The sequence below is a fragment of the Cannabis sativa genome, chromosome 1 (genome assembly GCF_029168945.1).
Source record: "Cannabis sativa cultivar Pink pepper isolate KNU-18-1 chromosome 1, ASM2916894v1, whole genome shotgun sequence".
In the NCBI taxonomy this organism is placed as follows: Eukaryota; Viridiplantae; Streptophyta; class Magnoliopsida; order Rosales; family Cannabaceae; genus Cannabis; species Cannabis sativa.
The window spans coordinates 51761837-51833925 of record NC_083601.1 but is presented as its reverse complement, the minus strand read 5'-3'; the positions used below and the strand labels follow the sequence as shown (position 1 = coordinate 51833925).

The following is a 72089-nucleotide window of genomic DNA, read 5'->3' as shown; positions in this document are numbered from 1 at the left end:
TAGTAATCAAGCATCAAAACAACCCTAAACTCATCATGCTTAAACACAAAATAATCACTAGATTACAGCAGCAACAACAACATAAAAATCCAACATGCAATTCACATTTACACACATTTTCTTCAAGAATTTAAAGAGGGAAAGAGACATGAACCAACCTAGTTGCAATAGACCATAAAGGATGAAGAATAACTAGCCAAAATCAAAGGAAAAACACCTTCTCCTAGCTGCTCAAGGCTGGCCGAAAATGGAAGAGAAAGAAAGAGAGAGTTTGAAACTTTTTTGGAATTTTTTCTAAGTGTTGTAAAATAAAAGAAAGTCATTTAATAACAACCTAATAAAACCATTTAATTAACTCATTTCAGCCAATATTTAATAAAATAAATACCTAATTTTCCATTTAATAAATCACATAAAACAAAACACTAATGGGGCAAAAAGACCATTTTGCCCCTCCACCATAAAATCACTAAAACCATACTAAAGGGGTATTTTTGGGACATTCTAAATTCCCGGCCATTCCCGACATTCCCAATGTCTAAAACCCGTCCCCAAAATCTAACATACTAAGTTGTGATTTCTACTGAGCCAAACGCCGCGTTCCAAAATACCGGACACCGGAAATGCGAAATATAAAAACTGCTGATGACATAAATATGCATATCTGAATTCCATAAATATCCATGATAAATTATTTAAATAGCTATAAATAATTTCCTGATTAACATAAATAACTGCTAATTTCCAAATTAACTAAGCGGGCTTTACATGCCACTTGCTTGTGGAGTTGCGGTCGGGGCAGTACCCGAGGGCGATACTCCGGGCATGTACCCTGCTATTCCGGTGGGATAGTAGCCTCCATAAGCCACGATTTGGGCTTCTTCGAGGTTGATATATTTTTGGACTCTCTTCTGGAAGTCCTGGAGGCTAGCAGCTCCTTCTTGCTGCAGCTCATTCCAGAAAGGAGTCCCAGTACGGATGCCTGCTTGGAGAAGTGCAAGCTGTTGTCCGTCGTCAACTTTCTTGGTTTTCGAGGCTTCCTCTCGGAACCTCTTTATGTAATTCTTCAAGGTCTCGGTGGGCAGTTGCTTGATATTAGTCAAGGCACTGACCTCCAGATTGACCTTTCTTGCGGCGACAAACTGTCTCCGGAAGTTAGTCTGTAGTTTGTTCCAGTAGCCCACGGATCCTGGTTCCAGTTTTTTGAACCATTCTTCCGCAGACCCACTTAGGGTAAGTGGGAAGCACAGACATTTGGCGTCATTGCTGACCCCCATGACCGTCATGACACGGTTGAACCGTGACAAGTGGTCGCTAGGATCGGAGTTCCCGGTATAAGCTGCCCTTTCGGGCATCTTAAAGTTCTTAGGGAGCTCTGCCTCTAAGATGTGCTTAGCACATGGCTCTCGATCCTCGCTGTCCGAGTCGAAATCATCTCCTTTCTGTCTCCGGGAGACTCGGGCAATGTCTTTTCGAAGTATGGCGAGTTCCGCCATAATTCCTTCATTCAACGTACCCGTGGAGACCGCGGGTCCGTATCTTTTTTGGTCAAGGTGATCTCGGAGATCACCTTGGTTCCCATTGATTTGATTTCTCAGATCAACGGGAGGACACCTCTGTCCTCTTTTCCCTCTACCCCCGGGTTCTTGGTGCACAGAAACGCTTTTTTGGTCCCCTCGATCTTGAGGCCCAAGGCTCCCTCTTTGGGGCTTGCCCCTCTGCGAACCCTTCCCTTTAGGGAAATCTGAGCGGACCTTTCGCGGATCCTGCACCTTTTTCTTTCGCCCTGGGGTAGAAGTAGGGTTTTTTGTTTGATTCCCTTCAGCAGGGTATCTTATAGGGCTAGGCTCCCTAGATTTCTGTTGCTGGGAATTAGGCGAAGACATCGCTGGCTCCTTGTCGAGTCCAGCGGTCATTTCCTTGGGGTGCACGTGAATGACAGCTGCTTCCATGGCTTTTTGCATGGCCAGCATCACTTCTTGCATTTTCTGGTTTTGCGCTTTCTGAGCTTCGATCTCGGCTTCGTGATCGATAGCTTTTTGTCTGAGAAGCACCAGTTCTGAGTAACTACCTTCGTCATAGGCATACTCGTCGAGGTTTCCCTCGTAGTCATCATCGGGGACTATTTCTTCTTCCTCGGACTCCTCTTCTGCTCTTGAGGCTACATCTTCCTCATTCGGGTCTTGAGCGTCTTCCAGAGGACGAGGCTGACGAGTACTTCTTGTCTCCACCATGTTTGTGAAGTCAAATGTTTGTTTACAGTAGCTTTCTTCAGCTCTCAATGAAAGCACCAAAATGTTGACCGAGATTTTCGGCAACTAATAAAATATTATAAAGTTATTGAGCTGTAAGAAAGTGAGAGAAGGATTTTTACGTGGTTGGGGCGTTAATGAGCCTTAGTCCACGAGTCTTTGTTATTTATGGATGTATTTAATACAGATATTATACTTGGGAGAATTTCACCCTTATAAATACAGAGAATGTTCTTGGTGAGTATTTACTCTACTTGCTCATATGCAGCCCAAGATTCTCGATCCCATTTAATGAGCTTTGAGGGGGTATTTATAGTGTTTTTGGTGGGGTAATCCCTAGAATTGTCCTTACAAGTGTATCTGTAAGTATCCATAAAGTTGGGTATTCCCAATGAATATACCATGGGTAATGCATGGTCAAATCCCTAGGTGTTGTAGGGTTTTTATGTGGAATGTCCTTATTGCCTTTTGATTGACGTGACTCTTCACAGTGTAGCCGTCGCTAGACTTAAATGATCATTACTGTGGCGCTGCTGGTTGGAGGTTGTGCCGTCAGACTTTATTGCGTGTAGCAGTCCCAACACGCTTCCTCCCATGCGGCATTTAATGCGACTTGATTGCTCAGGAGAAACCTGACACCTCGCGGAGATGCCTTAGCGTTGTGTGAGCTTCCGGGAGCATATTGAGTTCCATGTGCCTTCTCCGGGACCTACGTCCGGGACGTTATCTTATGGCCTAAAGACTTAGCAAATATTGTGAATTGCTTGATCCACGTGTCCCTGTCTGATTGGTCCACATATATTGGGCAAAATTAGGAGCAATAGTGAGAATTTGAAATAAGCCTTATCTAAAAATTCTAGAAGAATTTAATACATGTCTTAAGTGATATAAATTCTAAGTCGCGCGCACTATATGACAAAGATCTTTGTATGAAATAAAGACATGTAAGTAAATTATTGTTTGAAAAATACGTATGGTTGTCTATGCAGTATAAATACGTAAATTATACGTTGTGATACTCTTGAAGAGTTTTTGATTAATTGCAAAACAAATTTTTATTTTTTTTGTATATCGAGAAATATTAAATGTATAAAGTTTGTTCATTAGTATTGAAGTCCTGAAGTACTTCATATATATTAAGAATTATAGATATATGATCATTTGATATGGAAATTAAGATCATACAACAAGATGGAACAAATATATGGTCTTGGAGTACCATCATTGTCACAAACGAAAATTTATATTATCATTAATGTGTTATGTTCATATCTACTTAAAATGTTAAATTTTAGTATGAGCAAGATTGTATATACACATGAATGATACAATTAGTTGGATAAATATTAATGTTCCACGAACCCCTCATCTATAATTTAGAAGTCCATACATACTCTGGAAGAGTTATAGAAAATATATGATCAAAGATTATATATGGTGATATTTTAAAAGTGATAACAATAATCTTATGAGATCTATTATCACCAAAAGAATTATGGATCATATGTGCATGAGGGGGAGACATATTCATGTTGCACTCTTTTTCCCTTAGCTCAGGGTTTGTCCTACTGGGTTTTCCTAGCAAGGTTTTTAACGAGGCAACTTGCAAATAGTTATGAATATGAAATATATATTGTACTCTTTTTTCCTTAGCTCAGATTTTGTCCCACTGGGTTTTTCTGACAAGGTTTTTAAAGAGGCAACTTTAAATCATGTTAACATACTTGCATTTTATGAAGCAAGTAGAGAATGTGTGTGAGTGAGATCATTGACATAATATATTCGGGAAACATATGAATTGCACTCAATAAAGAAGTATCAACCCAATCAATTCTCTATGGATAATACTGCTTGCATCGCTCAACTAAAAGGATGGTACATTGAAGGAGATAGAGTTAGAACACATTTCACGAAATTCTTCTTTATACGCTTCAAGAAAATACATGTTCAACATATTTAATCAAGTGTCAATCTTGTAAACTTATTCACAAAGTTATTACCAACATCAACATTTGAGAAGGCGTCAGATAAGATCGAAATTCGTCGATTAGAAGATCTCCACAAATGCTTAAATGAGGGGGAGTTAGTTTACACTATACTCTTTTTCCTTTGATCAAGTTTTCAGCAAGATTTTTAATAAGGCAGTTATTATGGACATCCAAGGGGGAGTGTTATAAATATTAATAATTATGTGGATGTCCAAATCTTTTATTTATTTATTACCATTAATTGTAATCAACATTCCTCTTTTTCTTAGTTTCTCTTTTTCTTAATTTCTTAATATCTCACTCTTGTATTTGTATAAATAGGGGTTCACCCCATTAGAATAAACAACTCAGAAATTCTCATTCACTTTCTCTTTCTCTCTTCATCTTCTTCTTCTTTCTTCTCATTTACTTTATATTATTTTATAACAGTCATAACACCTTTAAATCGGATTATTATTAAATTTTATTTTGACAAAAAATCAGTTCAGGGTCCTATTTGTACCATTTTAGAAAATACAGGGTCTATTTTGTCATTTAACAAAACAGAGGGTCCAATTGGTAACTTTTGCAAAACACAGGGTCCAAATCGTATTTACCCTTTTTACATATTTTTATTGGAAAATTTTATTTACACTCCAAAAATTTATAAATACACCCTATTTTAATAATTTTTATTTTATGTAAAATTTATATCTTTAATTGTACTGAATTTTTTCAACTTTTTTCTTTCCATTCATATTCTTAAAAAATATACTTATCAAACAAAAATAAATTATATTTAAATATTATAACAAAAAAATTAAAATAAAAAAATTATATGAAATTTTCTTAGAAAAAAATAAAAAAAATATATATACATGAGTTAGAAAAAAATTATGAAACTGAAATTAAAATAAGTATGAAATTAACATAAATTAATGTGAGAAAAAAAAATTTAAAAAATATTAAAAGAAATTTTTAAAATTTATTTAAGTTTACATATTTTTTAATGATGGAGTGTATTTATCATTTATCAATAATCGTAGATCAAACCGTACCACATTATATATTATAAAACCACCAATTTTTACAATATAATTTCTTTTTCCATATATGATCAACTCATATACTTACAATGCTCAAGCCATATAATTAAATTCAAGGAAACATCTATATATAAATCCAATAACTTGATTAGTATTTATGTTATGATACTAAAAATTTAATAACATTTTCTTTTTTTTATTGTTGAAACTTTAGTAGATTAATTTTTAATTTTTTATTATAATATTCGATAATAATGATAACATAAACCACATAAAACCGTACCGCCCCACACTACAGTTTTGCTGTCTAATTTTTACGATTTTAACATCTTGCAATACATTACAGCTTGAAAATTTACAAAAACTACATATGTAATTTAGTTTGAAAAAATAGCAAAAACACACACCGTCAATAATAAAGTACTTGAAGAAATTCAAAGATGGTTTAATTTTGATAATCCCAATAAACTCAAGGATGTATACTCACAACCCTTCATGGTTAAATCAGACTGACTTCCAATAAAAAAGGTGTTCGTGTTGGTAGAGACATTCAAAAATTGCATCCATGGTGAAAGGTTTTAAACCAAAACAAAAAAAAACAAAAAAAAACAAAAAAAAAAAGAAAGATGGCAGAGTAAATAGTTGCAAAAGATGCCCCAAAATGCATCTCAATCATAAGACAAAAAGCATTTTAAATTTATACAATGACACAAATAGCAATATAGTTAATTATACATATAAATATATATATATAGATGAAACAAGAGCTTGTGTAGCTAAAAACATCTTTTTTATCTATATAAATCAGATGAGAAATGGCCCAATGCCCACTTTCTCATGGCCTGTGTCCTTTGTATCAACTATAAATAACAGTAGGACAACAAACCATCTTCTTCCTCTTTCTCTACCTATCCATTGATTGTACTCTCTTCTCTGTTTTATTAACAATAAATAAATTTTGTAGTGTAGAGCTCTTTGCCATATCCGTTTATCGAGCAGCAGCAGTAGCAAGAGCTACCCTTTCTCTCCCTCGCAACCTCGAGAGGGTAGAACTCCATCGCTAAACACCCTTAAATGAAAGCAACATAAGTTGCAGAAAAGTAATGGGGATACCATACCCCTCACTCATGAAGAACCCATTTTCCCATAGTTTTCATCAATAGCGATGTCAGCTGGATCTCCAATCCACGGTCGGCCTTCTCTCCATCGGAATCTTATCCTTAACTTCCCGTTCGCATCCACTCCAACCACCTCTCCCTTGCTTGCATGTGTCTCCATTCCCCAACCCCAACGAGGGGTCGCCAGCCCATCTCTAATCTTTACTTTGTCCCCAACTTTGAATGGTCTAATCCATTCCACTTCCCATGCCTTGCAAAGCCACAGCCTTTCCGTGAAGCAAAATGCCAACCATAGGTCCCCATCTTCCATGCGGTGAACGACTCCGATGCTTGAATGATTTACCTCTCCCCATTGATGCGTTGGGGTTGACACAGACGGTTTGACCCTAACCCAATCTCCAATTTGAAGCTCTTGTTCCTCCTCTACTTCAACTTCAGAAGGATCTAGCATCCAAGATTTTGAGCCTGCAGGAGTATATATTCTCAGCTTTCCATCAGCATCGATTCCAGATATAGTTCCAATACTTGAGTGGCTGTAGCCGGACCAGCCAAATCTCGGGTGCTTTACAGACACTTTAACTTTAACCTTCTTACCAACTGATAGCCTCTCCACTCTTTCAAGATGAGAAGTTGGCCCTATCCATTTTTCTTGCTCTCCACAAAACCCAACAAAAGTGGTTCCATCCCATACATCCCCTTCATACCCTAGTCCTTGAACCACACCAACACTTCCAGGTCCAATGGACTTCCAGTTATTTGCATCATGTCTTAATCGAACCCACTCTCCAACTTCAAACATCTGCTCAAGCTCGAGGTCTGCAGGATCACCTCTCCATAACCCAGGCAAACCGAAAAAAGCAACCCTTAATTCCCCATCAGCATGAACACTGGTTATGATGCCTCTAGAATCAGGCTGAGCCCCTCTCCAGCCCCATCTAGGCTCAGCAATTCCAGTCCGAAACCTAACATGCTGCCCGACTTTAAAGCACATAACCTTTTCAACATCAGTGTAATGAGTAATTGACCTACCTTTACGAAAACAGCAGGCTAACTCCAGATAACCCGTGTCTTGTATGCTATGTACAACAGCATAACTTTCTTTTCCGATGCTATTCCAGTCATAACTTGGTCTGGTCCCAAGGCTTGGTTTTGAACGGACCCAATCTCCCACTTCAAAACCTGAAAGCCTTTCCGCATCTCCTGGTGAAACTTTCCACAAGCTTTGCCGACCAGCAACTTTCACCTATATGAAGTACAAAATGCTTATCAACAATAAAAATAAATAGATAAATAAACACGTGATTGAAAGCATTAATACGCCGATGCTGCAATGGCCATTTAGTGAGAAGTTAAAGTAGTTTCTGTCTAGTCCTTTGATTTTAGCTTTTAACACCGACAATGGACTAAGACCGACATAATTAAACACACAAAATGAGACTGAGACATAGTTGATGTTCCGAAGGAAACTTAAACTCTCTATCTTGTATCCTCCCTCCATTTGACATTTGTTGCAAAACTACCTCAAACTCTCTTCTGTTACTTACAAACTCTCATTGTTTTTATCTACGACAATTAGTCATAACATTCAATGCCAAAGACCAAAAATTACAGACAATTTTCATTTAATTATTTATAAATATTTTTATATAATCCACCTATTTATTTAACACTAATGTTTAGCCTTATGGAAAATAAAATGATCACTAAGGAAATCGCTTTCCTGAGAATAAAAACACAAATCTTTGAAACTTTCTTATTTGAAAGCAACATTGGCCACAACCAAACAGCCCCTCAAGATGCAATATATTTTTCACATATTCTTACCATTCCTTTTTACTTATTTTGGTTTAACCTATCCAACAACATAATTGATTTTTCTAAAATATTATAAGACGGAAAAACATAGAGGAACTACTCTCTACTACTCATGCATGATATCATTTATAATAATAGTAGACAATAATACTTACATTCAATGTTCCATCCATATCAATCCTAACAATTTTTCCAACAGTGGCTGGAGATTCGTTTGACCATCCAAGTCGTGGCTGAGTTACAGAAGACATAATGTGAATTTCTTGGCCCACTTCAAATGCAGACACCTTCTCTACATCTGTAACAGAACAACGAAAGGGCTTGTTCCTGAAGCAGAAGGCAACACCCATGTCAGCATCCTCCTCTAAGCTGTGAATTATTCCAATACTGCTCCTTGTTATGTCATCCCATCCATATTTTGGGGAGGGTACTGAAGCTTTCACTCGGACCCAATCACCAACCTACTCATAATTGATAGAACAGTTGTATATTAAAATTATGTTATTAAAAAAATTATTCTTAATTAATTAATCTACATTGTAAGAATAACAAGTGAAATAAATCACCTTAAAGTCTTCCACCTTTTCCATGTCTGAGGGATCAGCTTGCCATGGTATTGGTCGATTTGGTATTTCAATGATTAGAAGACCATCACTCTCTATTTCACTTATTCTTCCGACACTATGATGAGTCTCACCACCCCAAGCATACCTGGGTTCTGCAACAGATCGCTTCACACATACACGATCCCCAATCTAAACACAATGTGTCAGAGCAAGAAATACACAACTAATCTTACAGAACGCTAAATATACAAAAATAAGGACAATAAATGTAACAATACCCTGAAAGGAGTTACAAGCTCAACTTCCTCTGGTTCACAGTGCCATGGACTTGGAAGGTAGCTCAACTCCAGCAACAGACTGCTATCTGGTCTGATACAGTAGACAATACCAATACTCCCAGGTGTTACAGATCCTAGTCCATGCTTTGCTGTTGTTAGAGTAGGCCGAATGCGAACCCAGTCGCCAACTGTGAATTCTTCAACTCTTTCCATTTCTGCAGGATCAGCTTTCCATCCTCTGGATGCCCCAGGAAACCCAACTCGTAAGATACCATCATCATCCACGCATAGAACAGTTCCAATGCTGTCTCGTGACTGACCACGCCAACCAAACCTAACAAATGAACGACGAAGTCACAATCTAATTAGAATACACAAGTAACGTGGGTAGCAAAGAAGCAGAGAGAAGATCCACAATGTTTGAAATCATTCACTGTATATTCTACTTCTAAAGTCATTCAAACTGCATAATCAAAACTGCTTCACAACAAAAATTAGCCATAGTTCCATTTATTTAACACATCAGAGTTAATGATGGAGATAGATAATTCACTACTCCATACAAACAAGCATTCAACTCCTTTCTAATAAAAATAAATAATTTTATTGGAAACAAGGGGAATCGAAGAAAACATTAGGGATAATACAAAAAAGAATACTGGGATCTGCAACAATTTGTAGCACACGAAAAAAAAAAGGGACTGGAATCAGAAATAGCCAACCAACCAAAGGTAACCACAGAACTACTTCTATTTTTACAAAATCACACAGTTGGAACAAACCTAGGCTCCTCTACTTCTGGTTTAAGTTGCACATGTTGTCCCCTGTCCAGTGGAATGACTTTTACAACTTCCTTTGCTAAAACACGAGCCTCTCCAGAGCAAAATGACACAATGAGATTGTCCTTGTCTGGGACAAATTGGACAAAGCCAACACTTTTATGTTCAGCATCTTGCCAACCATATGTTGGAGCGGTGATGCTTCTTTTAAATTTAACCCAATCTCCCACTTCAAATCTAAATCACCAGAGTGCACACAGTACTGATTAAAAATCCAAAAGCCGTGTAAAAATTCAACATCAACACAATGACAAAAAAACCCTTTACTTTTCTACTCACATTGTTGGCGAAAGATGGACTCCCCTGTTTACAAGTGCCTCCATCAAATCCTCAGAAATCCATTCCCGAGGAAGAGCCTCCAAAAAGTCACGTAATGTGCTGCCACTGTCACCATGCAAAATGATTGTAATCAGTTCAATTCAAAATGATTATTGACGAAAAGAGAGAATACAAAAGATGACAAGCTGTCATCAACAGTTACAGCCAAATACTCAGACCTCTAATAAAATCTGAAAAAAAGACTAAATATGACTGCCTTGCCACATTGTTGCATTTTTAGCATGGAAGTAATACCTTTTCTAAATACACAAACAATACTTGAATTCTTTTTAAGCAAAAAGTACCACAGGGGAAGAAGTGGGTCGGGTGGGGTGAGGAGAGCAGAAACTACTTGTAGAAAACCCATTAAACTACAACAAAGTACAAACTATTCATCCCCAAAAAGGAAGAAGATAATATAGACTTGAAAAATGATAATTCCTTTTATTTCCAATTTTATCTTTAGTTTTCTTTTTTCTTTCTGTTTCTTGTTTTGAAAAGAGACAAAGGTCACATGTCCATGAGTGACCTAAATGTCCGTTAAAAAATTATCTTTCTACTGATAATGTATCCATATAAAATAATCAAACGAAATCAATAAGCAATATGAACAATCGCCACTTACCTGTTATTTCTGACTTCTACAGCAGCATCTGCATTCCGAAGCATAATAATAAGCCATTCTAGATTCTCACGTATCATTTTCGCTGCATCTGCTGCTATGTGGAAAGCATTCTCACCTTCATCATCCTTGAAAACGTGTACAGAAATTGTTAGCCAGCAATAATACTAATCACATTAAATAAAAAGACAGCTGAAATTCCAAATAAATGTGAAGATATATGAGAAAAGACTAGAACAAGAAGTGAGCAGACAAGTCACATGGCAATGCACAATTTATCTGAAGACATATAGTGAAGCTAATGCAATATAATTTATTTTATTTATAGAAACAAAACCTCAAACTTGTACAAACATAGAAGATGATATAGGATTAGGATCACCTAATATATCTTTTATTAAAGAAAACAATTGAGATTTACAAAAAAAAAAAAAAAAGTGATTGAAGACAACCAATTTTAAACACTAGTTTGAAAAGAAAAAAAACAAAAAGCAGCGAGAGAGAGAGAGAGAGAGAGAGAGAGAGAGAGAGAGAGAGAGAGAGAGAGAGAGAGAGAGAGAGAGAGAGAGATAGAGAGAGAGAGAACCATACAATAATAGATGATTGATTCAGAATGAAGAAAATGAGGGCATTTCTAGCGTAGGAAAAAAAAATATCATATTGATATTGTATAAGCAAAACAAATAAGAAGTTTAAACTTTAAAGTATACTACTGTAAAATGTAAAAATAAATTCTAGAAAAATGAAGAAAAACCTGCAAATTATAATTTGCTCCAGATGATAGGAGTAACCCAACACATGACTTTGCCCCTCTGGCCAGCGCGACATGAAGAGGAATTGTATTATGATCGTTCCGTATGTTCACATCAACTCCAGCATCAAGAATGATCTATACAATAATTGTAAATTCACAACAATGTAAATCTAAAAAGCTATAGAAAAAATCCGAGAAAGCAGAGAAGCAGACACAATAATTACTGTAGAATCAATAAAAGCTTAAGACTTTCTAATAATCTATAAAAGCAATCTTGCATACCTTTACCAAGTCAACATCATTAGCCATAGCAGCTGTATGCAGTGCAGTTCGCCTATGCTGGGTATCTTGAGCAGTTGGATCTGCCCCAGCAGCAAGCAGTATCTGCACCATTTCTCTCCCCTCTAAAACAATCATAAAAATAATCATTATTATTATACTGGGAGCAAATGCAATAATGTAGAGAAAAAGTATAAAGAAGACAATTGACCCTTAACCAAATTGACTCTGTACTTGGATACAAATGCTTCTTTTTAAGATAAATCTTGCTCTTTCTAAGAAAATAAACACATAAATAATAATCAAGTAACTTCAAACAAATCTAGTTTAAAGTCTAGCATTACCAATTTCATGATCTTTCTTTACTGCAGCTGCCATACACAAAGCAGTACCGACTGGGCTGAAAATATCAATTGCATCAGCAATTTCTTCTGGAGTTGCAACTTCCACCCACCTTCTTACAACAGCCACATTCCATGTTGCCACGCATAAGTGTAATGGTCTGGTGACACCACAAGAATTTATTAGCATTCATGATTCAAAAGTAACAGTACACATAGTTCCAATGATTCAATCTAATTGTAATGCACATTATTGCAGCTCCATTTGAAACACTGGAAAACAACCAATCAAGCACCAGAAGATCATAACTAGTAAAAGCTGCAGGTTTACAGATACACTTAACAAGAGAAGTGAAATAGTGCTTTTTTTTTCTCTTATGTAAGATAAAATAAACATGTAGTTTGAACTGCATATATCAAATTGAACTGTTTTCTCAAAGGCCACAGAAATGTCAGGGTAGAATGACATCAAAATGAAAGAAAAAAATGATGTAAGATAGACGTCAACAAAAACTACAGGCTGCTCATCCAAAGGGATTCCGTAAATGGCAACCCAGAAGTGAAGCATTAAGTTAGCCACCTTTTGGAAAACATTTCAAGCATTTTATATAAATATATATATACAAAAAAGAGCAAGCTTTGAATTCCTTCATCATGTTCTTTCAACTATAATTTCATTAATTATTGATCAGAAATTCTGTTTTTTTTTTTCTGTTGCTGATATTTGTAATTTACATTGTTGACAACGAACATCTATTTTTCTGTTTAAACATACATTTAGGCATTTGTCTTTTCCAATACAAATAAAAGAAAAACTTTCTCAACACTAATTATTGTTAAATCGAGAACAGAAATAATATGAATACTCAAATTCATCAATGAGAATATTGACATTTTTTGTTTATAAGATAATGAGAATTTTATTGAGAAAACATGGGACAATAACAGTATTTTCCCATGAAAAGGTGAGTCATGACTCATGAATTAAACCACATACGGAGCAAGAATAGTTATTTTAAGGCCGCTTAAAAATACAAGTCTGGTAAAGAAAAATAAAAACGAGCTTACTGAACAATTAAAAGCAGCAAATCTGTTCTTTTTTTTTTCTTCATCCAGTTCCAATTTAGCCCAAATAATATCCAACAAAATATTATACACGACACAGAAGCAGAACAAGCACCAACACACTCCTTTCTTTCCATCACAAACTTTTATCCAATCTTTGTTGTCAATCATTCCATATTTCCCTCTCCCATCATATGGTAAATGTACTGTGTATTAACAATTGGGATGTTTGGTGTATGAGTTTCACTTGGTGGCCTTCTCTTTCTCAAAAAAAAAAAAGTTTCACTTTGTGGATTTTAGTTGAGAGGGGTTGAGATTAAGGGAATCTCAAACTCAAATATTTAACGAGATTGAGATTACCCCAAAAAATAAACTTAAAAGTGGGACCCACTCAATCATAAGCCCTCAACTAAAATTATACCAAACACAAGTTTGGTTTTACATTTCCATTCCAAAGAACTCAAACCCCCATACCAAACATCTCATATCTATCCCTTTTCTCAGTACTTATACTTACAAACATGTTCATGTCTGGAGCCCAAAAGTTGACTTCCCACAGTTCATGAAAAACTTTCTTTTTCTTCCCCATTTGAGTCATAATGTGTGTAAATTATGCCAACCAAAGTTGAAGAATTCAAATTTATACTTACGTTAAATTTTTTGAGTTCGAAAAAGCCATTGACATACAGCCACCATTTTCCAATATGACAAGGGCACAGTCTGTATATTTCTTGGCAATAGCCCTATGCAGCACGGTCTCGCCTTCATCATCCACAGCATTTGGATCAGCTCCAGCAATTAATAACTCCTGTTATGAATAATTTAGAGAGAGAATCTCGTCAGACAGGAAAGAGCATCAAACGCAAATCATTGATTTATCTAATTAGCTTCAACACCTACACGCATGCAATCAGGTTGGCCGTGGTAAGCACAAACATGAGCAACAGATGGACCAAACCCTTCCCTTAAGCTAGATTTCACATTAGCACCTCTTCTAACAAGAGCACAAACGCATTCTGGGGAGCCAGCTGCTAATGCAAAAACAAGCGGAGGATCCCCATCTTTATCAAGCACATCCACAGTTGCTTCTCTGTATTCCAAGATAGCATCAACAAGCTCTGCACTACCACGCCTACAAGCCAAGTGGAGAGCAGTTTGGCCATCTGAATTTTGAGCTTCTAAAAGTGAAGATATTGCAGTACTATCATTTCCCGATGCAGCCTTTGCAAGCAGATCTCTGAGTAAGATAAAAGAGTAAAGAAAATATGACAAAAATATCCCCTAAGGATACAATGAAAAAAGAGACTTAAGTCAAGGGTTTACCTAACGCCATTTACATCCCCTTCAGACACAAGTCTATGTAAAAGGTTGGTGTTATCTTGGAATACTTCTGGATCAGAAACAGGAGACGGTTCTGTCACATTTGATCCAGAGCATTTAGCGAAGTCACTGTATACAAACAAAAAGAAACAATTTAAAACTGTCTAAAACATTAAAAGTGACATATCGTTCACCCATAAAAATCTTCAGAGAGAACATTCATTGGAAAAATCCACAAGAATCAACAATCAATAAGTCTGATGAACTAACAATGTACAGACACATGGTAGGGAAAAAGACATGAACAAAACATTAAAAGCTTACTTATCAGGGCTTGCTGGAGGGCTACGAGGTATCTCTTGCAAATGACGAAGGAAAGTAGCTAACATTGCGCTGAAAGTAGGTCTTCTGGCTGCCTTAAACTGCAGACACTCACCAATCATTTTCCACAATTCCCTAGGTATCCCTACACCTACTACACTTGCATATTGTGGAGGTAACTTTCGAGCCTTCACGACAGCTCGATAAATTTCTTCTGCACTTAAGCCCGCCCACCTACAAAATAAATGTCACCATAAGTGATGAAAAAGATTAAAATTTTTAAATAGTACATGTGTTGTTAGACATACGGGATGGAACCGGTGCACATCTCAACCAAAGTACAGCCAAAACTCCAGGCATCTGACTCTACAGAAATACCAATTGCATCATCCCAAAACAAATTTAACGACTTTTTTACTGGCTCCCAAGCCTCTGGAGCTGCATAGTGCGGACTTAGCATTGTACAATCCATACAAGAATGGACCCTTGTGGTATCACACTCTGATCGAGATTTCCGACAGTCAGACTTCTTAAGAATTGCAGCAAGCCCATAGTCAGAAACCACTGCATGCCCATTTGAATCCAATAGAAGATTTGATGGTTTCAGATTCATACACACAACACCTGCCGCATGAAGTTCAGCGACCCCTCGTGCTATATCAGCTCCATATCTACAATTACAAAATACTCCATATGTGAGAATTACAAAACAAAAAACTCATAATTATGTTTCTTTATTTTCAGTCATCTATTGTAGTGGTGCACTGAATTTTTTTTCCATCAAAATAGTTTTTTTTTCTACAACCCTGGATTAAGCTTTGTGCATACTCTAACATACTAAAATACCAACGTTCAATACATAATATAATGTGCACCTTTAATAGACAAACAACCCAATTAATACATGGCCAGCTAGTTTTTTTTTTTTTTGCCTCAGAATTGGCCAGCTAGTACTTGAAATCTGGACTTGCTGGTACATATTAAAATACCCATGCCATGATAATATACAATTAGAAATTGGATTCTTTATGCAGTGATAAAAGCCATCAAAATCCAATAGGATAAAACTCGTATGGTTACTTGCTGGTACATATTTTATGGTCATTGGTCATAAAATATGAAAATGTTGAAAAGGATAATTAAATAATTAATCGTATGGTTGTACTTTTGAAATTTGTGGTATAAGTTGATGATAAAAAAACAGCAAAGTTACAAAAATTCAAGGCGAATTTCATTGCCAGTTACATAAAAATGATAGTACAAACATTCATAGTGGATCTTCCAGTTAAAGAAGAACATATCACCTCATTCTTCTAACTTTCTGCGTTATAATATAGATTTTTAGTGTATTACGAAAAATCCATCATGACATTCATCATATTATAGTAATGATGTGATAGAGGAAAACGTATTGAATGTATCAAGATTGTTATAAGCTTATTGGTGATATTATCAAAGTTTTTCCCCTAAATAGAATAGAAAAGGCTTATCAAAAATACAAGTGGCATAAATATTTAATCTACTTTCGAACATACTTTTAGTGAGTTATAGTAAAATAATAAAAAAAAAGTATACTTTGATTACCGCTACAGCAGTAAAAAAATTTACAACATTGGGGGTTTTCTAAATATCGTTCACGATTTGGCATTAGTGTGTCAGCAAAACGCTCTTTAATTTAAAATCCTTAACCTTATTTTGCAGTACTTATTATAGTGCAATGTTAATACCACACCTTCAAAGTGTGATACACTAAATTTCAATTGCTAGACCTATTGCGAAGTTAATCAGTTGCATTTTCAAACTTGAGTGTGATGATAAATAAATAGCTATTATATCTCAAAATGTATTACTACTAAATTCACTTAGATAATACATATGTATACACACACAAGAATAAGCAAACAACATATTCTTAATGTTCAGCAACAAAACAAACCAATAACACCAAAAAAAAAAACCAATTATCGAATCTAAGACAATTAAAGATGGACCATCTTTGAAGTCTTTATGATTGGAGATCCATACTCAAATTTAAACCATGAAAAAGTCTTCATTCTCAATGTCTTGGCACCCTCAACAACCTATGGTTCCTTTCTAACTAAAGATCCCGAAGAATGGCTAGCACCACACTTTCAGAAACATGTTTCCACAATATGCTTTGCGCACCTAAATTCCTAAATAAGCATAAATTAAATAGAAACACAAGCAAGAACTTCTATTCCTTAGCAGTCTAAACTAAATGCAAAAGCCACCTAACAGTGAAATGCAATCGTTTTATGATATTCCACTTCTATTCAAAATATACTTATGAAAGAGAAATCAAAACATCGGAACTTCTGTTGCAACCAAGCAAACACCTAAATGTTAGAAGGAGCATGGGGATACCAAGTAAACTCAGAAGGGGCAAAAATTAGAATGAAATGGAGAATTTATAACACAAAGGTTATTGAAGAAAGAAAAAATTGATACATGAAGCATAAACGAATTTTGTTTTCTAGATTAAATTCATATTATATGTAACCAACTTCAACAATGAAAAGAAATAAACTTTCATTGCATGCAATACTTTTCTTTAGCTACCAATCACAGCCTGCTTTATGTTTCACCCAAGAAACAATCTACCCCACTTTGTAAAAGTTAAGTCTAGTTCTCAGATCCTAAAGGTCCATGCTTTTGGTCTCCCCCATTAGTAAAGCCTCTGTGTGCAATTTCACAAGAGGTCAATGCATCCACAAAGTTATCCTTTTTTAAACAACACGCAGTTTTTCACCATGAACAAACACTGAATAGACCAGAAACAAGTCATGGATTCCACAACTTTTTTTCCCAAAAGAAATAGCATCAAGTAAATTATGAGGGTGAAAAGAGATAAGAAAGCTAGAAAACCTTAGGATTTGCTCCAAAGTGAGTCTGCCCTCATTGCGTTGCATCTCGGATTGAACAGACCCGTAACACCTGTCCATAACAAGACAAAACGAGCCTTCCATTCTCGTAAACCCGTGAAAAGTACATACATTCCGACACCACATTGAGGCACGCCGCAAACTTTCGAGCTGACCCAGCACCCAATCCACACTCGTCTCCTCCGAAATCACCACCTTCTTCACAGCCACATGGTGGCGACAACGCACTACCCCAACACCACTCATAACCGCAGCCCACATTTCAACACCAGCCCGTCTCCCTTCCCCTATCCGCTTCACCAATCTCAAGTCTTGGTGCGCACCAACTTCGATTACTGGTCCACACCGTCCCGAGCTCGATGCAGCAGAAGCACGACTACATCGACGGCGCAAGAAGGAGTCAACATCATTGTCCCCTCCCGCTCCTCCTCCTTCATCGTCATCATCATCTTCCTCATCGTCTGTGAAATCGCAATCGAAATTCGGAGCAGCGGCAGCACCAGGTGGAGCTGAGTTAGAGTTAGAGCTGGAATGAATTAGGGCGAGAACAGCGTAGTTCTTGCGCAGAGCCTGTACGGAGTTTCCGACAAGGGAAACATGGCGGCACCTGGGACAAGGAAGGGTCGTATCGGGACTAGCAGAGAACATTTTGGAGAGACACTCCTTGCAGAAGCCATGGCCACACTGAAGAAGAAGTGGAACTCTCTCTTCTTCGTTGTACCGCGTTTGGCAAACGGAACAACACGGCACTTTCATTTATTCTCTTCTTCCTCTTCTTCTTCCTCCAAAGCCTAATCGAAGAACAACTCACCAGAGAAGAAGAAGAAGAAGAAGAAGAAGAAAAGCTTAGTACTTCGGCTATGGCGGAGTACAGGAGTAATCTCAGGTGAAGATCTCGGTGAAGCGAAGCAGATCCATGGACGAAATGAGAGAGAAAAATAAAAATAAATATAAAAATAATTAATTATTAATTTTAAGAAAAATAAATAAATAAAAATAAAAAAGACAAAATGGAGAAATTATCAAAATTTTCAGGTGAGGAGAGAGAAAGAGAGAGAAAATAATATGTAGTAAGTTAGAAGAAGTAGAAGTATGAAGGGTTTTAGAGAGAGAAAGGAGCTATTTTTTGTATATTCCCAAAATGCCCCTCTATTTTTTTCAATTTTTCGGCTACACCTTTCCCACTAAACCTTCCTACTTCTTTCTGTCTAAACTAAAATAATAATAAATTAAGGTGAAAAAGAAATACTCACCAAACTTCTTAAGACAAGTATTATTGTACAACAATTAAAAATAAAATATGTTTTTATCAAAATTCTTAGGTAGGATTTTTGCTTTTTTTTATCATGGCTATTTTGTATTTTTGGTACATTAAAAGATTACATAAAAGTCTTGTGTGGAAATCGATTATAATATATAAGATGAATAGACTATTTTTTTTATTGCTAATTAATTTTAAAATCGAAGCTCATTCATTTTATCTTCAAATTCATCTCATTGCAAAAATAAACAAAACAAAAAACCTCTAACAAAGAAAAGAGCCACCGTAAATTCAAAAAAAAAAACTAATCCAAAAAATAGACACTTGTGATTCGGAGATAGTAAGTCAAAAGAAAATGGCCACCAAAGATCCAAAAATACCGATTCAAAAAGTAGAGCAAAAGAGCCACTTGGTTTTGAGGTGAAATCTCATTTATCTTATCCCAAATTCTAATATTATTTAAGTTTTCGATGGCAGTTCGCAAAATGAATTTTACAGTTTATGGTTTGACAAAACATGTATCTTCAGTTAGAAAATAAGTTATTCTGGTTTGAGAAAGTTTTACCACTAATTGTAGTTTGTTATATTGTTAATTATGTGTATTTTTGTTCAACATGTCAATCTCAATTTTTATGTATTATAGTTATATTAGATATTTTATTTTATTTATTTATTTATTTATTTATTTTGAAAAAGAACCTTCGTTCAAGACTTAAAACCAAAAGAGAGTGGGATTCACAGGGGGAAATCCCTCCCCTTTACAAAGCAAAGAACCGCTTTGGGAATGTCTAGCATTCTTAGCAAGTTCGTCCACAAAAGTGATATTGTTCCTTTTAACAAACACAACTGAACAAGAAGAAAAAGAGTTCATTAAACTTAAAACGGAAAAAAACTGGGCAGTGAACTGCCAATCCAGAGGCTTCAAATCACAGAAAGCCTTGGCCAACACCATGGAAATTATGGTCTAACTCACATGTTTGGTCTGTTTAGTCGATTTGACCCTCTTTCAACAATAATTGGTGTTCTTCTAATGCTAGGATTGATGGTGATTACTGATACAAGTTGTTGAGGTTATAGTTAATATGACAAGTAAGTTGATTGTGGAACTAGAAGAAGAATGGGAGGTGAACGAAGATAATGTTGTCGAATTCGATGAACAATCATTGGTTGGCCGAGTTATTTCGAGGAAACCAATTAATGTTAAGGTTATAGTCCAAATTTTTCACCTAGAAATACGAGCTCAATCTTGTAAAAAGTTGCCACATGGAGCCAAATTTTGTAGGAAAAAATGATTAAAGAATGATCATCTCACCTTGCTTGATAAGAACTTGCGAGAATATGCGAACGAGACAAGGTCTAATTGCATACAATGCATTGCGTAGTATAAGAATAAATAGGATCAAGAGAAGTTAATATTGGTCGTGCGTATACTGATTATATGCAATGATCAAGTATATCTCTCCTGCAACGAGTAAAGGTCGTTTCTTTACATAAGTTTGGTCTAAATGACTAATATGTTCGATGACTCGTCAAGGACTAACATGTTGCAAGTTGTCGACGCATGGGATGTTCTGTTATGGGATTAAAAGTGAATGCAAACATTCAAACAGATCAGGCCGAAAGGCCCATCTTGCGAGCATAACACCATAAAGCTCGTGAGCTCATGTGTATAGAATATGAATAGACAAGATGCGAATTTTCAAGTCTCATACGTTGCTGCAATTAAGTCAAGAACGGACGGAAGTGTTCTTCATTTATTCTTTAAACTTTGATTTTAATTTAACAATGTCATTTGTTGTAAAAAAAAATAATTTTAAACCGATCAGTTATGTAATTCTAAAGGGCACTTACTTTCTATATAAAGGGGTGATCCAAAACAAATAAACTAAGCTAAAATCATTACCAAAAGTAGAATAAGCAGACCAAGCTCTGACTGAACCACTATAATTCTCTTGTTTTCTCTTTATATTTCCTTTCTTTTTTGTCTATTTAGTAGCTTATACTTTGAACTCGCTATTCTAAGGGAGCACTAGCACAATTGCTATTGAATATTCTATTTTTTTTATATTCATAATATTTGATGTTGTTTAAATTTCTCTGACCAAATTTAGCGTCATTTGTGGGAAATATTATATTTCTAAGATTGTGGAGGAGAATCAAAAATGGTTACAGATCAAACGCACACGAACAACAACAATGAATCTTTCAACGTTGGCACTCTCAATGTTCTCATTTTCGGAGGAAGGAACAGCCCCCGTTGATATCGTCATAGGAGGAGTAAGAGGTACCATTGTGATTCCCCTCATCCTATTTTTTAAGTTCTCAGGGCATGCTGGAGAAACCTCAACACCAATAGCTACCATGGACAGTTTCCACCAATCACGCCCGTCGTCGCCTCTGAAGGAATCATCCAACTAAAAAGCATGCAATACACAGCTATATAGGAATAGATGCTAGCATTACAAGCAAAGATCGCAGGAAAAGACCAAATGTAAGTTCGACATCCATTAAGAGTCCTAAACCGATGTGGCATTGATAATCAGGTAATTAATGATAGTAGGCGGCATAATGAACACTTTCTAACACAACTCGTAATTGCATGGAACGTTCAAGTGAGAATAACCACGCTAGACTCGACCTGAATCAACCTATTTGTGACCCCGTACGCGGTAGAGGTCATGTTGTTCCTAACACAAACCAATAGCCTAGTCGAAGGGTGGAATGACCTCAGGAAGAAAAAGATCTCGACGGCGTAACCTGCGTAGTCATGGACAACCACAAATTGAGGTAAACAATGTCGAATCTCATTCCTTTTCCTCGAGGACTAATAGTCGCTCCCCCAGTGTTTACACCAAGTTAGGAACGGTGTTCACAAGGCTAGGAGGAAGGTACCATGTGCAGAGAGGCGACCTGCAAGAACGCCTTCAACGAAGTGTTTCGCGCATGTTCCCAGATCCCGAGGAATCACAATATAGAGGAGGAAACTTGTGATCCCCTTTTGGCCAATCAAGGTATCCCCCCTACAAATACAAATAATGCAAAAAAGGACGTTAACCCGCCACTTGCACCAGCTGTGCCCAACGATGTGGTAGTACCGGTGAATATAGCACTAGCAGCTCCACCAACGAGAAACCAAATTGCACCTGCTAACAATCCCCTGCTTCCAGGAGGGGTTGATCAAGAGATTGTTCTGCGAGCGCTAAGGATGATTGAGCAGTAGAGAAAGGACACTTATAAGTTGCATAGAACATCACCCTTCACCGAAGAAGTGCAACAAGCCAGACTCCCCAAAGTCTTCAGACTTTTTGATTCGCTTAAATATAAAGGTACCGTCAATCCTATAAATTATCTTGATAAATTTAACACTATTATGGAATTTGATCATGTACCTCAATTGGCTAAGTGTCGTATCCTTACCGCGACTTTGGAGAATCATGCACATGACTGGTTCAGCTAATTGCCTGAAGTAGTCATCTCAACGTGGGAGACGTTCGTGGATTTTTTCTTGACTCATTTTCAATCAACCATGACATATACAACTTTAGCAAACATGAAACAAGATACAAGTGAGACTTTACAAGATTACTTTAAGTGTTTTAACGTCGAGGTAATCAAAGTAGAGAAAGCCCCTATTGAGATTTTATGTCCTAAATAAAATCTATTTCAATATAATCAGATTTACTAATTAATAAAAGATCAAAAATTATTGTATGTTGCATGGTTCACGTGATTTCTTTCATGGTTATATGTTTAAAATATAAATTCTATTAAATCCAGAACATATAGTTATTCATGATTATAGTGTTGTCTACACAATGGAATATAATCATGATTATATATTTCAAAGTTTAAGTCTCATGCTTTGTTAGTACACTGAATTTACCCTGGCATGATAATCATCGATAAAGTTTACTTACACCTTGGATAAGTGATATATCCTTTCCAGAATTGACAAAGTATGCTAGTATCAGATGTATAGAGTATACATCAGACTAGACCTATATTGACATTGGATAAAATATCATAAACTTACTGTTATATCCTTCTAAGTCAATATCACTTAGTTGATCTTAGGTCAATAGATCTTAATCCTAAGATGGTTAAGTTCTGGCTTAAATGTATTATTTGTGTTATTTGACTTGTTCATTAAAGCTGACCAATTTCATCGGCCCAATGCTTACATCTTGGGAACATGGTCGTACAATTGAGTGGGAGTACTAATCATAGATATGAGATCTATAACTTCTATAACTATTTGAAGTGAAATGATGATTTCCTTCGAGCTTGGTTTAATGCGATAAATGATTGAGACTCCATTTCAGCAATTATATTACTTTACTGAAATGTAATTTACAACTAGCTAAGTATTTTAAGGATAAAATACATTGAATGGTAGAACGATAAATTTATCCCTGCTCGATGTAGAACATCTATAGAGGATTTTTTGACTATTTGAATTGAAACGATGGGTAATTCAAATCGCATCTATTTCTGTAATAGAACATTCTATGTAATTAAGATTTCAATTCCAAATCTATAGTGGAGTCAGGGAGAATTAATAAGTTAGAAAATTTACTTGGTAAATTTTAGATATACTTATTAGAAGCCTAATTACATAGGGTCATGGTCCCTGCACTAACTGGAATAAAATTATTTTGTAGTCTCAATTAATTAGTTTTAATTAATCAATTAGAATTCTAAATTAGACTATGTATTGTTTGTGAATTTTTTATTAAGCAAGGGCTTGTTTGAGAAGAAAAGAGGATTTAGGGTTAATTAAGAGACTTTGTAATGTCTAATTAATAAATAAGTTAAATGATAATTTTATTTGATAATTAATTATAATTATTAAATAGATAGAATTGACATTTATAGAGTTAGAATTAAAATATGGCGTTTGTGAAAGAAAAAACAAGTTGTTAAATAAAATAACAAAATTAAAATTAATGGGGTCCACAATGAGGTCGGTCACTTAGGGTGCGTTTGAAAAGCCACAATGTAATTGGATTTGTGTGTAATTGGAAGTAATTACACAATTTGACATATTTGTCTGACCATGTAAATACACTGTAATGTGTAATTGGAAGTAATTGAGGAGTTCCAATTACACTCTCCAATTCTCATGGCCCCCCATGAGAATTGAATGTAACTACACTGTGTAATTACTAAAAACTTTCCAGATTAAACATTAGCTACTAAAAAATATTATTTTCCTATGTAATTACTAACTATTTTGCCAAACAAGATATTAGAAATTCATATGTAATTACCACCTTATATCCAAACACCTTGCATTTTAAAATATAGTGTAATTACTACCCTAGTAATTACCCTACCTTGTAATTACATTGTTACTTCCAAACACACCCTTAAGGTAATTTAAGCTATTATTTTATCTTTTTTAATTCTATTTAAATTCTAAACCTAACCCTATAAGGAATCCTATAAATAGAATAAGATGACTCTAGTTTTCTGATTTTGATTTCAGTCTCTTTTGTCAAACAACTAGAAAATAAAGAGAGAACTTCTTATTCTTCTTCTAATTTTGAAATTATTCTTCTTCTCTACTGAATAATTCAAAGTCCATGGTGATTGAGAGTATGCTCACTCATGTCAAAGCAATACTTAGCATAGTGAGGAAGATTGTGTCTAACCAAATTGAAGGAGAGAAGATTCAGGTTCAGATCTTGATAATGCTCTGCTACATAAAAGAATCAAGGGCTAGAGATCTGAATGGAATGATTCATTATTATTTTGCTGCCATCAATGTAAGGAATTCTTAATCTCTTATGTGTTTATTTCATTGTTTTAGAAAATTTATATTTAGGATGTTAGATTATAGATTATAATCAAACATATATGCTAGTAAATCTAGATCATAGTAAAATAAATTCCAACAAATGGCCTCAGAGCCATGACAATAATTTACTTTCATGAAATATGGATTCAAAATGACGTTTGTATAATTTGGATGTGTTCATGTTGGTTTATGTGCTTAATTGATGAATGTTTGTAAATTACGAATTTTCTTTGAAAAATAATTTTATTTTCGTTATGGAAATAATTTATCTAGATTAATCCTTGAGAAAAATTAAGCAAGTTTATTTTTTACGGAACTCAATTTCAATTAAAAACGAGATAGATATGGGGTTTTGAAAATTTGATGCATTGAGTGTCAAGCATGGTGCTCCATGCGCGCACGGACCCTCGGACAAGGAGGAGATCTGCGTGTGGAATTCAGACATCTTGTGTTTGAAGCCTTGGTCCCCCTCGGTCAGACACGATGCCCATGCACAAAAACCACACCGTAAAAATGCAGTATCGTGCGGTACGGTTTACACTATCATCATTATCAAACATTATAATAAAAATTTTAAAGTCAATCTAATAAAGTTTTAACAATATAAATTTTTTATTAAAGTTTTAATATCATAACATATATACTAATCTTCAAATCATTATATTAATTGTCTCTAAAAAAGATGTAATATACACATATATTTATCTTTATATGAAAATATACAATAAAAATTATATCGTAAAAATTAGTAACTTTATAATATATATTGCGGTGAAAATTGAAATTTAATAACTAAATTCAAAATTGCAAATCGCATTGCACCGGATGGTTTGGCAAAAATAAAAACTATAACTACACCACAAAAGATTTCAAACTGCATTTTTTATGCAGTGTAGGCGGTTTAATGAACACCCTACATATGAGTAACACACATATATAAAATATAAAAAATTATGTGGTAGGAAGTAGGAACTATTAGTTTGCATGCACCATTTTTGTTTTCGCCTTCATAAGTTATTTAAATTTCTCTTCGCAATGGCGGAACTATGTTGTTGGGTGCTGGGGCCATGGCCCCTCCTCACATTTTGATTTTTAAATGTATATACATATATTCATAGGCTCTCTATATTAATTGCTTTTTTTTAAATATATATTTCTTGATAGAAAATTGACTATTTCAAAACTCAAAAGCTCATAAATGGGCCAATGATTATTTATGCTTTTATACTAAAACAATTTTGTTTAGAATTGTATCAATATCATTTGCATCCTATACATTTTATAGTTCACTCTTTTTGATTTTTTTTTCTTTTGAAAGTTCTTTTTCTAATTTAAAAAATTTATTTCTCAATAAAAAAAAATATCAAAGTATGCTCTAGAAAATTTACGTAGTACAACCTTTAAGGGGTCGTTCTGGTAGACGTGCTATCTATTTCGGCATCTAAAAAAGTTTTGGAAAATTTTACAATACACCACTCCTTTTTAAATGAATGTATTGATGCACCATATTTGTTTTAGAATCTAAATATTTTTTAGTCAATTTTTTTCTTATGGTCGTGTACGTTATTGCTATTTAAGATATCCTATAAAATTTTAAGAAATTTGAAAAAATTTAACACGCCGAAAAATAAGATTCAAAAAGTGTGTTGCACGCGTGACTATTTTATTTTATAAGCGTGTGAAATAGATTGTTTGAACACTACTTTCTATATTGTAAATTATTCCGAATTTCTCACAATTTTATAGAATATCTTAATTAACTATAACGTAAACGAATATGAATATGAAAAAAAATTAGACTTCAAATTTTTTCTCAATGTCGAAATAGGTAAGGGTGCATTAGTGCACCCCTTTTAAGGGAGTGCATTGTAGAATCACCCAAAAGTTTTTTGTCCATTTTTTTTTCATAATCGCATACGATGTACTTATTTAGGACCATATATAAAATTTTCAAAAAATTTTAAATAGTTTACAGTACCGAAAATAAAGCTCAAACAGTTATTTACCACACGTATAAGAAAAAACAGTCGTGTATTCAACTAAATATTTAAACCTTATTTTTTACACTATATACTATTCGAAATTTTCTAAAAATTTGTAAGTGATCCTATATAATTGTAATGTACGCAATTATGGAAAAATATTTGACTAAAAGTTGTCCTGAATGTTAAAACAAATACAACCCCTTAAGGGGTATACTATAAATTTACCCTATGCTCTCAATGTACTAAATTCTTCATATTTGTGCTAAAAAAGAACAAAAAATCTTTATCCTTATGCTAAAAAAAATCAACATACTTAGGCCCCTCCTAAGACTAAGGGCTGGTTCTGCCACTGTCTCTTCGCGATAGTCGTCGTCTCCTCTTGTTAGAGGTACTTGAGTGTTCTGGCAAACTTCTTCAACTTTGGGTGTAGGTGGCTCTCTTCTAGAGATGATCAACTGAGTGTTATCTAGATGAATTAATATTGATGTCCTGAAGACGACTAGAGCATCTAGGCGTCTTTGAGCAGTGGCAAGTAATGAAACGATGTCACTTGAGCTTGTCGTTTCTACAGATAGCGCCAAATTGTTGACAGTAAAAACTCGTCGACTAACTTAAGGCCGAAAAATCAAACTCAAACACAAGACTTATAATGAAGATGAAAATATGAAAATACAAAAACTTAAAGAAATGTTCAGAGCAACAATAGAGGAAGAAAAATGCTTGTATTTCTTAGAGTAAGTGTGATAACTCGATATTTTGTCTTATAAATATGGTAAATTTATATAAATATAGCCAATTTATGTATCAATATTCCTAAATTTATTTTTTAAATTAATGATTAGTGTAATTTTAATTTGTTAGGCTATTTTGAAAACTAATCATGCATTTGGAGTCATTTGGAGGGATTTTAGCATATTTTGGTGAAAAATAGTAGAAGTTGGTGAGCTTGATTTGATAAAACTACACATAAGTAAGATTTTTTTTATGAATTTAAGTGCATAACTGGACCTTGAGCTCAGGATAAAAGTTGTAGATCTCATTTCTAGCTCTTAGGAACATCTTGAAACGTCTATTTTTGAGTTATATTGAAGAGGTTATGGCTAAAATATTGATCTGAGCACGCGACGCAATTTCACAGGATCCACTGCCCCGACAACACAAGTATTGTTAGGGCGGCCAGAGACTTTTAGAGTTTGTTTTTAACACATTTAGACTGCGGTTTTGAAGGTGAGAACTCAAGAGAAGAGGAGAATCCACACCCACATCTAGTTTTTCTTCTTAAACTCTTCTAATTTTCAATTATGATTATGCTTACGATTATAGATAAATAACATTGTATCTATATTATGTGTATAGAACATTCCATTTAATTAGGAGTACCATTCTGTATCTATAGTAAAGTCATGATGAATTAATAAGTTAAGAAATTAATTTGTTAAATTTTAAATCTACTTATTAGGAGCCTAAATTTTGTGGACTCATGATCCCCACAATATTTACGATAAATACCAAATAATAAGTCTCAATAATTAATTTATTTTAATTAATTAGATTCACATTATTGACTTAGTCAATTATGAATTTTTTTTACATTTAAGTGCCAGCATAACTGCTATTGAATATTCACATTATTCTAAGGGAGTACTAGCATAACTGCTATTGAATATTTTTTTTTTAATATTAACAATATTTTGTGTTGTCCAAATTTCTCCGATAATATTTGATGCCATTTGTGGGACACATTATATTTCTAAGATTGTGGAGGAGAATAAAAAATGGCTACAAATTAAACGCGCACGAACAACAAGTCATAATAAAAGTCTTAGTAGACTTAAGTCATTGTTGTTGAAAGGGGTCGAACTACTATAAAATTGTTATGTCCATTACTCTTATTTACTACTTTTATATAACATCTGTCATTTATTAAACAACATTGTTGTTGGTTCACCATTACGCATCAACACTTACTAAAAAATATTTGAAGAAGTTACATTGTATATCTATTTTATTTTATTTGTTTTAATTTTTACATTTATTTTGATATTCTTTAAGATATACACACTTTTATAGATGATGTTCCTATTATACCCCTAAAGTTAATGTAAATTATGTGCTAGACTTAAGTAGAGGATGAGAGTATATAGAGCAACCTACTCACAAAAGTGAGTACTTTTTAATGAAATATAATATTAGGGTATTTTTGATTAATTGATACAAAAAAAAAGTATTTTTCAAAGCCAGGTACTTTACTTCAACTGATTTTCTCTTTGCTGATTTGGGTAACAACCCAAGCTTTGTGTGGCGTAGTATTTGGGATGCTCAAAGACTTGTCCGACTGGGTGCTGTACGCACCATTGGCAATGGTGAATCAACTAGTATACTCGGCCATCCTTGGTTGCCTGACCCGAAAAATCAGTATGTCACTTCCATTCATTCAGGCCTTCTTAATAAATTCAGTTAGCTCTCTAATTGATGTCCATTCTTGCTACTGGGACCGTGATGTTATTCAAGATCTCTTCCCTGCCCGTGATGCCAAATTGATCCTTGGTATTCCTTTGAGTTCAAATGCTACTTCAAATTTTTGGTCTTGATGTGGAGAGAGCTCTGGGTTATTCTCGATTCGAAGTGCTTATCATCTCCTTCAATCTTAAAAAGGCAGTCCATCGGGTCCCAACAACAGTGGGTTCTGGAGGAAGCTTTGGCAATTAAAGATCCCTCCTAAAGTAAAGAACTTCCTATGACATGCTATCTTGGATTCTTTGCCAACATGCATTAACCTTGTCACCAAGAAGGTGAAAATTTCTTCTTCTTGTCCTATATGCCGGTCTTGTGCTGAAACTACTGTTCATATTTGTTGGGTTTTATGCCCTAAATAAAACTCTGTTTCAATGTAATCCAGATTATTCAATATCAATAAAGTAACAGAAGTATTTTTTCATTCATTTGTGTATGTTTTGGTTCACTTAATCAATTGTTTGTCTATTTGATTTATAAATTCATCCAAACCCCTTTTCACATACTTGATCATGTTTATTGTGTTGTCAACACAGTGGAAAGTAAACATGACTATGTGAATAAAGTATTCCTAGATTTATCGAACACTTTGGGTTTTTGCTTGATATGACAATCTACAACAGAGTTTACTTGCATTTGGAGAAATGTTATGTTCTTTCCAGAACATAGGTTAAAGTAAAGCTCAGGTTGGATGCATGGAGTATGCATTGGAATGGACCGATATTGAACTTTGAATTAGATTTTTGAAACTTACCGTAAATATCTATTCAATTCAATATCATAAGTTGATCCTAGATCACATGATCAAAATCCTGATATGGTTAGGCTCAATTTCAAGAGTATTATTCGTGTTCTTTGATTTGTTAGTTAAGCCTAATCTTTAGTCAGGGCAATACATACATTTTGGGAACACGGTAGTGCGATTGAGTGGGAGCGCTAACATAAATATGGAATCTATAGCTTCTATCTGGCGAATAGTAAGCAAAGGGTGATTTCCTTCGAGCTTAACCAAACGAGATAAATGATTGAGTACTCATTTCACTTAGTTGAAATATCATTTATACAGGGTTAAGTGTTTTAAGGATAAAATACATTGTAGGGTGTTACGGTAATTTAGTCCCTTTACAGTGTAAATCATCCATATAGAGGATCCTTGATCACATTAGGGTTATAACAATGGATAACTAATGATGTGTCTATATGGTGGAACATATAGAGCATTCTATATACTGAGAGTGCAATTCTGAGTTCTATGTGTGGATTTAACGAAGAATTAATAAGTCAGTGAATTTAAGTGGTAAATTCTAGATCTGCTTATTGGAAGCTCGGATATATAGACCCATGGTCCCCTCACTAGTTGAAATAATATTACTTGTAAGACTCATTTAATTGATTTTAATTAATCAATTAAAAATTCTCAAGATAGACTTGTCTATTTGAGAATTTATCACTTATTAAGGGCAAAACAGTAAATAGAGATTTTGAAGGGCATATTTATTAATTAGGAAACTAATTAGTTTCATTATTAATAAAATAAATGACAATATATTATTTGATAATTAATTTTAATTATTAAATAATTAGATTTGACATTTATGTGGTTGAACAAAGGAATTGGCAGTTTTTGACAAAACAGGAAACTATCAGTGTAGGAAAAGGAAAGTTGGAAAAGTGGCAAGCCTTGTTTCCACAATGCCTAGGCCGGCCACTTAAGCTTCCTTTTCTCTTTGATTTTTTCAATTTTAAATGTCAATCATAGCCCTGGGTGGTCTTCTATAAATAGAAGGCAAAGGCTTCAGAGTTGAAAAAAATATACATCTGATACACAACATTATTCTGACAGAATTTTCTCTCTGAAAATTCTCTCTGAGCCGCCACCCTCTCTCTCTCTCTATTGCTTCACTGTTTCGAAATCTATAAGTGCTAGAGTAGTGCCCACACACATCAAATAATACCTCAATCATAGTGAGGAAGGCTGTGTAGAATTCAAAAACAACAAAGAAGGACTATCGGGCTCAGATCTTGATTATACTCTGCTACAGAAAGGAATCAAGGGTTAGAGATCTGAGTGGGAGGAGACATATATTCCGCTGCACCCAATGTAAGATTTCTGATACTCTTATATGTTTAATTTTCTATCGTTTTAGAAGTTCATATTTAGGTTGTTAAATCAACATACTTGTGAGTAGATCTAAGTTCCTGGTAAATAACTTCCAACAATATTTTACTTAATTGTGGTCTTGCTAGCTCCTATTGGGCTTCTTTTGGTATTCATACTAGCGCATTAATTTCCACTTCCTTTGGAACATGATTTGACAGCATATTACAGAGCTATGATGTGCATAAAGTGTGTCGGGTTGCAATGTTGTGTTGGGCAATCTTGAAAGCTTGGAATGATACTGTTTGGAACAAAAAAAACTACATTTAGTAATGAGGCTCTTGCATCAGCTACTGTCACTTTTGATCATTGGAAAAATGCTTAGGATAAAACATGCTTGTTGTCATTGTCTCTTGAAAACAATGTTTATAAGCTTGAGTAATGGATTAAACCCGAATCAGATTATCTCAAAATCAATGTTGATGCTGCCTTATTTCCATAAGAAGGTTCTTACAGTTACGAGGTTGTGGCGAGGGACAGTTCTGGTCGATTAATCGAAGCAAAAACTGGGTACCAAACAGGTGCTTATTCCGCCGAGACTATTGAAGCTATGGGAATCAAAGAAGCTCTCATCTAGGTCAAGCGTAATAACTGGCACAATATAGTGATTGAATCGGACAGTATGTTGTGTGTTTAGGCTATACGTAGCAATCAACGCATGAACTCTACTTTTGGCTTGGTTATTCTTGATTGTCAGACTTTATTATCCTCGTTAATTAATGTATCTTTGCGTTTTATAAAGCGATCAACAAATCGAGTTGCACATGTCGTTGCTAGACACTCTCGATTTTTTTTCTGGTTGCAGCATTTTGGAACATAATGCTTGGGCTGATTTACAAGCCTTATTGTATTCAGAATGCTAATATTTCAATGAAGTCTAATATTTCATTTGAAAAATAATAATTAAGCTCAATGACCTATCTTTAATCAATCTCCAAAATACAAGCTCAATCCATTTTTTTAAATACATGATCCAAACGAGTAATAGTGCAAATCACACTTAAGAACACAATTAGGGCTCGTTTGGTACGCCGTATAAGGGTCATATTGTATTAAATAATAAATAACACTATGTTTGGATTAAGCAATGTATTGTATTAATTATTACAACCAAATTTTTTAATACAATGTATGTTGTATTATTTAATACATAATAAATGGTCTGTATTAGCTTGTATTATAATATTTACAAAGAATTTTGGGTCAACACCAATCTCCGACCCGGACCCAAACCCGAATCCGAACCCAGACCCGAGACCCCGGCCCGAACCCCGACCTGGACCCGGACCCGGACCCTGGACCCAGACCCCGGACCCGGACCCTGGACCCGGACTCCGGACCCGGACCCTGGACCCAGACCCCGGACCCGGACCCGAACCCAGACCCAAACCCAGACCCCGACCTGGACCCGGACCCCGGACCCCGACCCAGACCCGGACCCCGGACCCCGACCCGGACCCGAATCCCGAACCCCGGACCCAGACCCGGACCCGGACCCGAATCCCAGACCCCAGACCCGGACCCGGACCCGAGACCCCGGCCCGGACCCCGGACTCGGACTTGGACCCGGACCCAGACCCTGGACCCGGACCCGAACCTGAACCCGAACCTGGACCCGGACCCAAATCCTGGACCTGGACCCGGACCCAAACCCCGGACCCCAGACCCGGACTCGGACCCAGACCCGGACCCTGGACCCGGACCGAGACCCGGACCCCGGACCTGGACCCGAACTTGGATCCGGACTCAAACCGGGACGCGGACCCGTAGATGGTATTGGGATCAAGTGGATTAAAAATATATTATAACTTTACACAATCAATTAATACAAGTTAATACCAAACATTGTATTGTATTAAATAATACTAATACAATACAATACAATATGTGCATCAATTTTTTTAATGATAGTATATGTGCATCTAATCATAACAATCGAAAGATAGGATAATTCTCCTGCAAATATCTCTCTCCATTATAAGGTTTTATTATGTTAGTTTAATTGTGAGTTTTTCTCTTAATCAGTTTTTTTTTAATGGAATTACCTTTAGTTTCATTCAATTTTTAAGTTAAAAAATTAATATTTATTCCATTAAAACACAATAAGACTAATGGTATTCTATCATGAATGATGCTCAATGGCTTACAGTTAATGGTAGGAATTAAGAGGCCCAACAAGAAAAGTATTGTTTTTGAAAAGAAAATGAAAATTCAGGTTCAAATTTTCCTTCAGCATAAGACTTTTTGGTACAAAAACAAAGTTATTTTTGTAAATAATTTTCAAATTTAGGTGCCTGATGAAAGTTTCTCAATTTTCTTTTACTAAAAGTTTCCAAGGTGAGATGCTGGTATTAAAAAAAAAGATTTATACCACATACTGAATTTTCAGCCTTTTTACTTTTTCTATTGTGAGACAAAATTTTTTTAAACATACTGTGTAAGTTTTGTATTGTGTATTGTGTTAAATTTTCACTGTTGTTTTACGGTTATTTTTTAGATGTTCCACTGTTGTTTTCAGTTATTTTGTTTTGTGTTCTACTGTTGTTTTATAAAAATACAGTATTTTTGAAAAAAATTTCATGTAGTAATATTTTTGTAAAAATTAACCCAAATTTTAGTATTTTTGTAAGTTTCTAAAAAAAAAAAAGTTGATGAGATGCTTGGATTGGGCCTGAAATTATGTGTAATGGGCCTGTTAATGACCTTGTAGGACATCATCTTCCAAAAAAACTTTAAAAAATCCTATTAATGTTGTTCCATTGTGCAGCACTAGTAAAATATAGTGTGACTAAGTAAAATATTAAGTAGTGTATTAATAAGTAAAAAAAGTTATACCTAAGTAAAAATATTAACCCCTTAACTTAACTTAGATGCCATTTGGTAACACTTTTGTTTTCTAATTTTTTAATTACAAAATGAAAGTAAAATTTTTGTTTTTAAAAATTTTGCTTTTGAAAAATAAAAATGCGTTCTGTAACCACTTTTATTTTTCAATTTTAAAAACAGAAAACAAAAGTGTGTTCTGTAAAGTTCATTTTTCATTTTTATTTTTTGATTTTATTTACATCGGGTCTAGGTCCGGGGTTGGATTTGGGTTCAAGTTAGAGGCTGGGTTCAGCGCGGCCGTGGAGGGATTTGGGTCCGGGTCTTGATCAAAGTCTAAGATATTGATTAGGAAAAAAAAAACTGTTTAAAAAAATATTGAAAGTGATTTTTTTTTTTGTTTTTAAAATTTTGATTCTCAATTAAAAAATAAAAAAGTAAAAACAATTTTATAGAACATGTTTTTTGAAAAATATTTTCACTTTTTCAATTTTAAAAACAGAAAACTGATTAAAAAAGTATTACCAAACGACACCTTAGAAATTGTATTTATATAATTACTTGTATTCTAGTCAAAAGGGGTGCTGGCTCGCATAAGGGCACTGTCCCATTTCTTGACAAGTTGGTTGTTTGCTGGGTTTGAGTCCCGCTTGCCCTTAATTGAAAGTAGTTTGGCTTTCATACATTTTTTACTTGCCTCAGCCCCCACCCGGGGTTTTGAGTTTAGGCAATTTTTTTCATAAATTTTAGGAACTCATGACAACTCGGGTAGTTATACTTTATTTTACCGTTAGGTTATGTCAATAGTTTATAAATAAGCGGGCATAGCACATCAAAAAAAAAAAAAAGTGGGCATAGTCGGTTTCACACCTCTCCTCCCAAGTTTTGAATTTTCCTCCAATTTTTCACAAAAAAAAAAAAAAACTTTAAAATCCTTTCAATATTGTTGTTTTTTTTATTAAAAATATCCTCTCTTTGGATTAATAAATGTAAGTAACATAATTTATAATTAAATTATTTTTTATTAACTGCAACAATAAAAATTACAAAAGTTGACAATAAATAACCGTAATGTTAATATAAGTATAGGTATTTATCATTATCAAAAATTTTAAATTCAGTTACAACAAAACTTGTTACAAAAATAAATTTATTAGTGTTTTTAGTCACAACAAATTTTAAATGACTATATACAATAAATTGTAACAATATTAGTAACATTCTTGTTAAAAAAAATTATATTAATAACAATTTGTAATCAAATATTTATTTTAATTATAAATAATTATTTTTGTTGCAATGATAGATCTTTTTATAAGGAATTATATGTTTGTGACAAGAAAAAAAAAAGATAAAAAAAAAGAAGCAAAAGGAGAAGTGTATAGGAAACTAAAACCCATATATTTGGGCATTTATTCATTCCAAGAGGTGATGAACCCAAAACCTTGAATGGTGCTAATTTTTGATACAAGAATCCCTTAATTTGGACATTTCAAGATCGTTTTATACATTCTAATTAAACTAAAAACAAAATAAAGTTATTCTTATATATACATTCTTCATCATCATATTACTATAATATGCATAGTTTTACTATCCAAGAGCTCGTTTGGAACGCCGTATTAGGTCGTATTGTATTGTATTGTATTATATTGAATTGTATTTTATGCAATATTTTTATGTAAAACTATATGTGGTATTAACTTTTATGGACACCTAAATATATAATATTTTAGTATAATTTAAAGTTTGACATAGTATTATATAAAAATATAATGTATAATCCAATTCAATATAATACAATACAATACAATACGACCTAATACGCCATTCCAAACGAGCCCCAAGTCAATAAATTAAAACAATACTAAAAAAAACCATTAGTGCTATAATACTCTCTTACTTATTAATAGTATGACTATTAGTCTAACTAAGTATATTGGGTCATTTATAGTTTAGTATAATAATTTTTAAGGAGTATTGCTAACTAATCACAAGACGACACGTTTAAAAAGTATTAAATTCTACTGAGTGCCCAATAATAATGCTCATAAACTAAATCAAGCATTCAATATTATACAATATACAAATTTAGTAAGCGGCTAACTAAATCAAGTATTTCAGTTCAGTTTATTAAACGATTTGGGAACCAAGCGGCTAACTGGTTAGCTCGTTCTTCTGGTTCATGTCTTGATCGTATTTCCAGTAGGGGGTTTGTTCCTTCTGGTTTGAAAGCTATTTTGTTAGCTGATTTGCTTTAATGAAAGTTGCAATCTTTGTTTCAAAAAAAAAAAATTAAGCATTCAATATTATACAATATACAAATTTAGTTAGTTAAACGTGTCATTGTCCATCCCACTTGAAATAAGAGTTGTGTAAAATAAAATAAATTATAGATATAATTTATGTCATTTTCCTTATTCTATTACCATATAATAATTAGTTTAAGTTGTTTTACTAACATAACAATTTTTAACTTTCCATTCTCATGTGAGCATAGAGACATAAGTCATTTGATATTTATAAAGTATTAGAGAGACAGAGAGTAGTAGAAGATTAGAAGATTGATAGGTATGTATTGGAAAGAGAGATATATGGGGTAAGATTCATTGAAGGTAGAAGGAATTGTATCAAGTTAATCATATAATATATATTATTTATTTATATATATATAGATATATGGATATTCTCTTACACATGATCATCATAGATACAAAGGCCATATCATCTAATCGTATCTAATTATCTTCTGGCTTGATTTCTATTTTCATTACTTTATAAATTCACAAAAAAATACAATAGAAAAGATATGCCCTTTTAGAAAGTAGGGCTCCATGCATTGAACTAGTTAGGTCATGTACATATAATATAAAATAAAATAAGAGAAAAAACCAATTTGGGGCCATTCATAGCTAAAATATATTCTGAGATTGATGATATCTGCAGTTGTGAGTCAACAAAAACAATAAGAAAGCCAAAAGGCCAGCATTCTTGGATTTTGAGAGCATCTTTTACTGATCATCACTATATATATTTATACACTTCTCAGCTCTTCATTACATAAATATATGCATATCTTCATTGTGAACTATCATGAAATATTCTTTTGTAGATTTTATGTATATATATAAATATATATCTTGTAAGCATAATAAGATTGTGCCCTCAATTTTCATTTTTTATTATGTTAATGAGTAGTGTGTGTATGATCCATCTTCACAGATCCCATAACCTTCTAACTATTTTATTGATATTATTAATCTTCATTTATCTATAACTTCTATAAAAGTGAGAATAATTTTAGACTTTTACTATGTAAATTATACAATTAACCTTCATTAAATATTAAATTACAAACTTTTTTTTGTTTTTTTGGATGAACAACAAACCATTAATATTTTTTTTATGCTTTCAAATATAAAAAATTATATTATAATCATCTAACTTACATCTAATTAGGAAATAATTTATTTATTATTTTATTAAATAAAAATAAATAAAAAATAAAAGTTTGCTTATACATATGTATAAGTGTATATAAAATGTTAATTTTTGTTTTTTTTAAAAAAACTATATATTTATATCATACATAAAAAGTTAAAATATTTTTGGACATCCACTAATTGAATTATATAATTAGCCTTAAATTACAAAAAAAAATTGATAAAACAAGTACCACATTACACTACACTACTTCTTAAGGTTAATGCTAAATAAGTTTGTCATCCAATTGACATTTTGTATTATGTGAAATATTTGTAAAGGTGATTATTTTATCAAAGTCTCTCAATTACAAATATAATTTTAAATTAATAAAGTTTCTTTATTTTTTTAAGTGAATATTTTGCCTTTGATAATTATATAATTAATATATATACTAATAATCATACCATATAATAAATGAATTTATTAGTGTAAATAATTAAATTGAGACAATATTTATCTATAATCTATAACTGTAATAAAATTGTTAATAATTTTAGAGTTCTATTTACACCCGTATACTTCATTATTAAAAAAAAAATTAACTTAATAAAAACTTTATATATTATTTATTTTATAAAATAAATTAGGTATTTTATGTATTGATTATTTTTCTCTTAAAAAAAATCTAAAGTATTCTATTTTACAAAAATAAAATATGTGTAAAATATCCTAAATATTTTTAAGAGTCACAAAATTAATAAATAATTTTGGCTCTTGTTAATTTACAAAAAACAATAAAGACTAAGAACATCTCAAATGGAGATGCAAATAAGTGAGCAAATATAAAATATAGCTTATTTTGTTAAAAGTCTACTCTAATGGTGTGTCAAATTGTGATACAAATATCTCACATAACAAAAAGTAATCTAAATTTGGATCACAATATAGTATAATGTAAAATTTGCATTACAATGAATGCTATGATTTTATAATTACTATTATGCTATTTTTAATATTTTATTATAAAAGTTTAATTAACATGTTTGCATATCATTTTATATTTTTAATAAATTGTTAGATGAACATCTAATGATAAACTAAATTTTGCATTAAAATTTATAATAATACATTAGAGCATAATAGTAAAAATTGATGCAAAAATATCACAAAACTATTATTTGTAACAAATATAAATCAATTTTTACAGCTCCCATTGAAGATGGTAAAAATAATCAACATATTACAAATTTATTGAAAAAATATTTGAACTATGGGCTCACGTGCGAAGCACGTTAGACCCAACTAGTACATTTAGAAATTTAGAATTTGGGACAATGCCATTTTCACTCATTTGGTATTACAATAAAAAGTCAGGAAAGAGTTCATTTGTTATGTCGTATTACGATCGTATTGTATTGTATAATATTAAATTAAATTATATTTTATGTAATATTTTCATATAAAGTTATGTAGTATTAATTTTTTTAGGCATAAAAATATATAATGTTTTAGTGTAAATTGAAATTTAGTATAGTATTTATGAAAAAATTATGATTAAATGTGCAAAATCAAATGAATAAAATTTTAAACAATCAAACAATTAGCAATGACAAGATTATCAAACCAAGAACAACAATTAGATGTAAACATGGGAAAACAGAGTAAATAACAATCAGAAACAATAAATGCAGAAAATAAAGAAATTAACACAAAAAAATATACTGGTTCAAGTTCGATAGATCGATGTGATCTATGGCTACTACTCCAGTTCTGGAACACCACCGTAATCCTTCTTTAATTTATTGATTGAGCAAGAATAAGTACAATACAGTCGAGACGAGATTCTTTGTTGAGTCCTCACAAAGTGTTTCAACTCTCACACTTTACACTTAGAATCTTTTTCATCTACAGAAGATTCTTCTTACAAAACCCAAATACAATCTCTCTCTTTTCTCTGCACCTCTCAATCTTTTCTCTCTCTCTCTCTCTCTCTCTCTCTCTCTCTCTCTCTCTCTCAAACTCTTAATCTCGTTTGAACAGAGTTCTCAAGCTCGTGTATCTCAATTGTGTCTCAAATAATGAGTCAATGTGTTATTTATAGTCTTAGGATCAAGATCCTAAAGTCAGTGGTTGCAAGAAACGAGATTGTTAAGTTAGTTAGAAAATAACTAACTTAACCAACTCCTCTTTGAGTGAAGTCTCCACGTCAGCTTAAGTACCAGAGCCTCTAGGAACATAGTATCAAACGAGTCTTAAAAAATCAGTTAGATCTAACATTAATGATATACTATAATAGTCACACAAAATTAGTATAAAATGTAAATTTTAGGGAAAAAAATACTAAGTGAACGTACCAACATTTCAAACTACACTTTTGCTTCTTTTGATCAAAGGAGAATAATTTAGTTGCTCATCCATGATGATCTATTAAGGTTTGTATGTACTAGAATTTGATGGAGTTCATTTTCATTTTTATTTTTATTTTTTATTTAATTTATATTAATTTTATTTTTATATATAATAGATGGAGAAAATTTGAATGTATGTTAATCCCCTTCTTTGTTCACATAACCTTGTACATGATTGTTCAATTTTAATGAAGAAATAAAAGAAAGTTGCAGTGCACGCTTTCATGTATATTTTCTCTTAGGAAATGTCAAACATGATAAAAGTGTTAAAAATTATTGTAACAAGTCATACACAAGATCTATATATATATTCATTCGTTCATTGTATACAACTTTTATTTCATTTTTTTTTTATTAATTTAATATATTTAAGAAAGTAATGAGTAATTGAGAGAGTTCAGAAAAATTAATAAAAAAAAAATTGCAGTCTAATTTTGACTATGTAATTGAGCAATATTGTGAGCTTCCATTTTCTTATCTTTCCATACCTAAAATACATTCTAACTTACTTTTAGTATTTAACGTCTCAAACAACCACTAGAAAGATAATTCTTATTTCTAATGAAGTAAGCATGTTAGTAAAAATTAAAAAAAAAAACATGTAGTATTCTAAAAAGAATTATCAATGTTTATGTCCATTCAAAAACATTATCAATGTTTATGTTATCACTACAAATTTTATATTTATATTTAGTTATAACAAACTATATATATATGGAATATTTTTAATGGTTACTTACAAAATTAATAAGGTGACAATTTGGTGAAGTTATCAACATATTATTATTTCCTAAAAAAGGTGTACCGATGTAATCTCTTCGTGTTTTTGACATCTAAATAATTTTAATTTAATTAATTTTTGTATATAACAATGTATATATATTGTAATAATCTAAGACATCTTATACAGAGAAATTTAGAATTATTTACAATACAAAAGGTTCAAACAGTTTATTTCACACATATAAAATAAAAGAAGTACGCATACAACAGACTCTTTGAATCTTATTTTAAGTGTATTAAATTATTATATAACAATTAATTAATAAAATTGTGAGAAAATTATAACCAATGATACAAAATCAAAATAACTAAATTTTAAACAATCAAAAGATTAGTGATGGCAAGATTAACAAAACACAAATAGTAATCATAGAAAAAATAAGAATGAGATAGTATGAACTATTAGAATATTTTATATATGGAAGTTATTTTCTAATTAAGGAAATGATTTTCTATTTAAGGAAATAAATAAATAATTGATTTTCTGATAAATGAATATTTTATATTCATTGAATCTGGACAAAATCAATTATGTAATATTCTATATATGGTCAGATTTCTATATTCATTACCTGATTTGATTTCCTGAATTAATTGTCAAAATATTCTGACAATTAATGTGGCGCAGAATGCGATGGAGTATCTCACCTATAAATATAGGGTCTCGGTCCCCGAGCTCCTCACTCATTCTGAATTCATTCAGCAAATTCCATCTAAAGAGAGTTGAGAGAGCGAGGAAGCCCGAACTCCAATACCGAAGCTATCGCAGGGATTGAAGCTCAAAGATCAATGGCTGGAGGTACATCGATCCTTTCATTGCATATATTATTGATATGATTACAGTTTATTTTCCGCATTTCATATCATTTGTATATGCTATATTACATACACTATATATATAGTCTAACAGTTGGTATCAGAGCGGATTTATCTCTGCCTTGATTTTGGTTGAGTTTCATATATATATATATATACACTTATATACACTATTCATATATATATATTTGTTTGGTTCATTTCGTGGTGTATATATATATACTCATATTCATATAATTTCAAGTATATATATATATTTTTCATACGTATATACATATATATCTTTATTCTTATATATATATTATATACATTTATATATACTGTATATATATATTTTTTCATTTTCACGTGTATATATGTTTATATATATATTGTATATTATATATATGCTTTATCGCATAATACATTCATAATATTCATTTTCTTTATGTGATATATACATGCATATATATATATATACATGCATATATATATATACACGATCGATCCATTTTGGTTTTTTCCATTTTTCATTTTTTGGTGTTTATTTCGAATTCTAAATATATTGCTATGTTCGTATAGTATTATAGATCGATCTAAGCATTGAAAATCTATTGAAAAACTTAAGGATGGAAATTTTTTCCGGTTAAAACTTTTTCGGACCCGATTAGTTTCGTGATATTAAAGTATATATTTTTTCGTGTTTTCGTGCATAAAATCTATGTGGATCTCTTTATTATTTGATTTAGAACATTTTAGATTTGAAAACACGCAATTTGGTCGTCGGAAACGCAATTTCCGATCGGGTTTGGGTCGGGTTCGACGGACCCGCGTGCAGAAAAACGGGTCAAATTCGACCCGGTTTGGCTGGAGAAGACGACGCAAACGACATGTCGTTTGTCAAAAACGACGTGTCGTTTGACAAAAACGACGTGTCGTTTGAAAGCCTTCATTTCAGCTGTCGTTTGTAGTAAACGACATGTCGTTTTTCACACTGTGAAAAATGACATGTCGTTTTCCGTCTTCTGAGGCAGCCTCTTCATGAATGAAACGACATGTCGTTTTTACCTTAGGGAAAACGACACGTCGTTTTTGTATGTTTTCTGCACACTTCAGAATATAAAAAACGACATGTCGTTTGGCAGTATGGATTTTTCAAAAAAAAAAAAAAAAAAAAGAAAAAGGAAAAATTCTAAATTTTTGATAAATTTTTTATTTATTTGGAATATTAATTATTTTCCTATTTTGTGTGTTAATTTAGTCAATAAATTGCATTTAGTTAATTTTCCATTTTTGTTTAATACATATATATAGTATAAATTGAAAATGGAAATTTGTTTAAATTTGGTAATTTATTACATGATTTATTTAGGCATGTAAAAATTGTGCTAATTTGTGCATTTAATTATATATTACCAAATTTATGCAATTTATTGTCTAAATTAATTTTGAAAAATCTGCCATTAATTTCATATTAAGGAATTAGCATTTAATTAATAATCATACATTAATTGTATTATTTTGTATTTATTTGACAAATTTATGTTTAATGCAATTAATTTGGATTTGTATGATTTAAATGCTATACATAAATTCCTTTTATAGTGCTAGATATATTTAGAAATATTCAAACATTAAGATAGGTTGAATATTTTATTTAGCAATTAAGTTTCATAAAACTTCATAAAATTATTCATAAAATATTCATAAAACTTTAAAATGAATAAAATATGAATAAAACGTAAGTAGTTTTGTGGTTTGACATAAGAAAACATGAACCTGGGACAAATGCTCATATTTAGAACGGTTTTTAATGATCTTCGGACGACCACACTAGGAGCACTAATCTCAGTGATTGTCTATTATGTTAATAACGAAATTACTTTTAGGTAGAGCCCAATACCTAATGTCTAAAGTGAAAATATAATTTTTTATAATTAGGGAGTAGCCACAGCATCTTTAATTATATAATGTTGACCGAGGTTTTCGGCAACTATTAAAATATAATTATAATAAGGAGCTGTAAGAAAGTGAGATGAAGACTTTTTACGTGGTTGGGGCGTTAATGAGCCTTAGTCCACGAGCCACTGCTATTAATGGGTGTATTTAATACAGATTCTACACTTGAGAGAATGTTTTTCTCTTGAATACAGAGAATGTTCTTGGTGAGTTTTTTCTCTTCCTGCTCTTTTGCAACCAAGATTCTCGACCCCATTAAATGAGCTTTGAGGGGGTATTTATAGTGTTTTGGTGGGGTAATCCCTAGAATTGTTCTTACACATGTGTCTGTAAGTATCCATAAAGTTGGGCATTTCCGATGAATATACCATGGGTGATGCATGGTCAAATCCCTAGGTGTTGTAGGGTTTTTATGGAGAATGTCCTTTTTGTCTTGTGATTGACGTGACTCTTCGCAGAGTAGCCGTCGCTAGACTTAAATGATCATTACTGTAGCGCTGCTGTTCGGGGGTTGTCTTAGTCGGACTTTATTGCGTGTTACGGTCCCAACACGCTTCCTCCCATGCGGCATTAAATGCGACTTGATTTCTCGGGAGAGACACGACACATCCGGAGAGCCTTCATGCTATACTAGCTTCCTGGAGTACCTTGTACTCCGGGTGTCTCCTCCGGGACCCATGCTAATAGCGCTTCCTGGTGGCATAAAAAGACTTAGCAAATCTTTCCAAGTTATCTGATCCACGTGTCCCCTCTCGACTGGTCCACGTATTTTGGGCGAATTTTGGAGCAACATATAAAATTATATATTAATTAAAATTCACCTTAATGGACAAAACTTGTAATTAATTATTTGGATATAATAATTTTACCCCACAGGGATTTTATTATATTTTTATAATTAATTAGGATAATATATTAAGTTAAATTCTCTTAATTTACCCCACAAGGAGTTATGAGGATTTGATTTAATAGTGTTATCACAAATGTTAATTAAAGATAGATTTCATTCCTCCATTATTTCTAAATTAAATACTTCATTAAATCTATCATAAAGTTCATCTAATTTTATTAGATTTAAAATTTAGCCCACAGGCAATTTTAGATTTAATAAAATTTTCATCTTCATTATGTTTCTACATTGGTAAAACATGAATTCATTAAAGCCTCAATTCTTTCAACATCTAAATTTTTTGTAATCCTATTCTTGCAGCTATTTCATCCACCTCTAAATATGCTGAAATTACTAGTGAAATCCCTGAGCTTAGGAGTGACAACTTCAAAATCTGGAAGGAACGAGTTCTTCTCCACCTAGCTTGCACTGACATGGATTATGCAATAAGGAAAGATGAACCAGCTGCTATCACTGATACTAGCACTGCTGCTGAGATTGCACTGCGTGAAAAGTGGGAGCAATCTAATCGTCTCTGCATCATGTTCATTATGTCTAGAATTCCTATGGGAATGCGTGGATCGGTGGAGCCACCTGAGAAGGTGAAAGACTTTATCAAAGTTATGGATGAGCAGTTTGACACTTCAGATAAATCCTTGTTCATCAACCTCATCCAAGAGTTCTCGTCCACAAAACTCACCGGTGTTAAAGGAGTTCGAGAACACATTTCTAAAATGAGGGACATCACTGCTCATTTGAAGAAACTCGACGTTATCATTCACGATACCTTCCTGGTTCATTACATCCTTCACAATCTTCCTCCACAGTATGGGCCTTTCAAAATTTCCTACAACACACATAAAGAAAAATGGACTATCAATGAATTGATGACCATGTGTGTTCAAGAGGAAGCCAGGCTCCTACAGGAGCAAGGAGAAAGTGTTCACCTGACCACTAAACCTAAGAAACGCAAGCCATTCAAGAAGAACAAAGGGAAAAAGCCCATGGCTCCCAAGGCTGCCATAAAGAAAGATTCCATCAAATGTTTCTTTTGTAAATAAAAGGGACATGCTAAAAGGGAGTGCAGCCAGTTCAAGAAATGGATGGATGACAAAGGTAATCCAATTTCCTTAGTATGTTATGAATCTAATATGGCTAATGTTAATCTTAACACATGGTGGATTGATTCGGTTCAACAATTCACATAACAAATTCCTTGCGGGATATTCAAAATCTAAGGAAGCCGATGGCAAGTGAGCAAAGCATCTTATCCGGAAACAAGATGGGCTCACATGTGGAAGCTATTGGAACATGCAATTTAGTTTTAAGTAATGGTTTTATTTTAAAGTTAGAAAAGACCTTTTATGTACCAAGTTTCTCTAGAAACTTGATTTCGATTTCAAGACTTATACCACTTTGGTTTTTCCTTTACATTTTCGGACAAATATTTCAATTTATATTATAAATGCGAATGTGTTGGAAATGGTATTTTGTCTGATGGTCTTTACTGCCTTAATTTACAAAATAATACCACTAATAATGTTATGCATGTTCACGCTGGCACTAAAAGATGTGTTATGAAAGAGGATTCCTGTACATTGTGGCACCGGAGATTGGGACATATCTCCATTGATAGAATTAAAAGGTTGGTAAAAGATGGGGTACTCAATACCTTAGATTTTACTGACTTTGATACTTGTGTGGATTGCATTAAGGGAAAGCAAACCTCCAAGTCTGTCAAAGCGGTGTCCATAGGAGTTACGAAATATTAGAAATCATACATGCGATATATGTAGTCCAGATATGGAGTCACATGGTCAGAAATACTTCATCTCATTCATAGATGATTACTCACGCTACATGTATATCTACTTACTTCATAATAAAAGTGAAGCATTAGATGTCTTTAAGATATTTAAAGCTGAAGTAGAGAAACAATGCAACAAGCAAATTAAGATAGTGAGATCAGATAGAGGAGGTGAGTATTATGGTAGATACACGAGAAGATGAATGACAAGCACCTGGTGCATTTGCGAAGTTTCTTGAAGAAAATGGGATTGTTGCCCATTACACCTTGCCCGGTACACCCGAGCAAAATGGTGTTGCAGAAAGAAGAAACCGAACATTAATGGACATGGTGCGGAGTATGCTTAGTAGCAACTCTAATCTTCCTAAATTCATGTGGATTGAAGCATTAAAGACATCCGTGTACATATTAAACCGAGTTCCAACAAAGGCAGTCTCAAAAACTCCTTTTGAATTATGGAAAGGTTGGAAACCAAGTTTGAATCATGTACGCATTTGGGGATGTCCATCTGAAGTCAGAATATATAATCCACAAGAGAAGAAATTGGACCCAAGGACCATAAGCGGATTCTTTATAGGGTACGCTGAAAAGTCTAAAGGTTACAAGTTTTATTGTCCATCTCATAGCACAAGAATTGTGGAATCAAGGAATGCAAAATTTCTTGAGAATGCCTTGATCAGTGGGAGTGATCAATCAAAGGACTTAGGTCCTGAGAAAGATCCTTGAACCTTCCACTTCAAAAGCAAGATTGATAATGGTTAACACTCCTGTAGTTCAAACGAATGTTGAACAACCATTACCAATCACTGAAGATCCACAAGTTGGTAATGATAATCCAGTAGATCAAAATGTTCAAGAGTTGCACTGCAACTTGTTGAACAACTTTCCGCACACCGCTGCTGCTCCCCAAGAGCCTGTTGGTGAAGTCTTAAGAAGATCTACTAGACCTATCAAACCAAAGATTTACAAAGACTATGTTGTGTATTTATTAGAATCTGATATTGGAATTGGGAATGATCCAGAAACGTTTTTACAAGCTATGAACAGTAGAGAATCAAAATTGTGGTACAATGCTATGGATGATGAAATGAATTCTATGAGGTGCAACGAGTGCGGGAACTTGTAAAGTTGCCTAATGGGGCGAGAGCCATTGGCTGTAAATGGGTCTATAAAACTAAGAAAGACTCATTAGGCAACACTGAGAGGTACAAAGCGAGACTTGTTGCTAAAGGATTCACTCAAGAGGAAGGAATTGACTATACGGAGACTTTTCTCTGTATCAAAGAAAGATTCCCTCGAGTCATCTTGGCATTAGTTGCTCATTTTGATTTAGAGCTGGAGCGAGATGGATGTAAAAGCCGCTTTTCGAATGGTGATCTAGAGGAGGAGGTATACATGAAACAACCGAAGGATTCTCCTCTAGTGAAGGTCGGGATTTGGTATGCAAGCTCGAAGTCCATCTATGGATTAAAACAAGCATCCCGTCAATGGTATTTAAAATTTCATGATGTCATCTCTTCCTTTGGATTTGAAGAGAATGTCATGGATCAATGCATATACCTGAAGGAAAGTGGGAGTAAGATCTGTTTTCTTGTTTTATATGTGGACGATATTCTTCTTGCATCCAATGATAAAGCGTTGCTACGTGAAGTGAAACAATTTCTTTCAAAGAACTTTGAGATGAAAGACATGGGTGAAGCATCCTATGTCATAGGCATTAAGATTCATAGAGATAGATACCGAGGTATCTTAGGTTTATCTCAAGAAGCCTACATCAACAGAGTTTTAGAAAGATTTCATATGAAAGATTGTTCACCGAGCGTTGCTCCAATTATGAAGGGTGATAAATTAAATTTGAGCCAGTGCCCAAAGAATGATTTTGAAAGAGAACAAATGAAGAACATTCCTTATGCTTCTGCTGTCGGAAGCCTAATGTATGCTCAGGTGTGCACAAGACCCGACATTGCTTATTCTGTCGGAATGTTAGGAAGATTTCAGAGTAACCCGGGGATAGACCACTGGAAAGCTGCAAAGAAAGTAATGAGGTATCTTCAGGGTACTAAGGATTACAAACTGATGTTCAAACGAACTGACAATCTAGAAGTAGTTGGCTACTCAGACTCAGATTTCATTTGGTTGCAGTGATTCACGTAAATCTACATCTGGTTACGTGTTTATGTTTGCTAGTGGAGCTGTGTCCTGGAGGAGTAACAAACAAACTTTGACTGCTACTTCTACTATGGAGGCTGAGTTCGTTTCTTGTTTTGAGGCTACATCACATGGTGTATGGCTAAAGAGTTTCATTTCAGGCCTTAGAGTGGTTGATTCCATTGCAAGGCCGCTAAAGATGTTCTGTGACAATTCAGCTGCTGTTTTCATGGCTAAGAACAACAAAAATGGAAGTCGAAGCAAGCACATCGACATTAAGTACTTAGCTATTAGAGAACGTGTTAAGGAAAATAAAGTGGTCATTCAACACATTAGCACTGAATTGATGATTGTCGATCCTATGACAAAAGGCTTGCCACCTCATAAATTCAAGGATCATGTAGAGAACATGGGACTTGGTTCCCTTATGTAATTTGTACAAATAAAGTTATTATTAATGAAACTCTTATTTTGATTTTTCTCATATTTATGCGCATCTTAATTTTACATTTGAGAAAAATTTCAGAGGACCTGAATAAACATAAGGTTTAGGGTTTATTCACTTAAGTACATTGCCACATAAAGTACATTGTTATATAATAAATGTATTGTAATACATGGAAGATAATACTCGATTCATAATGAGGACATGTCGCTATGATTCGTATGTTTATTATATAATGAGGAACGTTGGGTTTGAATATTTTAGTTTAAATGCTGACCAAGTGGGAGAATATTAGAATATTTTATATATGGAAGTTATTTTCTAATTAAGGAAATGATTTTCTATTTAAGGAAATAAATAAATAATTGATTTTCTGATAAATGAATATTTTATATTCATTGAATCTGGACAAAATCAATTATGTAATATTCTATATATGGTCAGATTTCTATATTCATTACTCGATTTGATTTCTGAATTAATTGTCAAAATATTCGACAATTAATGTGGCGCGAATGCGATGGAGTATCTCACCTATAAATATAGGGTCTCGGTCCCCGAGCTCCTCACTCATTCTGAATTCATTCAGCAAATTCCATCTAAAGAGAGTTGAGAGAGCGAGGAAGCCCGAACTCCAATACCGAAGCTACCGCAGGGATTGAAGCTCAAAGATCAATGGCTGGAGGTACATCGATCCTTTCATTGCATATATTATTGATATGATTACAGTTTATTTTCCGCATTTCATATCATTTGTATATGCTATATTACATACACTATATATATATAGTCTAACATGAACAACCAGAAACAATTAAAGCAGTAAAATAATAAAATCAACGCCAATGTATATATTGGTTAAGTCTGATAGATCGATATAATCTATGGCTATACTTTAGATCCGGAACACCACTAAATTCTCTTTATTGATTGAGCAAGAACAGGTACAATACAGTCGAGATCGATCCTCTTTGATGAGTTTTCTCAAACTGTTTCAACTCTCACATTTTTACCCAAGAATCTTCATCTACAGAAGATTCTTTATACAAAAACCCAAATCCAATCTCTCTCTTTTCTCTGTACCTTTCTCTCTCTCTATCTCTCAATCTTTTCTCTCTCTATCTTGAAACTCAATCTGATCATTGTGTCTGAAATGATAAGTGTTGGTGGTATTTATAGGCTTAGGATCAAGATCCTAAAGTCGATGGCTGCAAGAAGCAAGATTGTTAAGTTAGTTAGGCAATAAATAACTTAACCAACTCTCTTTTAAGAGAGATCTCCATGCCAGTATAAGTATAAGTGCATTCAGGAGCGAATATGAGGGCTTTCGGAATCACGGACCATGGCACTCGCTGAAGGAACTTCCCTGGTAGGAAAGAGTCATCTGGAGCCGACTATCCGTAACTCCTTTTTAGGAGAAACAACTAGTCATTTGGAACTTCTTTTCGGAGGAAGGCTAGCTTTCTTGAGGACTACACCCGGAGTGGACATGATAGTCATCTGGGAACTCCTTTCCGGATGGCAATAATCATTCCACGAGACTTATTCTAGATGGACATGTTAGCTGTTCGGGAACATACTTCCGGGAAACAAATAACTTTTTAGGAATAACTTTTTAAGACCTTTTCATGTGGAGAAACTATACCACAAAAATATTTTCTTTTAAAAAAATATTATCATGTATCTTCACAAAGGTATATTATTCTTTTATTTTTTTTATGAAGAAGTATATTATATATTGTTGTTGATATTTATTGTTATGGGTACAATTTAGTAGGAGGATTTCACAAAAATTAGTTTAATTAAATGAAAATATATAGGATTTGATATTTATTTACAATGTAGTTTTTAATATTTTTCCAACAAAATTACAAATATTGTGTTAAATGTAACATTTGTTCATATTTTTTCTTCTAACACCCATTCATTGACTTATTTACTACTAGTGCCACATATACTAGAAGCAAACAAATTTGTATGTGTTGATATCCTTTAAATTATGCATTGAAGATTGTCTAGTAATTAAGTAAGCACCATTTCATATATATAGAAGTAAAATTATGGTGAACTAATTTCTAAGAATATGCAATAGTCCAATCCCACTTGTAATATATTTGCATGTTTTTTCTTCTTAACACGCAATATTTACATGTTGAGTACTAGTAGTAGTTACTAGCTTACTAGTACTTTCAAATCTAAGGAAAAAAGAGAAATAATACAATGGGCGCCTTGGCTGTTTTTTGTGATCAACAATCCATTTTTTTTTTCTTCAATTCAAAGACACTAATTTAGTTACAATTTCAATCTTGTTTTTGGAAAAAGTAGATAAGTAATTTGCGGCATAAATATTTAAGTGTAATTTTTAGTTGTAAATAAATACATAAGTTTAAATTTCGACAGTAATAATATCTAACTTGTATTTCTGAAACTTCTGCAGGCATTGTTAAATGTCAAGTCATTATCTACGTGTTATTTTTTATTGGTATATTTAAATTAATTTTTTTTAAAAAAAATAAAAATTTAATGACCTAGACCAAAAATTAAAGATTATCGCGTAGTAATTTACTTAACACTTAATAGTCAGATACCTACAGAAGTTCAAGAATTATAACTTAAATATTATTACCGTCAAAAATTAAATTTATGTATTTATTTACAACTTAAAATTAAACTTAAGTATTTATAACGTAAATCACTCTGCGTAATTATAATCTTGTTGTTTTCTTGGTTTTGGAGGAGGGTCTTAATTTTCTTTTGGGTTCACAAAAGTGTGAAAAGTTGATGACACCAAAAAATGGTATAAAGAAAAACAGATACAATGGTGAATTATTTGGTAGCTTTACAACCTTTCATAATCAGTCTCCAAATCTCAAAGATACCATCCAATGGAAGTATTTAATTATTTCTTTTTCATTTCTAAAAAATAAAATAAAAAAAAGTGATTGACAAGCTCGTGACAACATAACTTGGATCTATTGTAAATAAATAACAATTTTGGTAGCTATTAAATTTATTGTATTTTGTTGACAATTTTTTAAAATATATATCTTTTGAAGCAGACAATTTTAATATTATTATATTATAAAATTCTACACCATTTATTAAACGAGAAAAATTATCAATAATTTCTTCCAAATTTAATAATGGCTAATTTTAAGTTTAACTCAAGTACCCATCATCTTACTAATTAAGGACAAAGTTGCTTTTTGAAGTTTGAAATTTGAATAGGAAATATCCCATTCCTTTCATATTATTATTATTATTATTATAGCTAAAAGAACAAAAAAAAGAAAAACATGTGTCAAATAAACAAATATATTATTGGGAAAAAAACAAAAAAATACAAAAAAAGAAAAAAAATTACAAAAATACTTTGGGCCGGCCCATTAAACATTTATACAGTCCACATACAAATATTTACAAAAATACCACATGCACTAAGCCTTCAGCTGTACAGAGCGAACCATGAAGATGAAAATACGCGCTCGTTTCAAAACCGCAAAACAACCAAAATGAAACCAAAACGAGAAAAATACAACTATTAATTCTGGCAAAATCAACTGGAAAAGAATACCTGCAATGATCTAAACTGAAAATGACGAAAAAAAAATCATAAAAACTGTGAAGAAACTGAAATTACACATTTGTTTTCTATTTTATTCAATCAAAATAACTCCCCCTAATATCGAAATCTATATTCATGAAATGTAGATCTGTAACAAACAGATCTGGAGCTCCCACTAAATCCAAAACAATGTATGATGTAAAAAATTTAAAAAAAAACCTCATGAATAATACATCTACGTTATATACAGTTGCATTTTGATTTATTTTTTGTTTTGGTTGCCTTATAGTTGCATTATCGTTTTATGATAGTTTATATATTATGCAAGAATTTAATTTGATGGGGACTAAGAAATAGTAGTTATACATAGTAAGTTTTGTGCAAATAGTTGCATATTAATTTTATAGTGAAATAACATATGCAAGTAGCAAAACTATAACAAAACTACAAAACAACTGTATGCAAGTGCAAATAGTTGCCTTATAGTTGCATTATCGTTTTATGATAGTTTATATATTATGCAAGAATTTAATTTGATGGGGACTAAGAAATAGTAGTTATACATAGTAAGTTTTGTGCAAATAGTTGCATATTAATTTTATAGTGAAATAACATATGCAAGTAGCAAAACTATAATAAAACTACAAAACAACTGTATGCAAGTGCAAATAGTTGCCTTATAGTTGCATTATCGTTTTATGATAGTTTATATATTATGCAAGAATTTAATTTGATGGGGACTAAGAAATAGTAGTTATACATAGTAAGTTTTGTGCAAATAGTTGCATATGAATTTTATAGTGAAATAACATATGCAAGTAGCAAAACTATAATAAAACTACAAAACAACTGTATACAAACTAAAATACAGGAAAAACTCTTTGAACATCAACATCCATGATAAATCTCATTGTTACCCATTGATGATATAAAAATGGGACTGACCAGGTTAATCTAATCTATTAGCTTTGCCACCTTCACTCATAAATCTTAATCATGTTTGTCCTAATACTTTTCTAATATTAATTTTATAACTCTACTCACGTCAATACTACTATAAGCATGAATTAGATCGTTTTCTTTTCAAGTATAGAATATCATCGGTAATTGTTTCTTATTATTTTATTTTGTTATCTAATTATTTCGACGTGGCTTTGAGCTAGTCCAGCGAGAATGAAAATGACATTAAAATTGTACGAATTTATTTGTACATGCTTATATCAGTTGAATGGCCTAGTCAAAGTCTTCTCTTTTGTCATGAAAGTATTTCAGAAGTTGTAAAGTTAAACTAATAATAAGTTAAAAAGATTTAATTAAAAACTGAAATAAAATTAAAAATAAAAAGGAAAGAAGAAAAAAAGAGAGTGAAATGATGGATTGATTGATAGAAGTCAATCATAGACCTAAGCAACAATATATAAGAAACTAGCTTTACAATTAAAAATTAAAAAAAAAAATAAAATAAGAATTGTTATGGAAAAAAAAAAATAAAAAACTAAAAACTGAAAATAAAATTAAAAATAAAAAATTAAAAACTGAAATAAAATTAAAAATAAAAAGAAAAGAAGAAAAAAAAAGAGTGAAATGATGGATTGATTGATAGAAAATGAAAAAAGAGAGGGAAGAGAGTAGGATTTGATTGATGATGGATGGAATGATGACTAAGTGGTATATGTGTAATAAAACAAACTTTGTAAGTAAAAAAGTAGGTATAAGCGTGTATGAGTAATTTTGTAATAAATTGTGTAAAATGGATTTTTCATGTAAAAATTTCTATATTATTTAATTACAATTTAAATAAAAATTAATTAGAATTTTTTAGCCCCTTAAATTTTAACATGTATTAAATTATAAACTATTAAGATTATTGGATTTAAGACTTTTGTCCAATTTTATTCAATTTTACTAATTCAGTGATTGTCAATATACTAAATTTTGCTTATCAAATTTTGATATTTACCAAATCATATTTCTCGAACTTTCACATGTGTCAAATCATGTCCTCTGAACTTTCATCTTAGACTTTTCTTATTAAAATTAGATAAAAATTTTAAATCTAACCATTTCAATAATTCAAAAAAAAAATTATTTTATGATTTCAAAGTTCAAAAAAACATAATTTAGTAGGACAAAAACACTAATTAACCTTAAATAAAATAATATAAAGTGTTAGATAGGTTTGTTGAAAGAATGAAATTGAATATCTTAGGGAGAGATGCATTCTGATTCTGTCAGATTCGGAGTAACACCCCAAACTCCATACCCATAACTTCAACTCTCTCTCTATTATATAACCTTTTCTTCCCTTCTCAATCTCATCTCATTCGATTTTTATCAAACACATTCTCCGCACCCCACTCTAATATGGTTCTCTTCTCTTCTGAGTTTTGATCAAATGAGCAAGCTTCTGAGTTTAAGTTCGTTTCTGCTACTAACCGTTCTAGCAGCTTCCATGGTCGTATTACCCTTGATCTTACCGCCGTTGCCTCCTCCACCGTTGATGCTCCTTTTCTTCCCTGTAGGGATCATGGCTGCGCTTATGATCCTCGCTTTCTCCCCTTCCCAAGACCCAAATCTCCTCATTTTCTCCCTCTGAAACTCAATCTGATCATAACTTTACCCAAAAAAAGAGAAGAAAACGACATTTCAACGGACGCCTTCTATTAATGTCGTTTCTTCAACTTTGTTGTCGTTTAAGACCAGAGACTTGAAAATAGCACTTCACCTTTATATTGTCGTATTGGTCAAATGTTGTCGTTTGAAGATTCTTTAGAGTTTAAATAATATTATTAGTATAATAACCCCAAAATCTTGTAATATTAAAGCTTACCTCAACTGATTATCGATATCGAATGAAGCACAAAAGAATATATTGTTATATTTTCTTTATTTTATTTTTTTAGGTTGACCTGAAATTTTTGAGCTGTAATATTGAATTTAATTGTTATATATTTAAGTGAATATTAGAATATATTTCTAAATTGCTTTAATAAAAAAAAAATATATATTTCTAAATTTTAATTTATTTTTTTTTTGAATGGAAATAATTTTTATTAAATAACCATCTCTGCTACCAAAGTAGGTAACAAATCAGTTGGAACAGACTCCAAACTGAAAGTGCAATCAGGGTAGAATATAGAGGCTCGAGCAAAGCTATGAGCAACCATATTAGCTGATCGTCTTACAAAGTAAATACTAACATCATTTAAAAACTTAAGCATGTCCTTACAAACATTCACCACTTGACCAAACATGGATCTCATCTCAATTGTGCTTCGTAAGGCTTGAATCACTTGTAAACAATCTGTCTCGATACACACATTTGTCCAACGTTTCTTCTTGATCCAGCTCAGGGCCTCACGGATTCCCATGGCTTCGGCTGTAGCAGCAGAAGCTTGGCCTTGGAACAGTTTAGTGCAGCCTTCGATTAGTAGTCCTTGTGTATCTCTAGCAACTAGACCAACTCCAAATTGTCGGTTTTCGTTAAACATAGCCGCGTCAACATTTATCTTAACACTATTATCATATGGAGGCACCCAACACACAGCAGCATCTTCGGTTAAAGAACCCGAAAATGTAGTCTCAATGACTGAATCTTGTGCGTTTTTCCATTGGTTAAGGAAGGTTTTTGCTGACGTAACAATGTTATCCACACCGACTCTTTTATTTTGCCACACCTTATCATTTCTCGCGTTCCAAATCGACCAACTCAACGCCACCAACAGCTCTCTTTTTTCTTTGTCCAGCTGCTGAAAACTAAATTTTAATTTATAATTATGAAGGAATGTAAACAAAAAGAGTTGTTTGTGACTTTGTCCAGTTTACCACTAATTATAGATTCAATTTAATTTAAATATTGTGCCGTTTCAATATTTCAAAATAATAATCGATATAATTTAATTTACGCTTATTCAAAATTATAAATGTTATAAAATTCAAAGAAATGGGATATAATATAGCTTCAAAAGCTAATATATGATTAATTAAATATAGTATACTACATATTAAATATTTTTTAGGTGTTGTTGGACTTGGAACTTTTTTATTTGGATTTGGAAATTATTATTATTATTTTTGTTTTTTTTGTATTTTGGTGTGTTGTTGCTCTTTGGATACATAAATTACATTTGTTCAATTTTTGTTGCTGTTTTTTTAATGAGAAAACCTTTTATCATTGATGAATAGAATTCATTACAACAACAAAATAGATTGAAGTAGGCATATCACCAACTAATAAGAAAATTCATAAGCAAATTTATTTAAAAAAGATATTTTATATCAATATTTATTTAACTTTAATGATAATAAAATAAATGACAATTTACATTTTAATAAATTATTAAATAATTAGATTGAATCGAAATATGAAATATTCATTAAAAAAAATTGATTAGATGAAAAATACATATTCCCAACACCTTCTCTTTGGAAAAAATACATAAAATATTATAAATTTAATAGAAAAAATCAAAGTAAATATTTTTTTTTTTTCTGTTACAGATTTGGAGAATAGAGTAGTAGCTGGGTATGACCACATTCATAGTAAATGAAATCAATTAAGCAGAGGCCATTGACCATTGTTGAGTCTGAGAAATATTCACAAAGGGATTTCATTTTTCTTTATTAGTGATTAATATACAAGTAATAAATAGTCTTGATACAATTAATTTCTTTATTTTCTTCAACTTTTTATTATTTACAAGAAGATTTATTATTGACTTTGATTGATGAATTGATACCTTATTTTGGAAAATTTCTTTTTGGTGTCTATATAAATATTTATATAGTGGACTATTGACTATAGAAAATTATAAAGCCAAACCTAAAAGCCGGCAACATTGTATGTAGTAATGTAATAGAAGAATACTAACATTGTATGTCAATTTCTTCCCTTTATTTTCTTATTTTTTTTTCAATTACCTCGTATATTACTTTTTTAACTTTTTTTTCTTTTAAATTTACGATTTGAATTTTTAAAGTAATTGCAACGCTAGTTGTAATAGGGATTTCTATACAATTTTTTGTTACAAAGTAAGTTGCAGCACTAGTTGCAATAGGAGTTTTTATATAAAATTCCGTAAAAATGCAAAAACAAAAAAAAAAAAAAAAGCTGTTTTGAAATGTAAAAATAATAAATAAATAAATAAATTCAACTGCTATTTTTTTTTTTAAAAAAAAGGAATAATTCTATTGAAAGGCACACATCCAAGATGACCAAAAGATCAATACAAATATAAATCATCTAGAGTAAATTATGGGGAAGATCCGGTCACTAAAATTGAGATGTTTCTAAAAAGTGCTAATTTAATTAAATAATAAGCAAAATATTATTAGCTCGATTACAATGAGAAATAAAAATATAAAAAAAATGACATTCTAAATATGACATTTTCTGCATTAAAAATATTAGAACACGATTTTGTCCCGTGATGTACTTTCACAGAATGTATTCCGTGGTACATTAGATAGGTCTTAGGGTACATTAGATGAATCTCAGAGTACGTTATCATTTTTTAACCCTAATTACCCATAAATCAACCCTAGCCCTCAGATTAAATAACTCCCCCATCTAACGGCTGCCGTACATCACGAAATGCATTCAGTGAAAGTACATCACGGGACAAAATCATGTCCCTACAAATATTACCCTACCAGACCAAATCATGTTAATATTTATGTGTCTTACAATTTATATATTCTAATTAGGATATTTAGGAATCCATAATTTCACATGGTCTATTTTCTCAAACACGGCCCCGTCATATTTTTTTTTATGTCGAATCATGCAAGTATTAATTTAGTGTTGTACCAAAAACCCTAATCTGTATTTATAGCACTACCCCAATGTAAAGATGAACTCGTTGGAATTGAAACTACAGATATAGATTGTTTTTCTTCTTCTTCCTTTTATCATTTCTGCATACTAACAAAAAATAACCAAAAATTATATGCTACTGACAATTAAGACATGGTTGCAGACAAAGCTTCTCTTTGAAAATCAAAATCTGGCGTGTGTTTTGCCTCAAAATCATGATTTGATTTTTAATTAACTTCTCTATCTACTCCTTATGATAAACTCATATGGTAGTAGTACAACACCACAAGATATGAGAGTATTTCGTGGCTTCTACTCAGTATAATACAATCCCAACCTACCTAACATCATGTCAATTTTCACAAACTCAACCTCACAACACTCTAGTTAATAAAATATGACCAGAAAGACCTCAGAAGTAAGAGCCTCGACGAGGATAGGCTAATTCGTTTCGATCCAGTCTTCTTTGCAAAATTTTCAACCAGTCTTGCTTCATGGAAGCTCCTGCCCCTACTCACATCTCGTTATCAATGATGTCCCGCATCATCTGTATTGGAATGAGCCCTTCAGTCCGGATTGCATCTTTTTTCGGGTCAGGGCTAATGAAGTATAATGTAGGCAATCCTCGCACCTGCCATGATGGAAAATACGACAAACTTTTTCATGGCTTCATCTCTGCAGTTAAAGAACTTAAGAAAGTAACATATGCAATTAGAACAAAGATGAGTAAATGATTCTACCTGCATGTCACGAGCGAATTCATATTCATAATCTGTATCGACTTTTACAATCATTGCATTGCTTTCATACTCCACTGCAAGCTGTTAGAACAAACCCAAAATTAAGAATTCATTTCAATATATGCAAAACCTATGACACAATACATTTAATTAATATTTCATGAATTCTCACATCATATCCAACACCCCAACTAAAGAATTAACCATGAACTAAATGACTTTTTAAGGAATCATAGATCTGGTCAACTAATATTACTGGGAAAAAAGCTTCAAAAACAAATCTTTAATGAAATGGGGCAGCTTGCTGATTGGTTTTATCAATTCAAACGACCACAAGACACAAACAAATGGAGAAAAGGCACGAAAACTAGACGGGTTTACAGCCGCAATGTTGGCAAGTTTTGCAGGGAGTTTGATAAGGACTGTTGCATTCACGGCGCAAGACGTACAATTGCTTGACCCCCCAAGAAAATTGAATTGTTGTAAGGTAAGTTATTACATGCTTACTAGTCTCATGAGATCGTACTACGTGACACAAATTCAGAAACACAAGGGGCTTTCAAGGCTGATAGACAGATTTTGGATGTTATTTTAGAGACAAACAAGGTTATGGAGGAAGATAGAGGCTATGGAAAAAAAGGGGCTAACATGTAAAATTGACTTTGAGAAGGCCTACAAATTTATGGTGTGGTATTTACTATTTTCTAGAGTTATTGTACAAAATATGAGGGAGAATACACTAGTAGTAGATGCCATGGGTAGAGTGGTGAAGAAAGCCAGGTTGAAACGAAAATCTTAGACCGAATCTGGATTAAAAAGATAGCATGAATGAAAACACATACAAGTACAATATGATTAAAAGTACCACTATAAGAAACCTAGTGAAGCTCCTTATCATAACCAAATAATGTCCCTCATTGACAAAAAATTATACAAAGCATCTACTCATATAAAATTTATATCTAAATGTATTATATGGTTCAGCATTACCAGAAAATATTACTAACCTACTAAAACTTAAATGTCTCATATATCACTTCAGAGAAATATAGATGTTGTATATATTAATATAAATGAAACTGCTAGATGTTTCTATTCTATTTCAAGAAACTGGGCTCCTTGCCTAACCCCAGGAGAGACTAAAACCTCATGTGTTAGTGGAATCAAACCATTCTGAACATGCAAAACTTAAAAAGTCTTTTCTTCTAAACAAAATATAGGAACCAAAGCAGAGCTGGATATGAATAGTTGAAATTCATACAAAAACTAAAGCATTTCATAAAACAAAGAGTCTTTTAAGTCTGTATACAGGAGTACAATTCTTAAACCAAACTTACCATCTCTAGTTCTTGAGCCATCAGAATACAAGGTCCACACCATGTAGCATAAAAATCTATTATGAGGGGCACATTTCTTTCTCCCTTTACCAGGTCCTGAATCTCCTGAGCAGACAACTTCTTCTGCAACAACATAATTACAGAATTTCAAAGTGTTATACATAAATTCTACAACCAACATCATATTCCTTTAACATTGTTTACAGATTTAACCAACCCATAATTCATACAATAAAGTAAAGACTCTTACAGAACAATAGAGCAAGAATTGAGACAAGATAAGAAAATGGGCAAGTGTTATGAAGAGAAGCATACCACGAGATAGTCTTCTCTGACATGTTTTCCTTGAGGGGGTTTACAAAGAAGCTTTCTGGGAAGTGTTGAGAGAGAAAAGGGTGTTTGGACATTGGAGGAAAAGAGCGAGCTTTGGTGATGGGTTTTTATGGCTGACAGTGGAAAAGAAGAGATGGGTTTTGGAGTTGTGAAAGAAGGGATTTTTGGTAAGGGTGAGAAGGTTTGAAAAGCAAAGTGTGGGTGAAGAAGAGCCATGTTGAGAGAGTGGGAGATGGGTTTAGTTCAAAAGCCAAAACCCAAAACCCATAAAACAAAGGCAAAGGAAGATAATTGAAGAGACTGTTTGGAAGCTTTGAAATCCATCCTCTCACCTCGAATTAACATATCCCAACAAAATAATGTTGCATTGCAACTTTGTTTAATTCAATCTGTAAAAAGGGAATTTTACAGTTTTACACCATTTGGCCAAAAAAAATTACAAAGTATAAATTTTTTATATCACTCCATTCTATTACGTGTTTTCTCTCATTTTTTAATATTTTATTAAATTTATAAATATTAATTAATTAATAACTAACAAAATATCAATCACCTATTCATATTTTTCCTCAGTTTCTCCTAATATTAATTTTAAACTAAATATTTAAATCATTATAAATATTCTAAATTAGGTTAACTTTAAAACTACTTTAACAACGTGGACATATGCATATTCTAATGATTCTACACTTCTCCTCACAAAGAGAAAATCATAAGTTCAAATCCTCCCTCCCTAAACCACTTGAGGCTAGCTCAAGTGACCACAGGGGTGCGTGTGTGTTGGAGGTCTTGGGTTCGAGTCCCAAGTTATGCATGTTGTAATATATAAACGCTTAAATCAAAAAAAAAAAAAAATCCTCCCTCCCTAAAATAAAAAAATAAATAAAAAGAAACTACATTAATAACTCTAAAATTAATTACTTTTTATTAATTAATTTTCTTACTCTATTAGCACTCTCCTTCTCAATCAAATAAGGATTTTTTTTTTGGCGAGAAAGAATCGAATAAGGGGCTTTGAGGTTTTTTTTTTTTTTTTCTTGTATCTTGTTGTGATAAATCCAACACGCAAGTATACGTATCGTTTTAACAAGTAATACTCAGGTAAGTGAGATCGTTCCCACGAGGACTGTAGCTAAGTACCAATCAATTGAACTCTTATTTCTATTTGGCAGAATCAATAATAAGGTTGAATAATTAAATAACTAAAAATTAAAAAGCAGGATAATAATAATAAAAAATGTAATTAATTATGGATGAATATTTAGGGAAAAGAATCCTGTTGATTTAATTACCCAATTGTTAATGCTAATTACTATTCTCTTTCTCAATGTTTTCAGATCTTTTAGGTCCTAAATCACATGTTATCTAATCATCTCTGGGATAGATTAACATATAATCAGCATTAAGCAATAATCTAAATGTCACAAAGGCTATGCAAATACTTTCGTTTCACATCAAAACCTAGTTTATCCAATTTTAGCATTCCCAATTCTCACTTTTCAGATTTTGAATTAGGATCATAGAACATGAAGAAGGTGATCAATCTTAAACATGTAATTAAACACAAATATGGATAAATTCACAATCAAGAAAGGAGAAATAGCAATTATCATTAACCAAAAGTAATTTCAATCAACATTCATCATCTCCCTAAATAGGAGTTTAGTTCATAAAATCCATAATAACATCCATAATCAAAACTAAAACAGAAATTAACATAGAAACTAAGAGTTTAAGAAAGAACTAGTTGGTGATTGCATTCCGGATCGCCACAATTGCTTCCTTTGCCTCCTTCTTTATCTCTAGGGTTTTATTTCTGTCTCCTTTCCTTCTAAAACACGAGCCCCTTAAATAGAAATTAGGGTTGCTACCTTTGAAAAAGTCAAAAACTGCCCAAAAATCTCGTTTTTTGCCCCTAGTCGCGACCATAGGCAAAATACGAAAAAAAAACTCGCTGTTTGGCTCCTAGTCGCGACCATGGTCGCGACCATGAAAAAGGGTCGCGACCATGGAAAGTGGTGGTCGCGACTACTGGAGCAAAATTTGACAGCTTCAGCATCTTTCAGTAAAATGTGCATAACTTTCACATACAAACTCCAAATGAGTTGATTCAAGATGCGTTGGAAAGAAGAAAAAGAAATCTAAAACTTTTATGTTTTGACTTTTTTCAAAATCTGATAAGAAAATAGTCGAATTTAAGCTTGAAGTTTCAGCTTTATTTTCTTGCAGAATTTTCTCTATTCCATAGCTTGTTATTTTCCGAAATTTGATCAATTAATATATTCCAAGTGTGAAACCTGAAATCAAAGAAAACAAGCGTAATTATATTCCAAAAAGAATAACAAAGAAGGAAAACAACTATAAAAAGTGACCCAAAATGTAGACTAAAAATAGCCTAACAAATTCCCCCAAACTAGATTCTTACTCGCCCTCGAGTAAGACTAAGACTAACACTAAAACCTCGATTAACTAAGCTATCAGATAATTATATTACTGCTGGCTCATGTGAAATTTCCTTCCATTAACTAAACTAGATTTTCAATTCCAAAAACTCTAACAATTAATTAGGATGCTCTTCTTATCACACAATGTAGAGATACAAACTAACTTCAATATTAAAATAATGTCATAATTGTTTCACTCCATCAAATCAATCCACAAACTAATAGCCAATATGCTTGCATGATTACCTCTCTCCACTAATGTTGACAACATTCTTTTCGGAATCAAAAGGACTTTTTAAGGTTAGAATTTATGGCTTAGATATTTGGAAATGAAAGACAATTTTGGCTAAAGGTATCATAAGCACAAAAGAACCCACAAGCTTCTCATAATTTTAAAACTTCCCGAAGTGTTCCCACAACTAACCATGATTGAGATTTTTCTATTTTATTTTTTTTTTCAATCACCAGACATCACTGAAATTTTCTTTTATTTCTGATTTTTTTTAATTCCTTTTTTTTTTTCAAGTGATGTCGAGTTACAATTCTTTTTTTTTTTTCACATGTTTCTCAATCACGCAAGATTTTTTCTTTTCTTCAATACTTCCACACACTAAATATTTCACTCCTCCAAACTTATTGTAAGGCTTATGATACCATTCAAAATGTAATGAGGACAAAAACAACAGTGTGGATACATCTTTTAGTTCAATGGGTGAAGAAACGAAATAAGTTAAGGCTCAAAAGGGTTCACAAAGGATATTCATTTTATGGTAGGCTTGAAAGGCTCAAACTATCCAAACAAACTGCCTAAATCATGTTCCTATTAAATGTTGTCAAGGATTTCGCCTCAAGAGAATAAGACATGCAAGTTCTAAGCTATTCAATCAATCTTACCACAAACCACAGTAAAACAATTATAACATATTTCACAGATCGTCAAATTGCATTCATACACAGGCTTTACAAGCATCCAAACTAATCCAAAGAGTTAAAAGAATTAAGCACACAGTTTCAAAATTTCAAGACATTTCACAAATAACAACAACAACAAAATTGATCTTGGCTTAATTAACAATAAACTAAACAACGACAACTAAAAAAAACTAACTAAACAACTAAACAATCAAACAAATAAAAAAAAAATTAAAATTAAGCCCCTCCCCCAAACTAATTTTTCACATTGTTCCCAATGTGAAAATAAAACTTAAAGAGAAGAAAGCTTACCTTAGGTCCATGCCACATCAACAAGCGGTTGACGCCCATAATAAGCGTCATGCAAGACAACTTGAAAGTTGTTTTTAAAGATGCCCTCAAGCTTGGCATGTAATGAGTTTGAACCAAAATCTGCACCAACAACAAAAGACCTTAGATGATGAGCTTGGGGAGAAGCCTTTGGTAACTCGAAGAGAATACAATATGGAGAATGCAGTATTAGTGGAAAATAAGGGTCCATTGGTGGTTCATAATATAGTGGTGTTGACAACCTTAAATCAACAACTACAAGTGATTCTTCTGCCACCAATGGCACCTCTTTCTTGCTTTTCTCAAATAACCTCTCAATTGGTTGTTCAATTTCCTCATGACCATCCGCATCCTTGACTGTGATTTGATCTTCAATAATTTCATCATTGAGGATGGATGTTTCTTCATTCACCAAATTGAGATCATCATTTGTTGAGCAAGCATCCAATGTATCCAAATTTTCAACCACTTCAAAGGATTCTTTCTCTTCAATTCTAGGCTCAGTCTCTTCTATGTATTCATCTGATGGTGCTTCTACTATATTCAAACAACTCTTATAACTTTCGTTATTTGAGTTATTATCCTTAAAACTCTCTGAATCATGCGCCATTAAATTAGCACATAGAGCTTTTACCATTAGGGGTGTTCATCCGATCCAATCCGCACTTTTTTGGTCAAACAACATCCAATCCGCACTAAGTGCGGATTTCATATTTTGGATCCAATCCGATCCGCATAAGAGTTTAAATCCAATCCAATCCGATCCGCAATAGTGCGGATTGGATCGGTTATTTTGGATCGGTTATTTTTTTCATAATAAATTATTTAATATTTCATAGAAAAAAAATTAAAAAAAAAACTATTGTTTCTTAATCTCCATTAATAACCTATTTTCATCTCTATTTATATACAAATTAAACCAATATACATATATATCATTATATATATACTTATCTTTAGATTTACACTAAAATATATATGTATCTATTACTAAAATAAATAAGCTAGTATATATATGTTTAAACTTTATGTGTATGTCTTTATGTGAATAAGAATTAATTTTTTTTGTATTTTTTATTACAAAATAAATAAAATACACCAACTCAATATATTACTAAAAAAGATTAATAAATTAGAAGTTTGTGTCTTTTTTTAATTAATATATATTATATATTATATTTTTTAAAAAATATATATAATTTAGTGCGGATTGGATTGGATCGGTTACTTTTTGAGGTCAAACAACATCCAATCCACACAAGTGCGGATTTTAGATTTTTCAATCCAATCCAATCGGCACAAGTGCGGATATCCGCATTTTGCGGATTGGATTGGATTGGATCGTGCAGATTGGATTGGATCGGATACTTTGTGAACACCCCTATTTACCATGTCTGCCAAGCGATTAATCTCTTTTGGAAGTGATAGTAGATCCTCCTCTTCTTCAATTGGTTGGGGTGAGTTTGGACAATAAGGAGGGTATTGGTGACTCCAACCTTGAAGTGATGGATTCCAATGCCAATCGTAATGAAAATCTGCCATATCATTCAACAGATTTATTGCTTCATGACCTCTACTTAACAAAGGCCCTCCAGTAACCTCTGCTCCATAATCCACCCAACTTTTTGTTTCATCATCAAGTCCATTATAAAAGAGCCACGTAAAACATCCACTTGAGAAAGTGGCATAGCATCTCTCTCCAAGCTCTTTAAATCTCCTCCAAGCAGAATAAAATGATTCATTGTGTTGTTGGGCAAAATCCTCAAGATATAGCATCTGGATTTACCTTGCAGGTCAAACTCATCAATAAAACATTTATAAACGTAAATAAAAAGAAACCAAATTAGAATAGAATTCAACTATATTGATATTAACTAAAACAGTCCCCGACAACGATGCCAAAAACTTGTTGTGATAAATCCAACACGCAAGTATACGTATCGTTTTAACAAGTAATACTCAGGTAAGTGAGATCGTTCCCACGAGGACTGTAGCTAAGTACCAATCAATTGAACTCTTATTTCTATTTGGCAGAATCAATAATAAGGTTGAATAATTAAATAACTAAAAATTAAAAAGCAGGATAATAATAATAAAAAATGTAATTAATTATGGATGAATATTTAGGGAAAAGAATCCTGTTGATTTAATTACCCAATTGTTAATGCTAATTACTATTCTCTTTCTCAATGTGAATGACAGATTATAAAAATTAACCTAACTCTTTTCAGATCTTTTAGGTCCTAAATCACATGTTATCTAATCATCTCTGGGATAGATTAACATATAATCAGCATTAAGCAATAATCTAAATGTCACAAAGGCTATGCAAATACTTTCGTTTCACATCAAAACCTAGTTTATCCAATTTTAGCATTCCCAATTCTCACTTTTCAGATTTTGAATTAGGATCATAGAACATGAAGAAGGTGATCAATCTTAAACATGTAATTAAACACAAATATGGATAAATTCACAATCAAGAAAGGAGAAATAGCAATTATCATTAACCAAAAGTAATTTCAATCAACATTCATCATCTCCCTAAATAGGAGTTTAGTTCATAAAATCCATAATAACATCCATAATCAAAACTAAAACAGAAATTAACATAGAAACTAAGAGTTTAAGAAAGAACTAGTTGGTGATTGCATTCCGGATCGCCACAATTGCTTCCTTTGCCTCCTTCTTTATCTCTAGGGTTTTATTTCTGCCTCCTTTCCTTCTAAAACACGAGCCCCTTAAATAGAAATTAGGGTTGCTACCTTTGAAAAAGTCAAAAACTGCCCAAAAATCTCGTTTTTCCCCCCTAGTCGCGACTACATAAAGTCTAGTCACGACCATAGGCAAAATACGAAAAAGAACTCGCTGTTTGGCTCCTAGTCGCGACCATGGTCGCGACCATGAAAAAGGGTCGCGACCATGGAAAGTGGTGGTCGCGACTACTGGAGCAAAATTTGACAACTTCAGCATCTTTCAGTAAAATGTGCATAACTTTCACATACAAACTCCAAATGAGTTGATTCAAGATGCGTTGGAAAGAAGAAAAAGAAATCTAAAACTTTTATGTTTTGATTTTTTCCAAAATCTGATAAGAAAATAGTCGAATTTAAGCTTGAAGTTTTAGCTTTATTTTCTTGCAGAATTTTCTCTATTCCATAGCTTGTTATTTTCCGAAATGTGATCAATTAATATATTCCAAGTGTGAAACCTGAAATCAAAGAAAACAAGCGTAATTCTATTCCAAAAAGAATAACAAAAAAGGAAAACAACTATAAAAAGTGACCCAAAATGTAGACTAAAAATAGCCTAACATATCTCGACATTACAGACCTTCGAGATAAGCTCTGTTATAGTGAGATTTCTCTCACCTAGAAACTCGAGACAAGACTCCTATTTAAAGGACACGTATTTTCAGATTTCCAATGGAAGCTGAAATGTCCATGAGAGACTCCTCAAAGTTTGAACCCCGCCAGGATAAAGCCAGCGAGTACGACCAAAGTCGGATCGCATAACTGTAACTCGCATTATGCAGGATAAGAGGATGGATCCAACTCGCATGTGTCGGGACATATGCGAGTATCCTCTCTATACTTCTGCGAAAGCGTAGAGATCAACTCTCTATGATGCGATTTGGTCCCAACGACCTAATAGCCTTGATAAACCGGTATAGACTCGCATGTCTAGGTTCTATCAGCTCGACACGCGATGTCTACAAGAGGCGATTACCTAAGGACGCAGACATTCCAAACGTAATGATAACCCTGCGAGCTCAACAACGGAACATGAACAGTCAACTCGCAGATGCGGAAGACGCATACGTTGATGGACTTAGTAACTGTCATTCATTTATTAATGTTAACGTTGCTTGGGTTTAATTATTGCAATTCAATATGTAAATAATGGATTAACAATGAATGTGATCCTTGTGTAACTGATTGGACACCTGCTTTGTATATAAAGGGGTGATCCACCATGAAATGGCACCTACGAATCCTTCGCTACAGTGGACTAAGCAGATCACAATCTGACTGAACCACTATAATTTTTTGTCTTACTGATATTTTCCGGTTTTGTTGAGTGTTCTCACATTCCCAGTCGAGTACTCGCCGTTCCAGGTTGAATACTCGCACTTGTCGGTTCTCTGAAAATTCTCTTTTGTATTAATCAAATAATATAATTTGGTGTTGCGAAATTCACTCGACAACATTTGGCGCCGTTTGTGGGAACCGACTAAAGATTTCATTCATTTCAAAGAACACTAATCATCATGGCTGGAAATCACTCTAACGGAGCTAACAACGGGTCCATCAACATTGGAATGATGAATGTACCGCTATCTGGAGCTGGAGTGCCACCTGTGGACGTCATTAACGGTGGAGTAGGGAGAAGCAATATCAGACCTCTCAACCTATTCCCAGAAATGACTGGCCCTCATGTCGGGGACACATCCACGCCACCAGCAACCATGCATTTTCCCCCCGTTACTCCGGCGGTGGTGTCTGAGGGAATGATCCAGCTCACCACTGATCAATATGCTGCGATCCAGGATCAACTGCGGGCACTACAGGCTGAAGTAGACGGACAAAGCCGAGTTCGACGCCCTCCTCGAGTTCCCGCTACTCGCACCGATAACCCTCAGGTAACAACTTCTAGACGTCATACTAACCGTGTACGCAGGGAACGAAGAACTAACCCTGAAGGTCTGGACCTGAACCATCCAATGTCAAGGGATCAATCCACAAGGTTTCCAAACCAGAGCGCACAAATCGATGAAGATCCTGAGCGCCGTAATCCTCGCAGCCGGCCATCAAGAGACAACGACGCAGAATTAGCCTCTTCGTCGTCGCATGGTCGCACTCCAAGCAGGTACACAAGGTCCGGCTCTGTACAGACACAACAGGGAGGACGTTATCAGGTACACCGAGGTGATCTGCGTGATCATCTCAACGCAGTTTTCAGGGCACGCTCTCGCGGCCCACATAATACTGAGACACTCCGTGATCCCCATGCGGGCAATCAGGGTGCCAACACTGATAATAACCCGCCTACCGCGCCGATCGCGACCGCTGGGATTAATGTCCCAACAAATCTTGCCGCAGTAGTTGCGAGCCCCGCAGTTGCAGCGACTCCGGCTCCTGCGACAGGAGGAATTGACCAAAGCATGCTTCTGCAGGCTTTGAAAATGCTCGAGCAGCAACGTAAGCCTATATATAAGTTGCATGGCACCTCGCCTTTTACCACAGAAGTGCGACAAGCTCAACTTCCAAAAGGGTTTCGTCTATCTGAGTCCCTCAAATATAAAGGTACTTCTAACCCGATAGACTATCTTGAAAAATTTAATACTATAATGGAAATGGACCAGGTACCGCAGCTCGCAAAGTGCCGCATTCTTACGGCAACACTCGAGGAAAATGCCCATGATTGGTTCACCCAATTACCTGAGGCATCGATATCGACGTGGGAAACCTTCGTCGACCTATTCCTCACACATTTCCAGGCCACAATGACGTATAGGCCACCTTATACGACTCTGGCCAACATCAAACAAGAAACTGGTGAGTCTTTACAAGACTATTTCAAACGCTTTAACGCAGAAGTAACAAAGGTCGAGAAGGCCCCCGAGTCTTCGCTTGTTTGCATGTTGATAACAGGTATCTTGCCGAGGACCGACTTTTGGAAGGAACTACAAGCTCGAAGGCCGGAGTTCTTAGTAGAGTTCTTCGCCATGGCCGAACCTCACAAAAGAATCGAGAATTATCTAGCGGAGTTAGAGAAGGGGAAGGACAAACGCCGGTCACCCATACCGCGGTCACAATCTCGCAGTCCGCGAGGGAAGAACTCCAGGGGCCGAAGCCCAAGAAGACGCAGCCCGCGAAGACAGCGAAGTCCGAAGCTGGCCAAATCTCCTCCAAAGAAGGAGTCCTCGCCGAAAAGGAAGGGTGGACCTCGCTTCGTCAATTATACTGAACTCGCAGTCCCTCGAGACCATATCTACGCAATTGAAGAAAGAAACGGAGTCTTCAAGAAGCCGCCCCCCATCAGGGGAAATCGCGACAGGAGGGCTCCTTGTAAATTCTGTAAGTACCAAAAGGATATTGGTCACACTACCTTAGAATGTTGGGTCTTGTAGGATGAAATAGAGGAGCTGATCCGGAGAGGGAAATTCGACAAGTACAAAATGAGCGAGGAAAGTCGTCCCCAAGCAGATGACAAAGGAGAAAACCAGAATGCGAGTGGCTCTAGAACACCTCGCAATATGCTGACTATAATTGGAGGACCTCACATCGCAGGCGACTCTCGCAAATCACAAGAACGATATGCCAGAGAAGCCAAGGAGAAGCCGCTTACCAATGTGAATAATCTTGGTGAGCGGGCCGATAAGCTCTTTAAGAAAGAATGCGACGACATCACCTTTATGGAGAGTGATGCGAGATGGGTCCATCACCCGCATTCTGATGCACTGGTGATAGTCGCCAATATTGGTGGGGACAATGTCCATCGCATACTGGTTGACAATGGGAGTTCAGTGAATCTGCTGAATTTCCAAGCCTTCAAACAAATGGGGTTGCAGGAGAAGGATTTGCGACCTATGACGTCGAGCATTTATGGCTTTTCGGGAGATGTCATAGCAATTAAAGGAATGATCAAACTCCTAATCACTTTGGGAACTGCCCCAGTGACTGCCAAGTCAATGGCAGATTTCGCAGTAATCGACCAGTACTCAGCGTATAACGCCGTAATTGGTCGACCAATCCTGAAGGAGATGAAGATCATAACTTCGATCTATCATCTGACAATGAAGTTCCCTACTCCCGCTGGAGTAGGTTCGGTGCGGGGAGTCCAATCCGAATCACAAGAATGTTATAACGCAGCCGTTAAACTCGCAGAAAAAAAGGACGGTAAATGTTATCTACCTTTTGGAAGCACCACCTCCTCGCCAGGAGATCCTCAGAATTGAGGAAGTGCTGCACATAGACGAACCAGACTTGGATCCAAGAATCCTCGATCACACCGCCGCAGCCCAAGCCGCGGAAGACACAATCGAGGTACCTATAGATCCTGTAGATAATAACAAAGTTTTAAAAATTGGTTCTAAATTAAATTTACAGCTGCGAGAACAATTAACGACCTTTTTAAAGCAAAATCTTGATGTCTTTGCCTGGAAACATTCAGATATGGTCGAGATATCTCCGCAAGTCATGTGTCATTGCTTGAACATTGACCCTGAAGTGCGAGGTGTCCGACAAAAGCGCCGCAAAATGGACCCCGCGAGGTACCAAGCGCTAAAAGAAGAAGTCGACCGCCTCCTTGCCTGCGGCTTTATACGGGAGTCGTTTTACCCCAACTGGTTAGCAAACCCCGTACTTGTGCCAAAGCCTAATGGCTCATGGCGCACATGTGTTGACTTTACAAATCTAAACAAAGCCTGTCCCAAAGACAACTTTCCTCTTCCTAGCATTGACCAGCTTGTCGATGCCACTGCTGGTCACGAACTCTTGAGTTTCATGGATGCATACTCGGGATATAATCAAATCCCGATGTATGAACCAGACCAGGAGCATACCTCGTTCATTACTGATCGAGGATTATACTGTTACAAAGTAA

The 72089-nt window shown here is 33.6% G+C and overlaps 2 protein-coding genes across 3 annotated transcripts; both read right to left on the bottom strand.

Moving 5' to 3' along the window:
• Positions 1–5942: 5942 nt before the first annotated feature.
• LOC115705534 (E3 ubiquitin-protein ligase KEG) lies at positions 5943–18876 on the bottom strand. Its single transcript, XM_030632887.2, has 16 exons — positions 17788–18876; positions 15210–15572; positions 14905–15135; positions 14584–14709; positions 14161–14497; positions 13911–14068; positions 12199–12356; positions 11858–11979; positions 11576–11710; positions 10825–10949; positions 10161–10265; positions 9825–10058; positions 9043–9376; positions 8765–8953; positions 8354–8659; positions 5943–7626 (listed from the first exon to the last, which is right to left on the bottom strand). The coding sequence occupies exons 1-16, from the start codon at positions 18558–18560 to the stop codon at positions 6391–6393; spliced, it is 4932 nt and encodes a 1643-aa protein (XP_030488747.1). The 5' UTR covers positions 18561–18876; the 3' UTR covers positions 5943–6390.
• Positions 18877–58542: 39666 nt separating this feature from the next.
• On the bottom strand, positions 58543–61143 carry LOC115708315 (thioredoxin-like protein CITRX, chloroplastic). 2 transcript variants are annotated; one of them, XM_030636548.2, is made up of 4 exons: positions 60778–61143; positions 60463–60585; positions 59126–59206; positions 58543–59016 (listed from the first exon to the last, which is right to left on the bottom strand). In XM_030636548.2, exons 1-4 carry the CDS (start codon positions 61009–61011, stop codon positions 58900–58902), a joined length of 555 nt encoding a protein of 184 aa, XP_030492408.1. In that variant the 5' UTR covers positions 61012–61143; the 3' UTR covers positions 58543–58899. The 2 variants fall into 2 exon arrangements, with proteins under 2 accessions (XP_030492408.1, XP_060964538.1); XM_061108555.1 differs by having other exon boundaries at positions 58543–59206.
• Between the last annotated feature and the right edge of the window lie 10946 nt (positions 61144–72089).

Bases quoted from the DNA above. Each gene is read 5' to 3' on its own strand.
- LOC115705534 (XM_030632887.2), bottom strand. From the start codon at position 18,560: ATGAAAGTGCCGTGTTGTTCCGTTTGCCAAACGCGGTACAACGAAGAA. The intron at 10,266-10,824 runs GTAAGTGGCGAT...GCATGGTGACAG, and splicing joins GTAGAAGTCAGAAATAACAG to TGGCAGCACATTACGTGACT. The intron at 7,627-8,353 runs GTAAGTATTATT...TACTTCATATAG, and splicing joins ATATGGATGGAACATTGAAT to GTGAAAGTTGCTGGTCGGCA.
- LOC115708315 (XM_061108555.1), bottom strand. From the start codon at position 61,011: ATGGCTCTTCTTCACCCACACTTTGCTTTTCAAACCTTCTCACCCTTA. The intron at 60,586-60,777 runs GTATGCTTCTCT...ATGTTGTTGCAG, and splicing joins TCAGAGAAGACTATCTCGTG to AAGAAGTTGTCTGCTCAGGA. The intron at 59,207-60,462 runs GTAAGTTTGGTT...TTGTTCTAACAG, and splicing joins TGGCTCAAGAACTAGAGATG to CTTGCAGTGGAGTATGAAAG.